The 72089-nt window shown below is 42.3% G+C and overlaps 1 protein-coding gene across 2 annotated transcripts; it reads right to left on the reverse strand.

Moving 5' to 3' along the window:
- Positions 1–13461: 13461 nt before the first annotated feature.
- ACKR3 (atypical chemokine receptor 3) lies at positions 13462–46536 on the reverse strand. 2 transcript variants are annotated; one of them, XM_040357534.1, is made up of 3 exons: positions 46436–46536; positions 29177–29288; positions 13462–15027 (listed from the first exon to the last, which is right to left on the reverse strand). In XM_040357534.1, the coding sequence occupies exon 3, from the start codon at positions 14998–15000 to the stop codon at positions 13876–13878; it is 1125 nt and encodes a 374-aa protein (XP_040213468.1). In that variant the 5' UTR covers positions 15001–15027; positions 29177–29288; positions 46436–46536; the 3' UTR covers positions 13462–13875. The 2 variants fall into 2 exon arrangements, with proteins under 2 accessions (XP_040213468.1, XP_040213469.1); XM_040357535.1 differs by lacking the exon at positions 29177–29288 and having other exon boundaries at positions 46436–46520.
- Positions 46537–72089: the final 25553 nt, after the last annotated feature.

Below are 72089 nucleotides of genomic sequence, written 5' to 3' on the forward strand. Positions count from 1 at the left end.
TATATTGGAGTGTTAATTAACAGAATGGCCTGGCATATGGCCATAACAGCAAGATATTGGAGGCTGCCAGCAGCTCTAGGTGTTTGTATTTAATACCCGTTTTTCTAAAAGAAGGTGAGCAATGAAAGCCCCATTATATCTATCAGTGCATGTTTATTTTAATTCAACTGTATTTTCTACATATATAAAGTACATGTAACCTATCTGTTACCAGACCTGGGAATATATATATATATATATATATATATATTATATATATATATTTATATATATATAACACAGATCCAGCACTGCTTCAATCAATTTGACATACTGTATGTTTTATACAAGAATACAGTATATTCTGCAAAGGTCTTTCTGGCTCCTGCAGGCTAAGTGGTCTGGTCTGTTGGTGTATTTTCCAGTCTATGGATTTTATGTGTACTAATAAGTAGAAAGACATTGTGGCTAATATGGAACATTTCAAAGCCTTTGAGCAACAAAGAGGCAGTGTATGAGGTATAAACAATAGCATCAATACTGCAAAGAACTAGTAGACACTAACTGGGACAAGTAGCAGCAAAAATAAAACATGGCGCCACAATATGTTAATAGTTTACAGGATCTATGCATAAGTGGTGCATTTAGTAAATCTTGCTTGCTGCATCTTTGAAAGTAAATGCCATATAGAATTCAATGGTAACGCACCTAAAAAGCATGTAAAATGGACCTATAACACGCCACACAGATGTGAACTAGCCTAAATAGAGATATCAATGTCAAGGGAAAATGTATCTATGCAAATTTCAGACTATTTACAAAGTAACAACAAATGCCGCACTGTAGGGTGAGATTTCATGTGATCTATACAGTAATGAGTTTTTAAGCTGTATACACACAGTTGTCAGAATAAAATGCCGGTATGTACTTTGCTGTTGGCTACATACATTTAAAATCAAATATATCTTGTTTGCCAATGATGTCTCATTCGAAACAATGAAATATAAACAGTGCTAAAATTGGGCACTAATTACCCAAAAAATTATATGTCACTATATTCTGCTGAAAGGAACGCCCTCTGAAGACGTGATTGCAACCAATCACGAAACGCGTCAGGGCGTGGCCACGTGATTCAACTGTCCAATCAGACGAACAGGTTCCCGGAACTCACGGCGGCAGCAAGGGAGATATCCTATGGACCGCACCAACAGTGAGAACCGTTCATCTTATTTGTGACAAGCGCCACTAAGTTTTTAATTTCTGTAAGCATATTCTTTTGAGAGTGCTTTCTTATTTAATAAAATGTTGTTACACTATATGGAGTTTTCTCTTTTTACTCCTTCATGACCGCATTGCTGCATGCATGTTTTCCCATGAGAGCCATCCTGGTATACCTGGAACAGCTGATTGACGGTAGAGAGATCTGACCAGACCCCAGTTCACTCCTGAGAGGTATCCCTTGAACAACACCCTGGATCACAGAGTACAGGCTTTCTGATGTCCTTGGTCTGGTTAGTGAGTTTCTTATGGGAAAGTCAGCAAGTGGACATAGTGTAATACTGCAGCTGTTGAGGATCAACATTTCCTTTTCCTTATTAGGATTGTTTAATGGGGCCAGATTCAGATAGGAGATACGACGGCGTATCTCTAAGGCCGGCCGGTCGTATCTATGCGACTGATTCATAGAATCAGTTACGCATAGATATCCCTAAGATCCGACAGGTGTAAGTGACTTACACCGTCGGATCCTAGGCTGCAATTCCAGGCCGGCCGCTAGGTGGCGCTGCCGTGTCTTTTACGCGTTAAATATGCAAATGAGCATTTACGCCGATTCAGAAACGAACGACCGCCCGACGCCTTTTTTTTACGTCGTTTGCGTCCGGCTTTTTCCGGCGGAAAGTTACCCAGTTATAGCAGGGGTAAGTGCGGCGTATCCTATGTCAAGTATGGCCGTCGTTCCCGCGCCGAGTTTTGAATTTTTTACGTCGTTTGCGTAAGTCGTTCGCGAATATGGCGGGACGTAATTTACGTTAACGTCGCAACCAATAACGTCCTTGCGACGTCATTTGGAGCAATGCATGCTGGGAAAATTTGCGGATGGCGCATGCGCTGTTGGATCGGCGCGGGGACATGCCTGATTTAAATAGTACACACCCCCTTGCCGCGGAATTTGAATTCCGCCGGGGGATTTACGATACGCCGCCGCAAGTTTTGAGGTAAGTGCTTTCTGAATTAAGCACTCGCCTCAAAAACTTGCGGCGGCGGATCGTAAATCAGATAGGTTACGCGGATCTAAAGATCCGCTAACCTATCTGAATCCGGCCCACGGACTTCAGTATTCTATAGAGAGCATACTGGATTGTGCATCCTTGTCTATGGATAGTACTTTCCAAAAACTGTTTTGAGGACTTGGAATTGTGTGTTCTTTCTCCATTCTATGATCCTTTATAGAGGTTCCTTTCAGCAGAATATGGTGACATATCATTTTTTGGGTAATAAGTGCCCAATTTTAGCGCTGTTTATATTTCATTTTTTCTAATGAGACATCATTGGCAAACGAGATATATTTGATTTTAGATTGATTTGGTTTTAAATAGCTGCTATACTGCTAGAGTTTATTTATTTATATGCAACTAGATATATTTGCCAGTCACACGCTACATATTTAGTTTTGTTCCATTAGTGCGCTGGGATCAGTAGAAATCACCTGACCTAAAATTTGGTATTTTGTTCTGATATTTTGGATCTGGCTGCATACATTACTAAAGTGAGATTGTTCTAATTAAAGAAATTAATGTAAATCCATACTGTCATTGCAATGTCTTTTCTGCAATAAAATACACTAACTAGCCTGTTTGCAGTATCCCCCAGCATGTACACTGAGCTTACAGTGCCCAGCCTGATCTCTGTGTGCCAGAATGATGGCCTCATGCACATGTGCAGGAGTGACATTATCTCACACCAGCCAATAAAGGTGGCTGAAAACTGGGACATACAGAAGAAGATGGCGGCGTGGTAAGGGACGGTGACTGTTCAAGTAAAGGTGATTATAGATCCCCTTCGCTACATTATAAGCTGACTATAGATGACTCCATTGGGCTGATTGTAAAATAATGAATGCCTGGGTGAAGGAATCCTCCCCACTAAGACATTGTATTCTGACAGTGGGGACTCCTCCCCTGTCAGAATACACTGATCAGCGTCTGCAGCCCATTGGCTGCAAATGCTGATTGAGAAAAAGTTTCCAGCGATTCTGTTTAACAGAAGTCAATTATTAGATCGACCTTTGACAAGCGGGAACTGCCACACAGGGATAGAAAATCAGTCACTCCTTGCTAAAACGGGAACATTTTGATCTATCTATGGCCAGCTTTAAAGGGGTTGTAAAGGTAGAAGTTCTAATTCTATGCATTAAGATAAAAAGCCTTCTGTGTGCAGCAGCCTCCCCCTGATATTTACCTGAGCCCCATCTCTGTCCAGCGATGTCCAAGAGTCCCTAGGCTGTCCGGGACTCTCCCTCCTGATTGGCTGAGACACAGCAGCTGCACCATTGGCTCCTGCTGCTGTCAATCAAAGTCAGTTAGCCAATCAGGAGAGAGGGGGATTGGGCCGAACCGCAGCTCCATGTCTGAATGGATATACGGAGCTGCAGCTGGGCCCGGTTGCCCCATAGCAAGCTGCTTGTTGTGGGGGCACTTAACAGGAGGGAGGGGCCAGGAGCAGGAAAGAGGGACCTGAGAAGAGGAGGATCTGGGCTTCTCTGTGCAAAACTACTACACAGTTAAGTATAACATGTTTGTTATATATATATATATATATATATATATATATATATATATATATATATATATTTTTTTTATTTTTTTTTTTAAAGAGTTTACAATCACTTTAATGTACTTGATCTTCATTTTGTAATAATAATTACATGTGTTTACCAACAATTTACACTTTATTATGTACATACTGTACAGTCATATTAGTCACTACTCTCAAAGAGGATACAATCTAAGGGCCAGATCCACAAAAGGGATACGACGGCGTATCTACTGATACGCCGTCGTATCCCTGTTTCTATCTTTGGAACTGATCCACAGAATCAGTTTCCAATAGATAGACAGAAGATCCGACATGTGTAAGGGACTTCCACTGCCGGATCTTAGGATGCAGTACCGCATCCGCCGCTGGGGGCATTTCGAGTCGAAATGCCGCTTCGGGTATGCAAATTAGCACTTACGGAGATCCACGAAGCTTTTACGCTTCGTTTTTTCTCCGTAAGTTTTAAGTTGCATGTGTAAAATTAGGGCTGCTTTTACAAAGTGTAAACTGTTTACACCTTGTAAAAGTAGACCCTTCTTTCTCGCGACGCTGTTTTTTTTTTTTGTTTTGTTTTTTTTTGCCCGCCGTATCTTTTTTTTTTCCCGACGCAACTTTTTTTACCCGGCGCGATTCACAAAACTCGGCGTAACGTAAAACCGCGCAAAGCACGTCGGGAAAATGACGTCGGGAGCATGCGCAGTACGTCCGGCGCGGGAGCGCGCCTTATTTAAATGGGACTCGCCCCATGAAATTAGGAACGCCTTGCGCCGGACGATTTTAAGTTACACCGCTCAAAATTTCTAGGTAAGTGCTTTGTGGATCGGGCACTTAGGTAGAGATTTTGCGGCGGTGTAACTTAAATGGAAAAAAATACGTTGCGCCGGGTTTTTGTGGATCTGGCCCTAAGAACCTGACAGGTATTCTACCTTTATCTCACATACTAGGGTAAATTTACATAGGATCCGATTAAACGATCAGCATGTCTTTGGTGGGAGGAACCCACACACAAGCATAGGGAAAACATGCAAACTCCATTCTGTTAGCAATCTGACTGGGATTTAAACCAGGCACCCTAGTGATCAAAGGCAGTGTAAACCCCTAAACCACCATGTTTCCCTCTGCCTCTTTTCTGATACTTCATACCTTAATGCAATTATGCATGCACTCCAGTGATGGTGGTGGCATGATATTTCTCAGGATGGGTTGACCTTTATGGTACAATTTAATTAAACATACTATAGTCACTTGTAATCTCTCCCAGGGGTGCAAATGACACAGTGACAATGTAGGAGCACAATAAGAACACGGTAAAAAGCGTCACAGAAAGTAGAGTGAAAAGGAGGTTTATTGCAAAATCACTCAGTAGAATTTTGGTGAAAGCTAAAGGTTTTAAAAAAATCGAAAATTACATTTGAAATTACATATGTGTTGACCAAGAGTTACTATACACCACTCCAAGTCAAATACAGCGTTACAACTCTGATACTGAAGCCCCATGAATGTATGTGATGACCATGAGTTACTATATACCACTCCAAGTCAAATCTAGAGCTAAAATGCCCAATCTATACACTTTTGAAACTACTTTAACATGTTACATTTTATATAGAATTTTAGTGATTAGTAGCCAGATTCAGAGAGACTTACGACGGCGTATCAGTAGACACGCCGTCGTAAGTCCGAATGAGCGCCGTCGTATCTTTGCGCGCATTCTTAAAATGAGATACGCCTCACTGTTGCTAAGATACGACGACGTAAGTCTCCTACGCCGTCGTATCTTATGTGCATATTTACGCTGGCCGCTAGGGGCGTGCATGTGGATTTACGCGTCGAATATGTAAATGAGCAAGATACGCCGATTCACGAACGTACGTACGCCCATCGCAGTAAGCTACGCTGTTTACGTAAGACATACGCCGGTGTAAAGATAAACCACCAAAAAGATGGCGCAGCCCATGCAAGGTATGGACGACGGAACAGCCGTCGTATTTTACGTTGTTTGCGTAAGCGTACGTGAATGGGGCTGGGCGTAGGTTACGTTCTCGTCTAAAGCATTGAGTATTTGCGACGTGATTCTGAGCATGCGCGCGCATGCGCCGTACCAACAGCCCTCATTTACATGGGGGTCACGGTTACTTTACATGTAGCACGCCCACTACCTGCCTAATTTGAATTACACGGGGTTACGCCGGGCCAATTGCGCTACGCCGACGTAACTTAGGGAGCAAGTGCTTTGTAAATACTGGCCTTGCCTCACTGTTACGTCGGCGTAGTGCAAATGGGATGCGCTACGCCGAACAAAAGATGCACCCGTCTCTCTGAATCTGGCTATAGGTTTTCATATACGCTAGGCAATTACCTGCAAGTAGCCCCGTTTTGGAGGATCCATCAGTTGCCACCAGCCTGGATGTCACTGCCTTTCCCTAGGACAGCACATGTGGCCCGTAGAGCCCTCTGATATGGCCCGCAACCTCCTGCTCTGGGATGATGGGTTGGCAAGCCCAGATTGTGGGTTTCCGACCCACCATCCCAGAGCATCAGTGTTGTTAATGAAGCCGGCGTTAGAGAAAGCAAGCCGCATAAGCCGATAAGCTGGCATAAGCCGATGCTTCCTGTATAGCGCCACCTCCTGTCACAGGTGGAGTGATACCAAATGCACTTTGCCTGGGACAGCAACAGCTGGCGATATGTGAATGAAAGACTGTTATTAAAGGTCAGTTTATTACTAAAAATCACAATGTATATATGGGTATATCTGTTCTGCAGTGGTTACTGGGCTGCTTTCAAACTGATCCACAGGTGCAGCGCAGAATACCTGCGGGTTACCTGCACTGTGCCATAGACTTCTGTTATAACCTGTGGGTTCGGTGAGCTTTCAGAAAATGCACAACATCTACAGAATATAATAGAAGTCTATGGCGAAGTACAGCTAACCCACAGGAAAGCCACAGGTGCACTGCGCTGCACCTGCAGTGCAGGTAAACCACAGTGCGTCAGTGTGAAAGCAGCCTTAGGCCCTTTTGGCATGACTGGTCCGAACCAATCGGACCATCCATTCACCTCTATTGAGCCACAGATGTAAACGGACTTGTGGCCATATACATCCACCTACCTCCAATTCGATCCACTAAAAAAAAACAGAAGAGGGGATCCGTCCCCATCTGGGCAGATCAGATCAGAGGGCCCATAGAGTAGAGCGAGCCATGTCCATGTCCGCTCTGCATATGCAGGGTGGACATGGACCTGTCACCCGCCCGCTCCACTCATTGTGGCCCACGACTGGTTTCTAAGTTGCTTAAGTGGCCCTTGCTCTTTAAAAGTTTGGGCACCCCTGCCCTAGGATGACACGCACAACAGCTATTCCCACTAAGTGAGTACTATACCCTTTTCTCTTTATTCAAAATGACATTAATTTGAATAATCTAAATTTAGATGGAGGCGCCCTCTTAGTTTTTCTGGATAAATAACCTTAATCTCCTTTTATTCAGCGGTATAACAGTAGCGCCGTAGTCCTTTCTTTACATTTTAGTTTTGGAGAATGCATAATGGTGTTTTTTAGAGTAATATATGTAAGTATTCACTTGATTTAAACTGCAGCATTTAATCGGCTTCTGAGTTCTATTTCATTACGCATAATGATTTCAGATCCTATACTTGCTAGACCGCAAACAAATTCTCAGAACATGACTTTGCGACTTGCCCAATCAACGTCCCTGTCAAACTCTGTGTAGATGTCACCCTGAGGGACCCACCGCTCACCGCCTAGGGGGAGAGGTGTGATACCCACCCTTTCTGTCTCCCTCTGTCCGTCTGGAATTCATTAGGGTGGAGGGGCAAAAGAGCAGATCTGAGTAAGGGCCCTTGTTCTAACAAGTCCAGTAATGAGCAAGGTGCTTCGAGGTCACAGGGAAACCAGACATTACAGGCAGGGTCTGTTTTCTCACAGCTTAGTGTGAACTTGTATATGTATATACACACAGTAAGCTCCTTCAGACAGGAGGGCTGACATGCATTCTTCACTCTTCTCTGTCATTCGAAATCCTCTATTTTTCCCCTTAAGCCTATTTATTTTGTGTACTTTCCAAAATTTGGATGCTTCAAATATTATCCACGGAGAGGTCATACAAGTTCAGAAAGGTATTATGGAAAGGGCTTTGTATAAAATACAGGATACCATTAACAAAAGAAAGAAAATGCTGTTCAATGTAAAAAGGAACTTTTTACACTTTCTATACTAACTGAAGGGTATGTACGCTCAAAACCGATATTTAACTTTGACGCACCTAGATAAAATGTAATCTTTAGTTCGGTAATCCAAAAATATATTTCATGACCATAAATGTAATTTCCTATAGGGTGAGGTAAAAATAAATATATCATACTTGTTTTAATGCGGTAGTAAACTCTAATGCCACGTACACAAGGTCAGAATTTCTGATGGAAAAAGCCAGATGGGAGTTTTTCACCAGATATTCCAACCGTGTGTATGCCCCATCTGACTTTTTACGTTGGAATTTCCGATGGACTTAGATAGAGAGCAGGCTCTCAATTTTTCGGACAGAAAAAATTCCTATCGGAAAATCCGTTTCGTCTGTGTGAAATTCCGACGGGAAAAAAAACACGCGTGCTCTGAAACAATTCGACGCATGCTCGGGAGCATTGAACTTAATTTTTCTCAGCTCGTCGTAGTGTTGTACGTCACCGCGTTCTTGACGGTCGGAATTTGGTATGACCGTGTGTATGCAAGCCAAGCTTGAGCGAAATTCCGTCGGAAAAAACATCAGATTTTTTTCTAACGGAAAATCCGCTTGTGTGTGCATTAGGCCTCATGTACACTGCTGCTGGTAAACGGACGTTTAGGAGAAGTTGGCCATTTTTTTTTAGCTGCCCCTGAACTCTCCTCTATGTTATCTTATCAGTACATGTACACAGGGTCGTTTATAGTCGTTAACAGGCAGTTGAGTTTAGAAGAATTTTTTGGAAAGTAAAAAAAAATGCGTTCAGGACAGATGTTCAGAGGCATTTGAAACGCCAAACGCCAGTAACAGCTTGTAAACGTGGCAACTCACGTTTAGCTGCCTTTCGTTTACAGACGTTTTAAATACGCAGAAGTGACATCACGTGCATGAACAGGACTGACGTCACCTGCGGCAAGACCATTCACACACTTTATGATTGGGAACTTGGAAGGAAGACCAGAAGAAGATGGAAGCTGCCGGAGACCAAGGAGAGCCTTGTCAGCGCAGTACTGAGTGAGTGAGTGAGTGAGAAACTTGTATAGCGCTACATATGCGAACTGAATCCCCTCAAGGCGCTTGCTATCTATTTCCTACTATTTTTTGCTTCAGAATAGATGGGTTTTGAGTTTTTTTCTGAAAGCCTGATGATTCCCTTCCATTCGGATGCTGGTTGGTAAAGCGTTCCATAGTCGAGGTCCTTGGACTGCAAATCGTCGTTCTCCTTTGGACTTGTATCGGGCCTTGGGTATTTGGAGTAGATTTTGGTTGGTAGATCGGAGGACGCGGTTTGGGTTATGACATTTTAATTTTTCGCATAGATATTGGGGTGCACTGTTTTGTACACATTTGTGCATCAGTACTGGAGGGCTCCTTCTGCAGGTAAGTCTTTCATAATGTACTAGTATGCACTGTACACTGTACTAGTACATTATTACTTAAAGCGGGGGTTCACCCTTAGAGGGCACTTTTCCCCCTTCGCTTCCTGCTCGTTATTACTAGGGGAATCGGCAATTTATTTTAAAATAGGTGCAGTACTTACCCGTTTACGAGACGCATCCTCTCCGTCGCTTCCGGGTATGGGCTTCGGGAATGGGCGGTCCTTCTTGATTGACAGGTTTCCGAGAGGCTTCCGACGGTCGCATCCATCGCGTCACGATTTTCCGAAAGAAGCCGAACGTCGGTGCGCAGGCGCAGTATAGAGCCGCACCGACGTTCGGCTTCTTTCGGCTACGAGTGACGCGATGGATGCGACCGTCGGAAGCCTCTCGGAAGAATGTCAATCAAGAAGGAACGCCCGCTCCCGAAGACCCATACCCGGAAGCGACGGAAGAAGATACAGCTCGAAAACGGGTAAGTACTGCACCTATTTTAATATAAATAGCCGATTCCCCTAGACCGAACGAGCAGGAAGCTAAGGGGAGATTTTTTATTTTTTTTTAAATGGGTGAACTCCCGCTTTAAGCTTACATGGGGGACCATTTAAGAAAGAATAAATAAACTTTACTACCACTTTAAGTACCTTGAAGTAACATAAATCTATATGGATGTTAACTTGTATAGCAAACAATCAATATGTATGGGGCACAATGATTGCAATATTTCAAAATTACCCCCATATGGTACAATCATATGTATACCCAAAACATTAGTAAAATATATAACTGAGCATACTCAGCAATATGGTCTTAGAGGATGCTGATAGCAGCTATTACTGTTTACCTGTCCTACCATGAAATGTACATTAATTAAGAAAGAAAGGAATAGTATCTAAAAATCATATCTCACCGAAAATGTGAAGCGAGACATGTAAGGTTTAAGGTCCCTTTGGGAGCACATATTTTTCTATTCTTCTTTTCACACTGAAGCCGTTTTTAGGCATTTAGCTATAGAATTAGCACCTGTAAAGCGCCTGAAAACTGCCTCCTGCAAGCAGCATCTTTGGGGGCTGTATACATCTTTGGGGCTGTATACATCTTTGGGGGCTGTATACATCTTTGGGGCTGTATACATCTTTGGGGGCTGCATACATCTTTGGGGCTGTATACATCTTTGGGGGCTGCATACATCTTTGGGGCTGTATACATCTTTGGGGCTGTATACATCTTTGGGGGCTGTATACATCTTCGGGGCTGTATACATCTTTGGGGGGCTGTATACAGCGCTCCCAAAATCCCCCTGCCCATTGCAATAAATCGGCAGCGCTTCTTTGGGATTAAAAACGCCCCACTAGCGGCGAAAAAGCACTGCTAAAACTAGTGGCGCTTTACCGCTAAGGCACGGGTGGCCCCAGTGTGAAAGGGGTCTTAGGGGGTCACATGATTTATTATCTTTTCCTCGTCAATCTTGTTCCCCCTTTTATGCTGGGGTGAGGTACAGAAATATGCCTGCCAAGACATTGATTTTCTACTAGAGAAGGATTTTTGTGGATATGTTGACTATGGGGCTTGTCTATTAGTGGTGCTTTTGCGTCCACATGAATGAGCGTACCCACATTACATATCTGAGAGAGATAGGTCCATTGGAGAGATAGCTTCACATTCTAAGTGAGATAGGAGTTTTTTAGATGCTTTTCCTTTGTTTATCACCCTCACCTCTTACGCATTCTTGCAGTTTAAATCTATAATTGGATTGGTTTATGACTATGTAAGGCTTTTGTAAGTTTTGCACCTGACCTCCCAGGTTCATCTGCCTGCCATGATTAATGAAAGGGATTGTCACCCACACTAGTGAATTATTATTAAAAGCAAAACCCCACCCAAATAACTGCTTGTAATATGTTTAAAATGAGGATATGTAATTTTGTCCAGCCGTCTTTTGGATTTATACTCTGCTGACAGTGGTGTCACCTCCTTGCCAACAACTTGCATTTTCAAAAACACATATTTTGTTTTTAAATGCGTTGTGGTAAAAATTAACACAATCCATATGTGGTTTACATGCGTGTTTGTTGCTGGTCACTGGCATCCGCTGGTTATTAGCAACCAGTGAATATAGCTACACATGCAATGCCCAGCTTACCTCCTTGGTGGTCACCTCCAGCTCCTCTCTTCTCTTCATGAGCAGGAGTCGATCCAGCCAGCAGTGCAAAGAGCTGCCAAACAGAGCAAGATTAGGCAGGACAGCTGGAACTCTCTCCACTCAGGCAGCTCTGTGAATGTGAGGGCCGGCCCGGACTGACTCTTTTACATAAAGAGACCGAGCAGAGAGAAGCTGGGGGTGACCACCACAGAAGCATTGTACGTGTAGCTATCCATTGGCTGTTAAGGATGCTGGCAGGTGCCAGATCCTTAACAACCAGCTATTCACTGGTTGTTAAGGACAATGGCGTGTTCTGGCTCCTTAACAACTAGCATCTTTGGTTAACTATAGGAATTTGAAATGGAAGGTGTGTTTTGGGTGTGCTTTTGAAAAATGCTCTAAAGATGCAGCATGTAGTACTTTGAAAAATACAGCACAAACGCAGCACTGCGATGTTAAAAGGTACATTTAAAGGGGTATCATTTTGATGCACTTTTGTCATACTGGAAAGGTGCATTCTAGAGTGGCAAAAGCTCACCAGTTTGAAAAGGGCCCTAAAGCCTAGTACATATGGGCCGAATGCTGAGCGACATCAGCCAGTTCAACAAAAGTCTGCTGGGTTGAACAAAAAAAAAATGATAGTGTGTAGTAGGCTTTAGTAGCACCAGGAGCAGCAGGACTGTGTTGGGTGGCTATTCCAGCAGTCTCACCACAGGGAAAATGCTTTGTCTCCTATCTGGCTGGTTCACACCACCAAAATATGGTGGTGTGTGCTGAAAAAAAGTATGGCAGGCTGTGCTTTTTTCCAGTACAGCGCAGTGCGAGAATTTTACCACTTTGAACTGTGTGATTGCCGGAAAAGCTAATGAAATGTCACTGTGTGACATTCTAATAAAGTTTGTTGAAAAAAACAAAAGTGAACAGTGTGATGTGCCACTATTGCCACATTGGCATTGCAGTGATCCCACAGCATTGCAATGCACACCAGCCACTGTGTTGTAATGCAGAGGCTTCTGTGAATAGACCCTAATTGTCAACTACCTCTTCTGGAACACTGTTTAAAGAATTAAATACTCATTTGGTAAAGTAATACTTTCATATAAAAATCCCAATCCTGAAATACCAAAAATACATAGAAAGCTTTATTTTTCAATACATATATAATTAGATTTTTTTTTTAGTTTTGCCTGAAGTTCAGCTTTCAACTGATATATATGCCTTGCCTTGAGAACACCTTTTACTGCCTTTTTTTTCCCATTAAGCCATGTATCTATTTCATGCTTTTAAGACTTTAGCATCTCGTTGCAGATTTCCTTTATCTACTGTTTAAACATCTTCCTGCTAACTGTTCTCTAAATGACAATCTCATTTGTCTTTTTTTCCCAGACACTCCAGCTGAACCGCTGCCCGTTGGCCTGAAGAATGACTTGTCCCAAAGAGGCCAATTCTGTTTAACACTCCCACTCTTGCTTCTCACCCTTTCAATCACGACACTTCAACACAAGAGGTTTGTACAAAGCTTTAATGGTTAAAAGAGCTTTTGTGTACTAGCAAAACCACCAAAGTAAAATATAAAAAAGGTATATTTCCAATGGTCAAATAACATAAACAATTTAAAAAATATAGATAATACATATATAGATATATATAAATGTCTATTTGAATTTCAAATACAAAGACCCGCCAGTTAAAATGGCTTTTAAATACAATAAGCTATAGAAAAAATATATATATATACGTGCTTTACAGAAAACCTTTTACATTACATATATACAAAAGCATTGGCTGACATGACAAGTTTGGGCTCGGTTTACCCTGTGGGTTTTATATACCTCATTTGCTGGGAGGTAGCCAGTTATGAAATACTTGGCTTCAAGCCTTATTTTTCCAGAAGTGTTGTGTCTTGTAGACGACGCGGGGAAAAATATGATGTGTTGCTGATGTGTTACACCATTTCATGGTTATTAAATGATATACATGCTGTGCATTATTTTACAAGTAAGGCAAGGGAGACAGGATCACATGTCAGTGCTCTTTAGCGCCATTCTATACCTATTCACAGAACAGTTCAGTGGCAGGCGTTTGGAAATTGACAGGTCACAGTCATTATTGCTCCATTGTTTTTAGTTAGCGTGTGCTCTCTTGGTAAAGCAAGTGTATCCTGGTGAACTGTCAGCTTAATTAAGCTGCAGTCATGAGCAAGGGACTCTTCTCCCTTCTGCCAGCCCTGGCAGGAATGTGAATGCGCCAGTTTGGTCTCTGGGACCTCAGTCTGTGCTGTAGTAAGGGAAGGAACTAGTCAAATAAATGTTCTGCTCATATTTCACTTTGGGATTTGGTCTACAGTAGAATATTCTGCTTCAGAGACCTTAGAAGAGTCAATTAGTTTGGAAAGCCCAGTCTTAGAAGAGTAACGGAATATAAAGGCCTTCATGATCTCATAGCGGTAGTTCCTGTGGATGAAACTGTACAATATTGGATTGATGCAGCAGTGAAGGAGTGAGTAACATTGCGTGATGTGAACTCCTGCGTACAGGAAGTTATCCAATGTGCAGGTGAATGGCAGAACCTGGAGGAAGGACAAGACATCCAACAATACCATAACATGATATGGAAACCAACAAACCATAAATACAACAACATAAGAAATAATTAGCCTTCCACTTATTCTTCTCTCTTGGTCCCCTGCTGAAGTTAAGGAAGAGGAGGAGGAGGATGACAGAGTCCAAGCCATCATGCAATAGAAGACTGCAATAATTGGAAAAGGAATGATAAATCCCAACACAATGGAAAGAATTTCCATTCCCAGTAGCCACTCTTTGACGGATTCCTCTGGATACATGGAACGGCAGTAGGTTTCATTGTTGACTGGGGAGGTTACAGTTTTTAAATAGTAGGTGTCTGGAAGGGAGACTATAAAGGCAACAAGCCACACAAGAACGCAAACCATTCTGCGAATTATCTTCCTTCTGCGTTTACCAACAGCTCCACGCATTGACACTGAAAAGTAGCGATCAACACTCATACATGTGAGGAAGAAAATGCTGCTATAAAGATTAATGCTAAAGATCAGATGTGTCACCTTGCAGGTCACCTCACCCATTGGCCATTGGTTATGCTGTACTAATGACACCACCAAGACAGGTAGAGTTAGAAGGACACAGAGGTCAGCCACAGCCAAATTAAAAATGTAAAGGTGAGTCTCATAGCCAGTAGTCTTGGACTGAATATTGAGCCAAATGACAACAGAATTGGCCAGAAGTCCCATAACAAAGATGAAGATGTAGACAATGGCAAGAGTATATAACAGAGCGCTCTTGTTTAAAGTGTTGGGGCATGATAAGGACTCCATGGTAATGCAGTCTCCAGAAAGGCAGCTGCTGTTTAGGTCACTGGAGTTGATGCTGTCTGAATAATCCATAGCGACGTTGTACTCTGCGGCATTCATTGGTGTAAGGATTCAGAAGGACACAGCCTGCACAAAACAAAGCAATAAATTATAAAAAGAAAAACATACAGATATCATCCAAATTGCTACATTCTAGAAATGAGCTCCAGTTCTCCAACTTATCTGACACTACAAGTTCCAGCATGCTTTGTCAGTTGAAGGAAGGAACCAGCAGCTATCAAGCTGACGTTTATACGGACATGATTTAGCCTGTCCATCTTTCTGCATAGCTCACTTAATCCCCTAAAGACAGGTCTCTAACATCCTGGCCACAACAGGTCTTATACAATAGCATTAAATTGTAGTCACTCAACATCTACAACAGCACATCAAAACAGACAAAACAGGGCAAAAACAGGAAAGTAATGCACAAACAACAGAATGACAACCCAGTAAAAACAAAAAAACACTTATTTCAGTACAAGTGTGTGAGTGAGTGTTAAAATGTGAGCATAAAAAGGTTTGTAAAACACATAGATTGCCATACCATTGATCTATCATAACCTGTAGACTTTTTACAAGACTCCAAACCTTTTACAGTAAAAACTAGAGATTGCCCAGTGTGATTTGTCTTATTCTCTAGATGCAAACAAATGTTGTAGTGGCCACACATAATCAATATGTGAATGCCACCAACCATTCAGTGTGATCCAATCGATCAAACTGTTTAGAAATTAAAGATGGAAAACATACCCTACACTCGATAAGGGAACGTTTAAATCTTCTCTACAGGCTTGCAGTGGCGTGAGACTTGTGTGAGATCTCGGGAGAACTCTATCGCTCTAATTATATTATAATAATAGAGACCGATCCATTTGTTTGTTCCGTTAGTCGACTTTGGAGCTTCGCTTCACTCTGATTTGCTATCGAAAAGCAGGCACATCCTTCACATTAAATTTAAAATTAAATATATATGTAAAAATAAATAAGTTCTTCACCACAAAAATTGTTAAATCCTTTTCAGGTGTGCCATGAAAGGTTTTAGATATTTTTGGTGCACCACAAGACAAAAAAGTTTGAGGAACACTGTTTTAAATATTGTAGATTAGTAATTGATTTTGCAAATTTAAAAGGATTATTATTTTGGATGTGTATAGTGGGCATTAGCGGGGTCACAAAAAAACAATGAATTATCTTATTAAATCACAATAACTACAAATGCCTAGTCTGCAAGGAAACCCATCCTGCATTTCTAAAACATCCTAAGTCTCTTAAAATGTGCTAAAAAATGAAGAAAATGGTTACACCAAACTATGGTAGAACTAATGTGATATGAAAAACAAACTTGTCCACCGCCCTCATCTATAGCTGGCCATCGCAGTAAGCAGCATCGGCGAGCTGGTCGGTAAGTAGGCTTGGCTTTTTGTTTTGTTTTTATATGGTAGAACTAAGTGGAACTAAAGAACTATAGACTTTTTTTTTTTTTTGGATAGCGTACAAAAGGGTTATAACCTCTGTCAGATTTTTTTTGCTTTTTACGTGTCCCATTGTGGAGATTTCTGTTCACTTCCTGCCCCATAGCCGAACATAAACAGAGAGGAAAACCCTGCAAATTCCCATGTCACCAGAACTAGTGTCCCCATTAAAAGATTTACAATCTATTACTTTTCAGGGGACAATCCGATTTTCTTTTACTTTCCCTTTCAATGATAATGGTAAACAGAACAAACAGAGAGGGTGAATCTCCTTAACGGGGACGCAGACAGCAACAAAAACTGACAGGTGTTCTAATCCATCTCCACTCTATCCAAAACTAAAAAAAAAAGTTTGCCTTTAGTTATACTTTAACCACCTCAATACAGGGCAATTAAACCACCTTCCTGCCCAAGCCATTTTTCAGCTTTCAGCGCTGTCGCACTTTGAATGACAATCGCGCGGTCGTGCTATACTGTGCCCAAATTAAATTTTTATAATTTTTTTTCCCCCACAAATAGAGCTTTCTTTTGGTGGTATTTGATCACCTCTGTGGTTTTTATTTCTTGCGCTATAAACAAAAGAAGAGTGACAAGTTTGAAAAAAAAAACACAATATTTTTTACTTTTTGCCTCAGTTTAGGCCAATACGTATACTTCTACATATTTTTGGTAAAGAAAAATTAGCAATAAGTGTATATTGATTGGTTTCCACAAAAGTTATAGCATCTATAAAATAGGGGATAGAATTATGGCATTTTTTTTTACTAGTAATTTTTATCGTGACTGCGCTATTGCGGCAGACCTATCGGACACTTTTGAAACTATTTTGGGACCATTCACATTTATACGACGATCAGTGCTATAAAAATGCATTGATTACTGTGTAAATATGACTGGCAGGGAAGGGGTTAACACTAGGGGGCGATCAAGGGGTTAAATGTGTGTCCTAGGGAGTGATTCTAACTGTAGGGGGAGGGGACTCACATAGGGAGGAGACCAATCGATGTTCCTTTGTACTGGGAACACACCATCGGTCTCCTCTCCTCTGACAGGACGTGGATCTGTGTGTTTACACACACAGATCCACGGTCCTGCTCTGTTACCGGGCACCCACGTCACGGCTGCCGGGCACGCGCATCTGTACTTGAGTGACGCGGCGGGAGTGCACGCGCGCCCCCTAGAGGTCCGAGAAGCCGAGGACGTCATATGACGCCCGACCAGAACAAGAGTCGCACCGGCGACAAGTGGTTAAAGTTGTATTGGTCCAATGTGTGCATTATAGCTTATGCTGGATTACAGCATTTATATTACAGATGCTTAAAAAAAAAAAAGAAGTATAGCATTCTAAAAATAAATGTAGAAATAAATTTTTAAATTAAAGAGGACGTAAACCCTGATGGTCCTGTGCATGCACATGGGAGCTGCCAATCACGGCACACACTGGGGGAGAAACGACGCAGAGGAAAGTTTCTTCACTGCGCATGCGCCGATGACCTCATTGGCGCACTACAAGGTAAATATCTCCTAAAAATGGCAAGTTCCAAAGATATTTTCAGAACATATAGGCCAATGAGCATTTTTGGTGTCTTCTATTGAATCGTCCTGCCTCGTAACAGAAGTGGGAGCTCCTGGCACTGCTCTGTGAAATGCCGGAAATAATTATGTTAAATGGCAATGCTCATGCTGAACTAAGCATTAAATCATGAATTAAATCATCTTAATACTGCCAGACTCAGAAGTAACATGTTATTTTACCTAATTAGTGACCTGCTGTATGTCAAAGCAACAACATGGTGGTGAGAACAAATTCCATTCAAATTGAGGTCAACATGGTAGTAAATAAACATCATTACATGAATATACGGCACCACCAGTACTAACTAGATAAGAGTGACTTCAACATGATTTATTTTTTTATTATTTTTTGGTTATATTAGATTTATTTGGGCCAGAATGTTTTTTTTTTTGTTATTTTGTTATATTAGATTTATATGGGCCAACATTTTCTTTCATTGCAGATAACTCAATAGTTTTTACAATCAACACTGGTAAGAAATAAGACAGGGATATAAGTGCTACGTAAAAACAGACAGATGCCGTCTTTTAGAGATGCTTACATACACACAAGAGGCTCTCTGCTGAGATCAAAGGGTACCAGCAATGTGAAAAGCAGTAACCCTCCAGCACCTCCTGTCCCCCCTAGGAATTTACAGTTGCCCCTGCCGGTAGATTATGTGCAGCATTTTACAGGAAGCTGTTCTGTGTAAAGAGTATATCAGGCACACAAGGAACTGCTCAGGAATAACTCATGTCTGCTATATATTTCCTACCCTTTGGAAACATGAAAGCGAGTTGGCAGGAACTGCACACTATGGGGCTGGTTTACCAAAAGAGTAGAGAATGCTCACTTGGTCAACTGACGTTGTATTTATGTAAAAATCCCCAATCATGTTCCAGGGAATGTAAAAAAAATAAAATAAAAATTGCATGATTGGATGAGTGAAGTGAGGTTTAACTTTGTTAAGTGAACATTCTCCATTCTCTTTTTTTTATAATTGTTATTGATTTTTGAATAATTTGTACAAATAAGAGGTTAGCGCTCAATGCTGGTATATACGTAATTTTCAGGAATGTTTGCTCAGTGGTGTTTCCAATTTATTTGTAGACATGTGCATTCGTTTTCGTCCGAATGCATTTTCGTCTGAATTTTAACAAACGATAACAAAAGCACAGAAAACGAAAACCGAAAGATCCGACATAAATAAAAGCTTTATTTTCGTTTTCGTTGCGGTCGAATGTGCCTAACCTTAACTCTTTTAGTCCAATATTATTCTACATAAAGAGAAAAGATTTGACATAGAGAGAAAAGATTCGACATTATAGAGACATGAAGAAGAGTCGACATAGAGAGAAAAGATTTGACATAGAGAGAAAAGATTTGACATAGAGAGAAAAAAATCGACATAGAGAGACATGAAGATTCAACATAGAGAGACATGAAGATTCTAAATTTTTATTTATTTTTTAAGAATCTGTCGAATCTTCTTTTTTTTTTTTCTTTCTTAGAACATTTGACAGACACCATAAGCCTTCAATGACAGATTCGACCTTAATTTGTATTTTCGGACTAATGCATTTTTTTCACGAAAAACTAAATAAATGAAAACGAATTTCGGGAGTAACTAAATAAATGTATTTTTCGGACGAAAACTAAATTACGAAACAAAATATTTCAGTGTGCACATGTCTATTTATTTGTACATTGGTATGAAATCTAATTTTAACGATTATACCGTATTATTGGAGATGGACAGCGCCAGGTTTTCAATGCATTAAAACTGGAAGCATGACATGGTTACTTCACATTTAACGATGTACAGCTGTCTCTGCAGAGAGAGGATTTCCTAAAACTTTGCTGACCAATCACGCTAAATAATGCAGAAAAAATTGATTGATACAGAAGTGTAATTTGTCTATGTAGTTCAGTGAACTTCTAAGGGACGTCAATGAGAATGTAAGCCGTACATATGTAGTAGACATTTTTTTCCGAAACTCTACTTCCAAGAGGGGGGGGGGGTCACCCAATCAGGAGACTAAATACTTTACCAGAACTCCAGTAAAATTCCATCTTGCATTGTGCCATTAGAAAACAGATATACATTACAGGATATCCACATTAGGTTCATGAATATAATGCTATACTTCATACTTTTCTTTAATGCTCGTTTTGAGTCTGTTTTACATGACCATGCATCTTCTCTTAAATAAGCAACAGGAAATCAGCCTAAAATGACCCAAGATCTGCTTTTCTTTTTACACGTGCCCTTTGATGACTAAATAACCCAAAGACACATGTGCATCAGTTCAGCTCCCTCCCCCTAACAAGAAACACATGTGACAAACACAGCAAGTGCAATTAAGGAGGGTCCGTCGTAAACGTATTAATTGGTAAATATCTTTCCTGTCCTTTAAGTGTTAAAAGATTTTCAGACGTTGCTTAGCTGGCTATGACAATGACCTGATATACCTTTGCTCACTGTGACAGTGACCTCATTTTCTCATTCAGCCGGCAGCAGTCTTGAATCCTGATCAGCACCAACATCAGAAACTCTTAAAGCGGAGGTTTCCGCCTAATTTTTTTTACAAATACTGCAGCTGCTGACTTTTAAAAAATGGACACTTACCTGTTAGGCCTCATACACACGACCGAGTTTCCCGGCAAAAAACAGCAAGAAACTTGCTGGGAGATATTTTTTTTTTGCCGAGGAAACCGGTCGTGTGTACATTTTCGTCGAGGAATCTGTCGAGAAACTCGACGAGCCAAAAAGAAAGCATGTTCTCTATTTCCTTGACCGTAATGGAGAAAATTGGCTTGTCGAGTTTCTCGACAGCTTCACAAGGAACTCGACGAGCAAAACGATGTGTTTCGCCCGTCGAGTTTCTTGGTCGTGTGTACGAGGCCTAACAGTGTATTTCCCAGGAGACAGTGGGGGGGGGATGCGGGTAGGGGCATGTCTGTGACACGAGTTGTTCCCGGAAGTGGGTGCAAATACCTGTCTTAGACAGGTATCTGCACCCCCCTCCACCTGAAAGGTGCCAAATGTGACACCGGAGGGGGGGAGGGTTCCGAAAAGCAGAAGCTCCATTTTTGGATGGAGCTCCGCTTTAAATACAATAAAGTATGTATACGCTAAAGCAGGCCATACATTGTGCAATTTTCTTTTCTTCCAAAACAGGGTGGAAAGAACAAAAATAATTTGATTCCCTATCAATACAGTGTTGATGGGAGAATCTCTCCCGCAGTGCTATTGTATTCTGCTGGTGGGAAATGTGGGTAGCCATCCCTGTTGGCAGAACACAATGATTAGTGTTGCCTGCTTAAAGCCGATGGCACTAATCATTCGGGAAAAACACGACAAGCTGGTTGTACACAAGTCGATCAACCATGATGCTCTTACATAAACAGAAATTTGACCGGTCCCTGCTGAACCGGCTGAATTTTCGATCCATAAATGGCCAGGTTAAAAATCTTTAGGCCCCTTTTACACGGGCTGTCAGGTCTGATCAGGGACCTGATCAGACCCTCCAGTCTCCTCTATGGAGCAGCAGATGTCAGCAGGCTCTTGTCCGCTAACACCTGCCGCCATCTGATCTGATCCTGTCCGCCAAAAAACAGACGGATAGTGGTCCTATTTTCCATCTGTCCAGTAGATCAGATGGCATTGAATGGAAAAGGACAGGCTGTCCGTTTCCATCTGATTGCCTCATAGAGGAGAGTGGGACTGTGCCATGTCTGCTCTGCATAGCGGAGCAGACACAGACCTGTAATCTGCCTGCTCAGTGGGGATCAGTGGAGAGATCTGCCGCTGAGCAAGCAGATTCTGCTTAGCGGAGACGCCCATGTCAAAGGGGCCTTACCAAAGTTAAGCATTTTATCACTGATAAAGCCCAATAGGGGGGACCATAAATAGCTGAAAAACAGGTGGGGAGAATTAAAGTGGATGTAAACCTGATTCTTGAAATTTGACCTAAGCACATATATCTGTAGTGTTTTATTATCTCTCTCCAAAGCCCTAAGTCCTGTGTCTTGTATCTTTCTGCTGCTCCATTCTTCTGTTATCAGCATGATAACTTCTGACAAGTTCTCCGACAACTAAGAAAAACCCAGCCTGAAATTTGTGTCGGGTGTGTGCTATAAATAGATTAGCAGAGAGCTGGTCTATTCACAGCACAGCTTTGCACATTCCTTCCTTCCTCTGCCTATGTGGAGTGGGGGTGTGTGCCTTTCCTCCAATCAGCTGTCACACGGTGTATGCCAAGAATCCACACCCAGTGCTGAACAGGAGGAGAAAATCTCTAACACGGTGTTCTAAACAGTGTAGATAGCTGAAGACAGCAGATATAACATGTAAAACTTATGTAGGGAAATTTGTTTCATCTCTGTGAATCATCTGATGCTGTTCACTTAACTGGGTATAGGAGAGGGCATACATCCACTTTAAAGGAGTTGTAAAGGAAAACATTTTTTTTGCTGAAATAGTTAACTGATTCCTTTTAAAAATGATTAAAAATGATTAAAAATAGATAAAAACCAATCATATAATGTACCTGTAGTTTCAGTTTCGTTTTTGCATGTTTCCTGCTTCTCTGCTGCACAGAGTCAATACAGGGCAGTGATGGTTTGGAAAACGAAACTGGTTGGTGCTGAGGGGTTTTAGACACACAGTAATCACACCTCCTTGATTAGTGACCACAGAGAGAAAGCTCCCATCAGGAAACAGACAACCAGGAAGTGTTTAGAACAGAGAAGGATTACAGCAAAAACGAACAATGAGGACATGAAACAAGGACTGCAGTAAGGTAAAGGAAGCTATTTCTCTAAAAAAAAAAATCCTTTGGTGTCCCTTTAAGGTCCTTTACTCAAATTACCTGGTCCACCACTGTTCCTAGATTAGATGGATTAGGAAATTACTAGGATTAGGACTAATAGAACAAATTCGCTCATGGTGTAGCATTTGTTATATAGAAAAGGGACCAGATTAGGGATTTTAAAACAAGCTGAAAAATCACTTCATGTGGTAATAAGCACTGTTAAAGCTATTACTTTGAGGCAACCCAAACGTTCATCTTTTTTTTCATTCAACCAACGGATTCACCCGTTCACACATTTAATGTGCCGTCAGAATACAATGATCAGAGCTGCTGGCTATAGCTGCTGGCTATAGCTGTCAGCACTGATCCATCAGGTAAAAACTCGACAGGCTGGTTGTACAGAAGTCGATCTGTAGATCCAGCTTCTGTACAACCAGGGTGCCCATACATGGATCTGAATTCATTCAGTCCCTGCTGAACTGGTCTAATTTTGATCCATGTATGGCCAGCCTAAAGTGGTTGTAAAGGCTAAAGGTTTTTTGAAACAAGCTGCCCCTTAGCCCCCCTAATACTTAACAAAGCCTGATCTGTATCCAGCAATGTGCACAAGGTCTCCCAGGTCTCTCCCACCTGATTGGCTGAGATGCAGCAGTGGGTTCCCGCTGCTGTCAATCACAGCCAGTGAGGCAAGAGCGGGGGACTGGGCTGAGCCTTTTTTGAGCCGGGGCTGAGCCGACTCTGGAGTGAGCACGCACGGGTGTCCCCATAGAAAGCAGCTTGGCAAGAGGGAGGGGCCGAGATCGCTGACAGGGGACCCAAGAAGAGGAGGATCGGGACTGCTCTTTGCAAAACCTTCACACAGAGCAGGTAATTATGACATGTTTGTTTTGTTTTTTCACTTTAAGTGTGGTCAAAAATAGGCAAAAGACCCCAAAGTCGTACAAGAACCTTTTTCTAAGTCGGAGTGACTTGCGTCGCTCCTATTAGAACGGTTCTATTGAACAGTGCGGGACGCGACTTGTCAGGCGGCTGTCGCCCCTGACGAGTCGCCCCTGTGTGAATGGGCTCTTAAGCCTCGTACACACGACCGAGGAACTCGATGGGCGAAACACATCGTTTTCCTCGTCAAGTTCCTTGTTAGGCTGTCGAGGAACTCGACAAGGCAAGTTTCTCCATTCCCGTCGAGGAAAAAGAAGACATGCTCTCTTTTTGGCTCGACGGGATCCTCAACAGTTTCCTCATCGAAAAATGTACACACGACCGGTTTCCTCTGCAAAAAAAAAATCCCAGCAAGTTTCTTGCTGGTTTTTGCCGAGAAACTCGGCCGTGTGTACGAGGCCTTAGAGTTTAATTTGAAAATAGTTGTTTTCAAAATGATCATTCAATTTTCTATTGTAGCAATTCAACAAGTGTTCTCGATTGTAGCGACGAGAAAAATAGAAGGATTTTTTTTGTTTCTTATTGGAACAAACACAATTCTAACTAAATATACTGCCATTTCTGTTCAAAATTTGTACTTGTAATTGTAATGTGCATGTGCTAGGTACATTTTGATCCAGAAGTAGAACTTTTATTGTATTATCACAAACATTAATTTGTTTTATATACTGTATATGGTATGTCAGCAACCAAGGTCACGGGCATTAACATTGTCTCACTTCTGTGCATCCCGAAATCAAGCGTTAAAGTTGGAACCATTGGTATGACACTATAACAAAAAAATGTAAGGGCTTTCTAATGAAATTCGTCAAACCACTGATGATACTATCAAGCCTCGTACACACGACCGAGGAACTCGACGGGCGAAACACATCGTTTTCCTCCTCGAGTTCCTTGTGAGGCTGTCGAGGAACTCGACAAGGCAAGTTTCTCCATTCCCGTAGAGGAAATAGAGAACTTGCTCGCTTTTTAGCTCGTCGAGTTTCTCGACAGTTTCCTCGACGAAAATATACACACGACCGGTTTCCTCGGAAAATAAATATCTCCCAGCAAGTTTGTACGAGGCCTCACATGTTAGGACAAAAGATTTCTCAGAATTTCTGTACGAATGAAATTCTACCCATGTATGGTTATAATTTACCCTACCTAGCTGATTGTCTGCTGAGATTTTGACGCATGCTTGAAAATGTTAGTATGCAATAATTGCCGCTTCGAAGCCTCATTATTGCCTGTTACTACATGGATTGCATTTAATGGATTGTGTATTGCTACTATATACGGATCTACACATCTGGCTGTAGCTATGTATATTTATTTAAGTGTTTATAGTGTTAAATCGCTGGATCTATAAAAGGAGCGATTTGCACTTTAACAGTATTATTTTTATTTTACACCGGGGGACGTGTGAAAACATTCAGTTTCTGGCTCCCATTGTGATGCGACATTAAAGACGTTACCACTTTGCTGTATCCTTAGATCATATGTTGGTCACTAACCGATACCTAGTTGTGTGTATCCAGCAGATTAGGGCATAAAAGAGGATATGGAATGTGAAATGTGACAGATTAGGCGAGACAGGGATTTACATCAGCATCACTTCTCTCTACACAATAGAAAGAGAGACCCTCCCTGACCTAACATGCACACAATTATCTATTAAGTCCATGAAAGAGGATTCTTCTAATTAGACAACTTTGTTTATGTTAGGTGATTACATTGCATCAAAGATACAAAAGACTACAGGAAAAGCCTAGACAAATTCTGACAACTTTCCACTATCCTGCTTATCCGAAACGGAAACCGAAATAGGTGGACCAAGGCCCCCCGATGAGATGACCTTAAAAATAACGTATCCACTCTTTTAAAATGGGGCAAAATAGCTAAAGTACCCATCGAAAAGTCATATTACAGAAAATGCCCCAAATAGAATAACATACGACTTGATCGTTGAACCTAGAGGCCACCATGAACCCTGCCAACATTTTCTTTGGGTGAAAAGGGAAGAATCACTCAGTGGCACCAGAGATTTTCCAGTTTCATCTTTTTAGCAATAACAAAATCTTCCTGTCCTAACTTGTACTTTTCATTGCCAAAAAATTTGAATAACATTTGGGTGACGTGACCTTTTGTGGGATATATACAACTTTTTTTGGACAGGTAGTAACATATGGAAATGTTTGGATTGAATATTTCCTTCAACAACCTTAAAAGCAACAAAACGATTTTGACACCAACTTTCAAAGTCCTTTACCTAGCACACTGCCTGCTGATAAATCTGCATACAATAGGGAAGAGTGGCAAACCTAGCGGCTTCTCCTGTGTCTGCACTGTCAGGGGTCCTGTCTATCTCAGTCTCCCGAAGTCACTAAGCTGCTGTCAGATTAGTGTGACTTTTTTCAGTGTCTCCAAGGCAGGAAAGTTACACTATTACCCGCACCATCCAATCAGATGTTAAAGTACCTGAAAATGTCAGAAAGCCAATAAAGCAAAAAGCATGATTGCGCTTAATGTTAGGGAACTGTAGGCACTTCACTTTTCAGGGAATGCTTCTAAATAATTCCGTAACAACAGCTACACACATATTAATCACCTCTCAGGGCATCTCTTTTCTTGTTAAATTTGGAACAATTAGTAAGAAAATATGGGGTTGGTTTCAGGGACGTCTTAATAGCATCATGGGCCCATTGGCAAAGTAATGCACGGGGCCAGCACCAGCCTGCCCCAACTTACGCACCTACTCTCAAAAATGTAAGTATAAATAGTTTATAGAATTAAACACATATTTATTAGTACTTTAAATAAAATCCTATATATAAAAAGAAGAAAGAAAATTTCAACAAGAAATTCTTCAGAGAGGAACAACCGGGTGAGACTATATTAATTTATTAAATATCCGCCTATAAAATCTCATTGAAAAAGTTATTAGCAAAAAATTACAAAGATTACACCCACCAATAATAAGTTTTTCAATGAGATTTTATATGCGGATATTTAATAAATTAATATAGTCTCACCCGGTTGTTCCTCTTTCTTTCTTCTTTTTATATATATATGCTTCCATTAATTCAGAGGAACACACCAAGGGGTTAAAGTGCCTAGGCCCCCCCCGATTGTGACGGTGTGTATGATACCTGAATGGGGGATTTATACTATTTGTAGTTCCTACCTCCGTGTGGTTTTGACTATAGTGCGAGGATATGCAATTAGCGGACCTCCAGCTGTTGCAGAACTACAATTCCCATGAGGCATAGCAAGACTCTGACAGCCACAAGCATGACACCAGAGTCAGAAGCATGATGGGACTTGTAGTTTTGCAACAGCTGGAGGTCCGCTAATTGCATATCCCTGCTATAGTGGGTGAGCCTCATACCTTCCTTGTGTTTTTTTGTTTAAATAAAATCCCAGCCATCCCGGGACAGCTTAGTAAAAAAGCATTTCTGTTCCAGCAAATCCAGGACAGTTGGCAAGTATGATGTAATGCAAGATTATCATGTGCCCCGCCCCCCCCCTCATGCACCTAGGTCCCCTGGGCAGTGCCCAGGGGTGCCCATGCATTAAGACAGTCCTGGTTGGTTTAATAAATGCAAATAGACTGTGCACTTTGCAAGAGCAGTTGTCCCTGAGCTTAGTAAATGAGAAGAAGCTCTGCTGACTTCCATCATCCAATCAGGTGCAAGCAAAACGGCTGCTTTTATTTCTCCTTGCATGTGATTGGATATTCTTTGCAAAGTGAAGCTTTACCTCATTTACTAAGCTCTGGAGCAACAGCCTATTTGTGTCTTTATTGTTATCATTAACAATTTCCATAAAAATTACTTAGCACCACAAAATGGTACTTGGTTCTGTATTCTTTAAAAGGTGTGGTACTGGGAGTTGGGTAGGTGGTGGAACCAATGGACAGTGATCTGAGGTGGGTACTGGGTGGAGACAAGGGGGAGTTCCTGCACCTGTCCTCTGAGAAAAAAAGCCCTGGTTATAACTGCCCTTTACTCTATCAAAACTGAAAGGAAAAGTTTTGCCTATAGTTCTCCTTTTTTTTAATAAAAAACAACAAACATGCCTATACTTTTCTGCTCTGTGCAGTCGTTTTGCACAGAGCAGCTCCGATCCCCTTCTTCTGGGGTTCCCCGCCAGTGCTCCAGGCCACTCCTCTTCATCGGGTGCACCAACGGAAAGTCGCTTTCCCTGGGGGCACCTGTGTGGGCTCGCACCCGAGTGGCGCTGCTGCGTCCATTGACACAGACAGCGGGACTCTGCCCCTCCCCCTGCTCCCGTGTCACTGGATTTGATTGACAGCCACAGAAGCCAATGGCTCCTGCTGTTATCTGTGCAATGAGGAGAGAGACTGAAGCCGCTGTGCTCGTGCACATCGCTGGATCAGATCTGGCTCAGTTAAGAAAAGGGGGGGGGGGGATCTGCAGCACAGAAGGTTTTTCACCTCAATTCATAGAATGCATTAAAGCGGATGTGCCAGTAAAAAAAAATATTAAAAGCCAAATTCTGCAGCTGCTGACTTTTAATATTAGGACACTTACCTGTCCTGGAGTCCAGCGCCGTCCACAGCAGAGGACGAGCGATCGCTCGTCTCTCTGCTGCTCTCCCCTCCATCCTCAGTGAGGGAACCAGGAATTGAAGCGTTCCGGCTTCACTACCCGGTTCCCTACGGCACATGCACGAGTCGCGCTGCGCCCACCGATTGGCTCACATGCTGTGTGCTGGGAGCCGAGTGTTCCCAGCACACAACGGGGGACAGACGGGAAGTCTGGAAAAACCCGTCTTTTGCACGAGACGTGTGGCCGGAAGTGGGTGCAAATACCTGTCTTTAGACAGGTATCTGCACCCCCCTCCCCCTGAAAGGTGTCAAATGTGACACCGGAGGGGGGCCGGTTTCCGATCAGCGTGAGTTCCACTTTAGGGTGGAGCTCCGCTTTAAGGTGAAAAACCTTGAGGCTTTACAACCACTTTAAGCTTTTAAAATCTACTTCCAGAATACATTGCGTTCACATTGTAAATAGCCAGAATTCCCACAAAAACCCTCCCAAACTCGCATCCAAAAGAATAAACATTTTGGCCAGATATTAGTCAGTAAGTTAGAGGTTAGTCGATTTTTAGCATTTGAAATAATCTTTTCTGTCCCAGATTTTCAGGCAGTAAAATGTGTACAAGTAGTTTGTTTCTACCAACACTTATCTATTGTCTATGTGCCCCTTTAAAAAAAAAGCACCTGCATACAAAACAAGTTTAAATAAACAGTTACACTCGGTATTAATTACTTCTTCGCATCTGCCAATACTGACAAGAATACGGCTTTGCAGCAAGTTACCAAGTCCCCTTGTAACCCAACTCCTCTGTGCTTTAGGACAATGAGGCAGGGATTATGATTAGTTTTCTGGACAATAGAAAGCTGATCTGAGTGAAACAGGTAAGTATGATCAAGTTGTGTGATTTACCTTCAAAAGAGGTCCAGATAAACAGGTTTATCCAAATGAGATTAAATGGGGTTTATTGTATTGTTGGATTGCGGTCTTCCTCGGAATCACAAAGGATGTTGGGACTTTATCCCTGCAGGGACAGAAAGTCATTTAGGTGAGATGGGTTTGTAATTTGTTTAGTTACAATCAGAGGGGTTACAATCACTCTTTGAATGTTGTCTAAGTCAAGGCTATACAACCATTGCTGAGAAAGCATAGCGCTCAACACAATACCCTTGTAATAAACAGTCTGTGGATGTCTATTAGATATACAGTAAAACCTTGGTTTGAGAGCGTTTTGCAAGACAAGCAATTTTTTTTTATACATTTTGACTTGATATACAAACAATGACTTGATATACAAGCAACGTCTTGATATACAAGTAGCTTAATGTAACAACTGGGTATGAAAGAGAAGAGAGGAGCATCTAAGGCCCCTTTCACATTGAGGCGTTTTTCCTGCGCTGCTATACCACATGAAAAAAACCTGCCCTGTAGTGTTCAATGTGAAAACCCGAAGGCTTTCACACTGAAGCGGTGCGCTAGCAGGAGCGCTCCAAAAGTCCTGCTAGCCGCATCTTTACTGCGGTATAGGAGCGGTGTGTTCACCGCTCCTATACTGCGCCTTCCCATTGAAATCACCGCGGTATTAACCTTTTTTCGGCCGCTAGCGGGGGTTAAAACCTCACCGATAGCACCCGAATATCACGGTAAATACGACGGTATAGCGGCGCTACAAATAGCGCGGCTATACCGTCACCGCAGCTCCACGCCTCAATGTGAAAGAGGTCTTAATGAAGGTACAACATTTAGCAACTTATTGCTACACCTAGAGGCGCCTCTCTTCCCCTTTTAAACTCTGTAAAAAAATTGCTTTGATATACAAGTGCTTTGGATTACAAGCATGTTTCTGGAACGAATTATGCTCGCAATCCAAGGTTTTACTGTACATGCATTTCATTCAATTCTGCACACTCAAGTGTGTACAAAACAACTTTAAGTTAAAATGTACAGATATTTTGAGGTATAAAAAGTAATCAGGATATATTCATTGACCATTTGTCCACATAATTCAAGATCTGACTGGGTCTGATTTACTAAAACTGGAGAGTGCAAAATCTGATGGAGCTGTGCGTGGCAGCCAATCAGCTTCTAGCTTCAGCTTGCTCAATAAAGGAGGAGTTCAACCCAAAAAAACAACTATGCAACAGCAAAAACATTTGGAATTTTTTTTTACTCACCCCTTCAGCACTGTTGCTATATTGTCCTGTGTATTCTGCCACTTCCTTTCTGTGGCGCCTGATGTAATTTCCCTCGGCGCCCATGCTCGCTGGTGCTCCTGGGAGATGTGTTTTATCATTTCCCAGGAGTCAGTGGGCAGCGCCGAGGGCTTCGTAGCCGTCACAACGGGGCGGGCACTTCCGCCGTCGCCGCCCGTTGTGATGGGAACTTCTGAAGTGTACGGCGCTGCGAGCCGTTGATACTGCGCATGCACGATAACAGGCGGTGCATGCTGGTCGCTTAGCTGCATCGTGTCTCGGAAGATAGTGCTTGCGGGCTTCACATGCCCACAAGCAATATGGAAAATGCCAGCAGGGCATAATAAAAGTTATATTTGTTTGTGATATCGGCAATCAATACGAAAAACATGAGTCACTATTATTAATTAATAAACAATATTCATGAAAACAATTTAAATTTAGTGGGAACTACGCTTTAAGCTTTGACGAAAAAAAAAAAACCTGAAAGCCGATTGGCTTCTATGCAGAGTTGCCCCGGATTTTGCACACTCCAGTTATAGTAAAGCCTACAGCACTTCCTTAGCATTTGGTGAGCTGCTACAAAGCATGTGTCAGATAAGATCAAATGATGGCAAAAAACAGGAAAAAATAAGGAATTATTTAACTACATCCTTCTAACCACTTGCTAAGAGCTTCCATTATTGTGAATGGATGCTGCTGGAGTGAGCCCAATTGCTTATGTTTTCTATGACAGCCATGGAACACTCCAAGGTGAGTCCCATGTGACGTGGTTGCAAAAAGTTTAGAAAATTGTCCAAAATGCATCAAAAAAGCATTTCAAACAATGGCAAAGTACTTACAAAACTGGCACTGATATGGAAATAGAAAAAAAAATACGAAATACCTATGAAAAACTGCAGACTAACTTCTTGTTAACTGTTCCAAATTCCAATTATTTTAAAAAGGAGCAGATGGCGTAAGCACAAGTGGTTATAAGCAACTAATGACTATGGACAAAACAAAGAGGTGTCACACTAGCTGCCTAAAGATAAACCAGTTTTTTACCCACCTGTACTGTCCTATTCATCTGCAACCTAAACTTGTAAAGTCAGCAGTTGAGAGGCCATTGAGGTTTGTGTTCACTGCCTACCAAGACCATCCATTAGTAACCAGTTTGTTCACACCATTTCCGTTGAGCTGCAGGTTTCTGCTGGTTGTGAACAAGGCACATAGAAAAAAACTGCTTTCTATGTTCCTTGCTCATGCCATACATGTGTGATGGTGTGCAGAAGAACACAGCTCAATGGTTATGGTGTGAACAAAGCCAAAGTCACAGGTGGCAACAGGGTCACTAAAGAGACTACTCACCTGCATCCTGCTGGTTCAGCCAGTAAGTGAAAGACTCTCTATGGCTGAGTCAGTGTCCCCTCTGCTCACTTAGGCCCCTTTCACACTGGGGCGGGAGGTGTGGTGGCGGTATAGCATCACTATTTTTAGCGGCGCTATACCGTTGGAATTGTGGCGGTATTCTGCCACTAGCGGTGCGGTTTTAACCCCTGCTAGCAGCCGAAAAAGGGTTAATACCACTGGCAATGCGCCTCTGTAGAGTAGGGTGACCAGACATCCCCGGTTTCAGGGGACAGTCCCCGGATTGCGCACACTGTCCCCAGCCCAAGTCTGTCCCCAGTTTTGTCCCTGGATTAAATTTGAACAGGGGCTGGGGCAATTTCAAAGACAGTCAGTGTAGAATTAAAGAAATTAATTACACCCCCCCCCCCCCCGCTCCTTTCTGATAAACATGTGTTGGTCGGAGCAGAGAGAATATTTCTTACATTTTTGGGTGCAAGCCCATTCAGCTCCGCTCGCATTTTCTTCTGCCTTGGTTTAAGTCCCGGCCAGCCGCCTGCCTATCTCCTTGCCTTCCCTGGCAGAGTGATCTTCCTCCGCTCCCCATCCAGTAGTAGCCTGGGCCTGGAGAGTAAGGCCCCATACTCACGAGCAAACATGTCTGCTGAAACTGGCCCGCAGGCCAGTTTCAGCAGACATGTTTGCTCGTGTGTGGGCGCGAGCGGGCCGAATTCCAGCAAACATTTGCCCGCCGGGCCTTTTCCCAGCAGACAAATATTCCTGGACTTGTTTTAAAACAGCCCGCTGGAATTCAGCCCGCTCGGACATGTACGGTCGTCAGTACAGACCTACCGTACATGTCCAGCCGCCCGCCGTGCCTCGCATGCGTCGAATGACTTCGACGCATGCGTGGAAGCATTTTAAAGGCGGGCCGCCCACGTCGCCGCGTCATTGTCGCGGCGACACCGCGTCATCGACGCGGCGACACCGCGGACACGCCCCGCGTATTGTTTACGCGCGGACTTCTGTACGATGGTGTGTACAACCATCGTACAGAAGCCCTCTGGCAGACATGTATGGTGAAAACGGTCCGACGGACCGCTTTCACCATACATGTTTGTCCGTGTGTACCCGGCCTCAGACTTGACAGGCTGTGATGCAGGCGGCGGCATCAACGATCAGAGAGTCACTGAGTGCCACCATTACTAGTAAAAATAAATTTGTCCCCGGATTTCATTTTAAAAATCTGGTCACCTTACTGTAGAGGCGCATTGCCGGAGGTATAGACGCGGTTTCCCATTGCTTTCAATGGTGAAGGAGCGGTGGAGAAGCGGTAAACACACAGCTCCTCTCACCGCTCCAAAGATGCTGCTAGCAGGACTTTTGGAGCGGTCCTGCTAGCGCACCACTCCAGTGTGAAAGCCCTAGGGCTTTCACACTGGAGAAACAGCAGCCGCTGTTTAGGGTCGGTTTTCAGGCGCCATTTTTAGCGCAATAGTGCCTGCAAACCCCCTTAGTGTAAAAGGGGCCTTAGCAATCCTGTTGCTGATGCATTCCACCAACAGCACAATTACCAGTGTGACTTGGACCTAACAAGACAGATGTCTATCCGTCTTGGGATAACCATACCAGTCGTCCAATAAATTCCAACTGCTCCAAAAACTAAGGCTATTGTATTGGGTTGAGAGAAAAAAAAAGATACTGTTCTGCTTAAAGTGTGAGTTCATCTTTCCACAAAAAGGTGAACTAAGACCCTCCACACCTCCCCAGTCCCCACTGTACTTACTTCCGTGGATGATTAGCTGTCACTGCTCACATAGCTGGTCCAGCGGTCTGGGAATTGGAAAGATTGCCTCTTTTTTCACCATCTTTACTTGGGGATAGAGCAGACTGAATCTGCCAAAGCAGTCACATGCTAGCAAGAGTTGTTCTGACCCATCCCAGAAGAAGACTGTGGCTTTCAAGTTCCCAGACTGCCGCATCGACTGCGTGGGCCGTGACAGCTAATCACCTACGAAGGGGTCGGGGGTGGGGAGGGTGTTGGGTCAGGTGTTAGTTCACCTTTTCTTTTATTGTGAAAAGGCTAACTCACACCTTATAGAAAGCTTGATGTCTACTGGTAACAGAAGTAAAATACAAACACCTAGAGGTGCCTGCATCTACATTTGAACAATGTTATGAGTACCCTGGGAGCCAACAAGGAGATTTATTATGCAAATTCTAACTACAACTCATAAACTCAAGCATGGGCCTGCCGTCATTATTGATTCATTACCGTGTCACATGGCAAGGGAGGTGTGGAAGTTGGGAAAAGGAGCAAAAAAATTCTGAATGCACAATAAATGTGTATTGCGGCTCATTGACACTCATGATGATGTTTAATAACGTTACCTATTTAATAACTCTCAGCAGGTGGCTTTAGCATTGGGTAAGGCAAAACACAAGTTAACTGTACTGGTTTATCCATCTATTTACATATGTAAAGACAATGGCACTTCTAGAGCAGGCAGACAGGGTGTGGCTACTATTGACCCCCATTAGTAGACAAGTTTTTAACGACTTCAGCCCGAAAGGATTTGCCCCCTTAATGGCCAGGCCATTTTTTGCCATACGGCACTGACAATTGCGCGGTCGTGCGACGTTGTACCCAAACAAAATACATATCCTTTTTTTCCCACGAATAGAGCTTTCTTTGGGTGGTACTTGATCACCTCTGCGTTTTTTATTTATAAAGAGTGTCAGTTTTGAAAAAAAATAAATCTTTACTTTTTGCTATAATAAATATCCCCCCCCAAAAAAAGCCAAAAAAACAAAAAACGAATTTCTTTATAAATGTAGGACAATATGTATTCTTTTACATATTTTTAGTAAAAAACAATCACAATAATTATATATTGATATATTTTGATATAATGATTGGTTTGCACAAAAATTATACTACGGGATCGATTTATGGACTTTTATTTTTATGTTTTACTGGTAATGGCGGGGATCTGCGATTTTTAGCTGGTTTGTGACATTGCGGCAGACAACTCTCACCCCAAATTACACTTTTTGGGGACCAGTGACATTATTAGATTGATCAATGCTATAATAATGCACTGATCAATGTATAAATGACACTGTCAAGGAAGGGGGTTAACACTAGTGGGCGATCAAGGGGTTAACTGTGTTCCCTCAGCATGTTCTAACTGTAGGGGGGATGGGCTTATTGGAACATAAGAGAGATCACTGTTTCCGATCACTGGGAACAGTAGATCTCTTTTGTGTCATCTGGCAGTACGGGGAATAACCTTACAAAGCTAGATCCCCGTTCTGCATCTGTGTATAACGATCACGGGCGGCCTGCGGACATCGAGTCCACTGGACCCATAGGCACGCTCCTGTAGCTCGCAGCGGGTGCACAAGCACCCGCAATCTCACATTTTACGCAGAAGAGCCGACCTACCACAGTAAATGTACGTGATCTGGTTGGCAAGTGGTTAAAGGCCCTTCCACTGCTGTGCGTGTAAAACCAAGGACCTTGTCCCAATGCTGTAACAAGGCCTAGGGCAGCACTTAGCAGGGGGGGCAGCACGGAAAGAGTCCTGTTAGTGTAATGCAAGCTGCTTCAAATTTTGACTGTCCTATCATCCTGGACCACAAACCTTCCTCACTGTGCTATATGTTTTCTGTGGCACGATTGGCATGGTTATAGTGTCTTAGACCCCGTACACACGACCGAGTCTCTCGGCAGAATTCAGCCAGAAACTCGATCGGAGCCGTATTCTGCCGAGAAACTCGGTCGTGTGTACACTTTTGGTCGAGGAAGCCGACGGGGAACTCGTCGAGCCAAATAGAGAACATGTTCTCTATTTCCTCGTTAGTCAATGGGGAAACTGGGCTCGTTGAGATCCTCAGCGGCTTCACAAGGAACTCGACGAGCAAAACGATGTGTTTTGCTCGTCGAGTTTCTCGGACGTGTGTACGGGGCCTTAGTTCTCGCCATAAAATTATCAGAAATTAGTGCTTAAAGTAGAACTATAGGCAACACTTTTTTTTTTCATTTTGGATAAGGGAGGGTTATAGCCCCTGTCAGTTTATTTTTTACCATCCCTGTCCCATTGCAGAGATTTCCCTTCACTTCCTGCCCCATAGCCAAACAGGAAGTGAGAGGAAATCTATGCAAATGAAAGCAATCCAATGCCCGTCCTAAGAACTAGTGTCCCTACTCGAAAATTTCAAGGGCAGATCTTAAACAGAAAGGGGTGTGGCCTTGACAGGAAGGGGTGAGTTATATTTAAATTAGGGGGTGCACGAGTTTAGTCAGGCCTAGGGCAGCACAAAACCTAAATACACTACTGCCTTATCCCACTATTATTCTGCATTGTATGCTTCAAAGGAGAAAAATCATGGTATAGCAGAGGACAGACAGTGTTTTGCCTGTGTTGTATGCTAATGATGATAATTATGTCATAACAGCATACCCATAATGACCTCATCCCGCAAAGTCTGTACAGTATATTTCATATTACTTCATGTCTACCTAATATAAAAAAAATAAAAATAAAAAATCCTAAAAACGAAATGGTTTTGAAATAATCTGAAAAAGATTTTTGCAGGAGAAAAGTTACTGTATTTGGAGACACAGTTCCCAGGCCTTTTCTTGATCTCACTTCTTTACTGTTTGCTCTTGTGAAATGTCAGAAAATGCCCTTTAGAAATGATCCTCCCCGAAACTGGGGTAATAAGGCACCCTGGTGAGCTCTTTATTCCATCCACCTCATAGAAACCCAGCAGCTATTCTCTGTTCTGTCCCCTGCTGTCTGTCTCTCTCACTCCCTCTCATTTCTTTCCTTTTCTTCATCAGCTCCCATTCCCGACTCTCCCCTTTCACACTCCTTTTTTCCCTCTTATTTTCCTTCCAGCCTTTAAAGTCAAACTGCATCTCCTTTCTCATTTTCTAGCAATCTTCCTGTCCTTTGAGGGTACAAATTGGCTGTGCCTGACTGATCTCGGGATCCCCGCTGTACCTTCATATCCCCGGGCTTGGGGTGCCCACACTAAGCACGCAGATTAACCCTATCACAGGAAGTTGTAAACTGGCCTGGAACACAATGTATACGTCTGTTTTACATTAATTATTCTCCTTTGGGTTTCGTTTTATTGTGCAGGCGGTATTTCCCAAGGGATAGCTATTTTTAGTGCTACATATTATTTTATTAGAACAAATAAACAATCATTCAAGCTCGTCTGTCTTTTATGCAGAGAACAGTGTTGAATTACCCTTTGTAATGTTAACGTTGCTTTGCATTTATCAGGCTAAGTAATTAGCAGTGGAAAACCAGTATGATAACCTGTTTAAACATTTATAACATCATGGCATCCGCATGGAGTTAAGAGTTTAGATTAAGACCCATACACAATATTTGATTTTCTGTAGGTTTTTGTCTTCAGATTTACCAAAACCATGTAGTGCAAGAGCCTGCCTGATTGCATGAAAATTTAAACTCTAAGGCCCCGTACACACGTCCGAGGAACTCGACGTGCCAAACACATCGAGTTCCTCGGCCAGTTCAGTCCTGGAGCCGCCGAGGACCTCGGCAGGCCGAGTTCTCCCATAGAACAACGAGGAAATAGAGAACATGTTCTCTATTTCCTCGCAGAGGTCCTCGTCGGCTTCCTCGGCCGAAAGTGTACACACGGCCGGGTTTCTCGGCAGAATTCAGCCAGAAACTCGCTCGGAAGCTGAATTCTGCCGAGGAAACTGGTCGTGTGTACGGGGCCTAAGGGGCAGATCCACAAAAGGATTACGCCGGCGTATCTATAGATACGCCGGCGTAATTTTAAATTTCCCGCGTCGTATCTTTGTTTTGTATCCACAAAACAAGATACGACGGCATCTGGGATCGATCCGACAGGCGTACGTCTTAGTACGCCGTCGGATCTTGGATGCAATTTTTCGGCGGCCGCTAGGTGGCGTTTCCGTCGAAATCCGTGTCAAGTATGCAAATTAGCTACTTACGGCGATCCACGAACGGTCGTCCGGCCGGCGCATTTTTCCGCTTTTTCCGGCGTATAGTTAAAGCTGCTATTATGAGGCGTACTCAATGTTAAGTATGGCCGTCGTTCCCGCGTACAATTTTGCATTTTTTGCGTCGTTTGCGTAAGTCGTTCACGAATAGGAATTTGCGTAGAATGACGTCACCGTCGTAAGCATTGGCTGGTTCCAGTTTAATTTCGAGCATGCGCACTGGGATACCCCCACGGACGGCGCATGCGCAGTTAAAAAAAAACGTTGTTTACGTCGGGTCACAACGTATTTACATAAAACACGTCCCCATTAGATCCATTTGAATTAGGCGCCATTACGCCGCCAGAGATACACTACGCCGCTGTAACTTACGCGCGGATTCTTTGTGGATTCAAAATAAAATAAATAAGTTACGGCGGCGTAGTGTATATTAGATACGCTTAGCCCGGCGGAAGATTACGCGCAGGTACGTGGATCTGCCCCTAAAGCCTCAGGCCTCGTACACACGGCCGAGGAACTCGACGTGCCAAACACATCGAGTTCCTCGGCCAGTTCAGCACTGAAGCCGCCGAGGAGCTCGGCGGGGCGAGAGCTCCCATAGAACAACGAGGAAATAGAGAACATGTTCTCTATTTCCTCGCCGAGCTCCTCGTCGGCTTCCTCGGCCGAAAGTGTACACACGGCCGGGTTTCTCGGCAGAATTCAGCCAGAAACTCGGTCGGAAGCTGAATTCTGCCGAGGAAACTGGTCGTGTGTACGGGGCCTCAGGCCTCGTACACACGGCCGAGGAACTCGACGTGCCAAACACATCGAGTTCCTCGGCCAGTTCAGCACTGAAGCCGCCGAGGAGCTCGGCGGGGCGAGAGCTCCCATAGAACAACGAGGAAATAGAGAACATGTTCTCTATTTCCTCGCCGAGCTCCTCGTCGGCTTCCTCGGCCGAAAGTGTACACACGGCCGGGTTTCTCGGCAGAATTCAGCCAGAAACTCGGTCGGAAGCTGAATTCTGCCGAGGAAACTGGTCGTGTGTACGGGGCCTCAGGCCTCGTACACACGACCGAGTTTCTCGGCAAAAACCAGCAAGAAACTCGCTGGGATTTTTTTTTTGCTGAGGAAACCGGTCGTGTGTACATTTTTCGACGAGGAAACTGTCGAGGATCCCGTCGAGCCAAAAAGAGAGCGTGTCTTCTTTTTCCTCAACGGGAATGGAGAAACTTGCCTTGTCGAGTTCCTCGACAGCCTAACAAGGAACTCGATGAGGAAAACGATGTGTTTCGCCCATCGAGTTCCTCGGTCGTGTGTACGAGGCTTCATACACACAATCGCATGTTCCAACAACAAATGTGCGATGGCAGGGTTTTGTCGGAAAATACGACCGTTTGTACGTTCCATCGGAGAATTGTTGTCGGATTTTCGGACAACAAATGTTGGCTAGCATGCTTTCAAATTGTCCGACAACAAATGTGTGATGGCAGGGTTTTGTCGGAAAATCCGACCGTTTGTTGCTCCATTGGACAATTGTTGTTGGATTTTCGGACAACAAATGTTGGATAGCATGCTTTCAAATTGTCCGACAACAAATATGTGATGTCGGATTATCCGATTGTGTGTACACAAGTCCGTCGGAAAGAAATCCAAAGTACAAACACGCATACTCCGAAGCAATGCTAACCATAGCACAACATTAGCAGAAGTTTTCCAAAGGGTGGCACTAAAAGCTGAAAAAACATGTTATTTCGTATTTGTTGGCTGACAACGTTTTGCCGTCTGTATGCAGAACAAGTTCACGACCAACGCCCTTCGGACAAAAGTCCTACGCTTTGTCCGACGGAAATCCGATCGTGTGTATGAGGCTTTAAGGTTTGGCCTCATATTATATGGTTTTGGTTAATCTGAAGACAAAAATCTGAAGAAAATTTAATAGTGTGTATGGGGTCTTAGTCTAGACCACTTTTCAACAAAGAGGAACCCTTGAAATAACTTTCCAGTCTCGGGGAACCTTTGCTAAAAATGACTCTATCTACAACTCATTAGTGTGATGGTCAGTGAGAAGAATGCTCCCTACACTTGTGGTCACTGGGAAGAACTATCCCCATAGAGATAGTTAAAAAGATCAATGATAAGTGGGAACTTATCTCAGAGGCAGAAATTGCTCAAGGAACCCCTAGCAACCTCTGGAGGAACCCTGACTGAGAAACCCTGGTCTAGACACTAAATACAATAAATAATGACGCACATACTAAAATTAGCATGCTTTTATAAAAATGAACCTGCACACAGACTTTTTATTATTTACATTATAGAATATTTTTATTATATCTTAATGTATTTCTATTATCTATTTAGGAGAAGGCAATAGTGAGAATGGACAAAGCCCTGGGCAAAGAGGAACATCCAAACTCAAAGATAGGAAAGACCAAGACTGGGGATTATGGCAAAGAGCTTTCCCTAGTGGAATCACACCTTCACTCACTTTTAGCTTTCATTTTACCCTCCTCCTCCTCCTCTTTTAAGAAAACTGCAACCAATTTGTTTATTTATTTTTTGATATTGGGGGGGTATCTATCTCATCTAGGTGAGAATTATATCTCCCCACCCAAAGCCACCTGGGATACCAAGTCATGCACCCCAGAAGCATGTGGCTGTGTAGAACATACTGTGCATGTACAGTGGAGCATCATCGATTATTTTAAAAATGTACATTTTAAAATTGAAAACAACAGAAAATGAGGGTTCCCCCAAGATATATCTGTCATTAACCTATAGAATGGTCTGGGTCTCAACTAGTTTCGCGGAGTACCCGCTTCCTCAGGAGGACCAATCTATGAAACAAAAATTACAATAAGGCAAACAATCCCCCTTGTACGCCGCCTGGGGAATCTGACTGGGAGGCTTGGCGCCGCACGTGACCACCTCAATACTGGGTAAGCTATTTCCTTCTCTTTATTAATGTCACCTTTCATACATGCTGTTGTATTTCTATTATTGAATCATTATGTTTCCCTTATTGTAATTTTTGTTTCATAGATTGGTCCTCCTGAGGAACACCGCGGGTACACCACAAAATTAGTTGAGACCCAGACCATTCTATAGGTTAATGACAGATATCTCTTGGGGGAACCCTGATTTTCTGTTTTTAATTTTAAAATGTACATTTTGTATAATTTTTTACATGTAATAACTATTTTTATCGCAATATGTATGTGGTTGGTTATCAGTACTGAGATAGTCCATCAAATTATGGGGATGGAACGTTGTAGGGTCGGCATCAGCTACTGCCCCTTTGTCCCTTGTCCTCATCACCCTTTGTTTCTCTTAAAAAAATCCGGATGATGTCACGTTGCTAAAACTAGTTATTTTGGTTACATGAGGCTACACTCAAAATTTCCGCATTTTGATTTAATGATGATTTCAGTACATGTGTAAATAAATGTATAGATGGGGAGTCTCTTATGCCCTTCCTTGTGGCTATAGAACTAGCAGTTCTGGTTACAGAAACTAAGGCCCCGTACACACGTCCGAGGAACTCGACGGGCAAAACTCATCGTTTTGCTCGTTGAGTTCTGTGTGAAGCCGCCGAGGATCTCGGCAAGCCAACTTTCCTCATTGAACAACGAGGAAATAGAGAACATGTTCTCTATTTGGCTCGACGAGGAACTCGTCGGCTTCCTCGGCCGAAAGTGTACACACGACCGGGTTTCTCGGCAGAATTCAGCTCCGATCGAGTTTCTGGCTGAATTCTGCCGAGAAACTCGGTCGTGTGTACGGAACCTCAGACTTTTTCTTCCTTGTGTTTAATTCCTAGTAATTTCGTAAACTTTTGTACATAGGGCCTCTCGTCCTCTTATTCATTGTATGGTCCTGGAGTGTTCCAATTAACAATAATTAAGAAGGATATGTCACCTAGGTTGCAAGACACAATTGTTTTGGATAAACAAAAAAGGTATCACATGGAAATACCTTGATGGACATAAGTAGCAGACTTTGAGTACCGGCCTACAAACAATATACTTCTACAGATCTTTGTAATAATTCCGTCCATACCTCCTATAGTGAGCTATGTTGTCATTCATTAGGGTGTTCTGGAGCTTCACTAAAGTTTGTATTTTTACACCAGCCATTCAAAGCTGTGTTTACTTTAATTATCTAAATGGATTAGGCAGATATTTTTTATATTTTTCTTCCCTTAACAGAAATGTGTCTGATAGGGTTAATGCCGAATTTAATCTATGCTTAGAGACCCCTTTGTCCTGGATTGTGTACTACACATGGGTGGGTTGGCAACCTTTGGCACAAAGTGATGCCTAGCTGATCAAAAGCCAACATTGTGCTACTACAACTGGAAGGCTTCCACTGTTTTGCTAAAACAATGTTTTTCCAGCACGTCATAAACTTTCATGGCAGTGAGCGGATTCAATGAGCCATTTAAAAGCTCTTCTCCTCATCTACTTCAGGTCTACACACACAGATTTGTCATTCGTGTTTGACTGCATTGTGAGTAAAAGGCGATTTATGTATTACTGGCAATCCTAGCACAGCACCTGTAATTCAACTTGCCAAAAGCCTTGCACATCATCACCTTCCCCTCTCTGTATGCTCCAATTCTTAATTATTGGCTCCTCTGTAGGACAGCAATTAAATGACTCATTGATATGTACGCTAAACTATTACAAGTACTTCTCCCTGTCTGCTATTAGCATACTAGTTATATTCCCATCACACTTCTTCCTGGGAAGACCCTGAAGTAAGGGGAGGGGGCTGTGGCAACAACCATCTGGTTAACTGGCATATACATAGGAGAAATGTTATGTCCCCAGCACACATGGATCCATAACATATAGTACAGATATAATTGAAGCAACCACACCAGGGAAGACATGGCTGACAAAGGAGGTCTTGAGCTGCCCCAAAACATTGCACTGGTCTGGTACTAAAGCTAAGTTTACATAGGCAGCTTGTAAAAACAAATGGTTGATCCACCTTTTAACTGCCCACCTATAGAGGGACATTGGGGGTTATTTATGAAAGGAAAATCCACTTTGCACTACAAGTGCAAAGTACACTTAAAATAGCACTGAAAGTGCACTCGCTGTAGATCCGAGGTGGACATGCAAGGAAAAAACAGCAAAAACAGAAAATTTTAGCTTGCACATGATTGGATAATAAAATCAGCAGAGCTTTCCCTCATTTCAGATCTACAGCGACTGCATTTCCAAGTGCACTTTCAGTGCAAGTTTGAACTTGTAGTGCAAAGTGGATTTGCCTTTCGCAAATAACCCCCATTGCCTGTTTGCGGTGCCGCTGCCGTGAAAGTTTGCAGTGTGGCGAATCTTAAATCAGCATGTGAAGTCTGGCAAATGGTTTGGGACTGCGCCACAACCACGTGCCAAATGTTTGTCACCCAGTGGCGGTACAATATTTCAATGTGAAATATCCATTGGGGATAAAAAAAAAAAAAGGCATTCACAAGGCAGCAGTATAACATCCTAAATGCCTGTAAACCATCTCTAAACTGCTTCTGAAAAGGCAATACATCGCAAATCGCTTGTCAGAGAATCTGGTGCGGCTGTGCAATCAGCTTCTAACTTTAGCTTGTTCAATTAAGCTTTGACAAAACAAAATGGAAGCTGATGGTTTATATGCAGAGCTGCACCAGATTTTGCACTCTCCAGTTTTAGTAAATGAACCCCAATATGATATAGATCTATGGTGTGCTAGTGATTCTCATCTATCTTCTATTACTCAGCTCTGCTCTAGAACAAGTGCAAGTTTCCAGATCTTGGATCTGATCCTTAATCTGCTAATAATTAACATATAATAAGCCAACAATTGCACAGTCAACCCAGCTCTATTGCACAGCGGCAATCACTGAAACTTCCAGCAGCCCCAAAGACAGGTAAACTGACAACAAATCACCTTGCCTGAGACTCATAACTTTGTACTGAGCCCAAGAACTTTCCCAAACTAAGTATAGCAGACTATGCCGGACCTCGCACCTTCCCTGCAAGGCAAACAAAAGCCCAAACTTTGCTGCATGTGGTCTGGACTCTGGAGTAGTCTGTCCTTAAATGCAAAGGGCTTTTTCACAGGTTGGGGCACAAAAAACAAAACAAAGGCACAGCAATGTAGTAAACTGCCGCACGTGGAAATGTGTCTGCACAACAATGCGCTTTATTTTCTGAAAACATCCATAGGAATAAAATGAAGAATATAAATAAGAAGCTAAATGCAGGTAGGTGACACACAAGAGAACCTACACTTATATATATATATTTTTTTTAAAATATGTGCTGTGATTTATATTGCAGAGTTCAGGGATTGTTTTTTCTAAGCAGCAATTTAAAAGTGCTATACAAGTTAATGGGTGGCAAACAAATGGCTGAAGGATGATAGAATTTAACCCCAGCGGCCAGAGGTCACGCACAGAGCTTGTATATAGCACTACCATGTCACTGTGTCTGCAGCATTGCGCCTATAATAAAATCGACTCATGGGGGCTGATTTACTAAAGGCTGCTCACCTAGCATGGTGAATGTCAATGAATAAGGTGAACCATTGAACACTTGATGATGTGCGAAGAGGGGGTTGGGTAGGGGGGTTTAAATAAAGGATTTGTATTCAAAGTGTACATAGCTTCAACTTATTCGCTTTGAAAAGTGAGCATGCACTGTCTGCTCCCTTCGCAAGTCAATGTAAGTGCAGCTCTACTGCAAAAAGTTTGTAGTGTAAATCTGGCAATACATTATTCAATTTTCTTGTTCAATTTCCCTTCAATTATGTAGTGCAAGGGCCTGCCTGACTGCATACAAATTGAACGCGTTTAGGTTTAACCTCATATTGGGGTTGATTTACTAAAACTGGAAAGTGCAAAATGTGGTGCAGCGCTGCATAGTAACCAATCAGCTTCCAGAGTTTTTGTCAAAGCTTAATTGAACAAGCTGAAGTTAGAAGCTGATTGGCTACCATGCACAGCTGCACCAGATTTTGCACTCTCTGGTTTTAGTAAATCAGCCTCTATATATGCTTTTGGTAAATCTAAAGGAAAACTGAACAAGAAAATGATGTAATGTATGGCCAGCCTAAGTGATCAAAATGTTTGGCTAATTTAGGTAATTAAAACGCAAGAATTCGGGATAACATAGATCACTTTTTATAACTTTGTATAATTGTATAAAGTCTGAAGGGGGATCTAAGGCATCCTTAATACCTAAAGTTAGCCATTAAAGGGTTATCCCTTAGACCCCTGTCACACCTGACCGATTTGTACCACGTTTCCCAAAGTACTTCAACGCTCAGCATCAAGATGCCCAATATATTCATGCCCATTTACACCTGTGCATCATGTCACTTAAAGCTTTACATTTAAAGTTTGAAAAAATAAAAAGTATTATTTTTGGCCCCTATAGACCTCAATAAGAGTATCTGAAAAAACAGTTTTTTAAGTGACATCTTAACTCTCCTCCTCTTAGTACCTAGCCTTCCATTAGCTAATAAATAAAAAAAAAAAAGCGCAAAGTTGAAAACACTCAAAAACGCTTATACAAATGCACCAAAAAAACGTTCCAAAACCAATCAAGTGTGAATAGGGGCTTAAACTCCAAACTTTCTCCATGAATCAATAACTAAAATTGTAGGATAGTCGACGACTGCAACTTTACACTGCAAAATCAGCCACTTTGTACATGTTTTCAAATAAATAGGTGTGTATCTAGTTTATTATATCTACAATACACAAAATAGTGAAAGATAAGTTGCTAGGGGTAAATAGATGACACACCACAAAGTACAACAAATAAACAAAGATAAAGTAGGAGATGCAATACTGACACACACACATCATGCATATATATATATATATATATATATATATATATATATATATATATATATATAAGAGATACAGAAACACTACAAAGTACATAAAATAAACTAAGGTAAAGTAGGAGATGCCATACTGACACACACATGCACATGCATATATATATATATATATATATATATATATATATATGTGTATATATATATATATATATATATATATATATATATATATATATATATATATGTGTATATATATATATATATATATATGTATACATATAGATAGATATATATGTAGATATCAATATTATATATATATATATATATATATATATATATATATATATATATATATATATATATATATATATATATATATATATATATATATATAAAGAGAGAGATACAGAAACAGATATGCCTAGATATATAAATATATGATTATATAGATCTATGTTTTAGCACTAATGTCCCATGAAATGATCGATTCTAGTAGAAGTTTTCCTCCAGTTGGTGGGACCCTCCTGGTGGTGTGCCGCCTGTGATCAGTACATGGAAGAGAGGTGCCCCCACTGCCCATCATCAGACTCCCCATCACCCATCATATAATAAATGATCCCCAGTCAGTGATCACTATAAGAAGTGCCCCCCTTATGAGTGTCACCTCTCCAGAGTCATTCCAGAAAAAGTTCTATGTGACAAGTCCCCCCGCCATCACTGCCCACCATAAAATGACAATCAGGTTATAGGACAAGCCTGGGTGGAGTCACTTCCCCCCCTCCCGTGTCACATAGGTGACTTTTAACCCCGGCTTACCCTGCTGCTGAGATGGCGCTGACATAGACCGGAGCAGTGCTCTCACTAGTTGTGTCTGTGTGCTCTATGAGTTCTCAGCGCTCATGAGCTTCTATATATAAGATAGACGTGCGGCGCCGCTAGGGGGAGCCCTCCCGTGTGTGTGTGTGTATAGGAGGATGGGAGGGAGGGTCAGCCGCACGCGCTGCATGTCCCCTGGCTCACACTGACGTTCGTTGTATATAGAGGGGGGAGAGGAGGGACAGTACACCCGGACACATCACACACTATGGGGACAGCTGGCAGTGCGGGCGGGTTCAGGTAGATGGAGATGTGACAGCAGGCACACACTCCTTCTAAACTTTTCTCACATGCCCAGACTGAAGTTTTTCGGTGCAGATAACTTCAGCTGGATCGTCTCCGGAGATTAGAAGAGTGACATCGTGTCTGTATCTTTCCACCAGGACTATGGCTGTATTTATTTTGCTGATCCGATCCTAAAGCTGACCACACACCTTGCAATGTGATTGGACAATCTCCCATAAATGCACCATTGTGCAAGGACCTGCCTGATTGAATCCACATTGATTAGATTGTTTAGGTTTGTTTTTATATCACATCGTTTTGGAAGATCTTAAGGAGATTGTACAGAGACTGTAAAAACCTCAAATAATGCGTAGGGTTGTCTTAAAATAATATCGTTTTAACAAGGAAATTGTTCAACTGTTGCACAATCAGATTGTATAGTGTATGGCCTGTCCTGGATGAAATGGTCATTTCAATATTCTGATAATTTGTGATTGTAAAGTCTCATGCCGCATACACACGATCATTTTTCGGCATAAAAAAAAACGTTGTTTTTCAAAAACGTCATTTAAAATGATCGTGTGTGGGCTTCACATAATTTTTCAGGTTCTGAAAAACGACAAAAAAAAAAATTCGAACATGCTGCATTCCAAGCTTTTGCTGCGTTTTAAACAATGTCTTTTTCGGGTTGTAAAAAATGATCGTGGGTGCGCTAAAACAACGTAAAAAACCCGCGCATGCTCAGAAGCAAGTTATGAGACGGGAGCGCTCGTTCTGGTAAAACTACTGTTCATAATGGAGTAAACATATTCATCACGCTGTAACAGACAAAAAAGCGCGAATTGTCTTTTACTAACACGGAATCAGCTAAAGCAGCCCAAAGGCGAATGGAACTTCCCCTTTAGGCTGCATTCACACCTCGGCGTACTAAATCGCGGCGTTTTGTCCCGCGAATTGCGGCGACAAATAGCAGCGTTTTGTACCGCGATTCGCGGCGACAAAACGCAGCGATTGTGAATGCAGCCTTTACCCCCTCTATGGAGATGGTTCACATCTCCTATGCCGAAAGACGCCTGAAAAAAAGGTCCGGGACTTTTTTTCAGGCGATAGGCGGCAGGCGTTCGGCGTGGAGATGTGAACCATCTCCATAGAGGGCAATGTTACATCATCCCTCTGGCGTGTCGGGGCAGCAGCGGGCGTCACACTACAGGCGAAAAAACGCCTAGGTGTGAATGGGCTCTTATACTGCCGTCGTACGTGTTGTACGTCACCGCGCTTTGCTAGATCATTTTTTAAAAACGATGGTGTGTAGGCAACATCGTTTTAATGATGAAGTTGTGAAAACTTTGTTTTTTCGACATGCTGAAAAATGATCGTGTGTACGTGGCATTAGTTATTTTTCTATAAAAATAACAAACCTGTTATACGGAACTTACCTGCTCTGTGCAGTTGGTTTTGCACAGAGCAGCCCGGATCATCCTCTACTTGGGTCCCTCTTCGGTGCTCCTGGCCCCTCCCTCCTCTCGAGTGTCCCCACAGCAAGCAGTTCGCTATGGGGGCACCCGAGCCAAACCACAGCTCAGTGTCCAGACATGAAGCACTGGTTTGGCCCCACCCCCTCTCCTGATTGGCTAACTGACTTTTATTGAAAGTAGCAGAAGCTAATGGCGCCTCTGTTGTGTCTCAGCCAATCAATGGGGAGTGTCCTGGATGGCCGAGGCACTCGTGGACATCACTGGATAGAGATGGAGTTTAGGTAAGTGTTAGGGGGGCTGAGGGCAGCTGCTATAGACTGAAGGTTTTTTATTTTACTGCATAGAGGGCATTAAGATAAAAAAAAACCTTGTGCCTTTTAAATCACTTTAAATCTTACCACTACTGACATAGGCATGCACACCCTGTGTGGCGCAGATTCCCCCTGTTTAGATCCCTGATATTTCACCAAAGCCCCCTAATGGGGCTCCAAAAAAAACTACTGACACTAATGCCCTGTACACACGGTCGGAATTTCCAATGGAAAAAGTCTGATGGGAGCTTTTCATCGGATATTCCGACCGGATGTATGCCCAATCAGACTTTTTCCGTCCGAAATTCGGACGGACTTAGAGAACATGTTCTTTATTTTTCCGACAGAAAAAAATCCTATCGGAAAATCTATTCGTCTGTATGGAATTCCGACGCACTAAAAACCACGCATGCTCAGAATCAATTTGACGCCTGCTCGGAAGCATTGAACTTAATTTTTCTCGGCTCGTCGTAGTGTTGTACGTCACGCGTTCTTGGCGGTCAGAATTTGGTGTGACCGTGTGTATGCAAGACAGCTTGAGCGGAATTCCGTCGGAAAAAACATCCGAGATTATTCAGACGGAAAAAACGGTCATGTGTACAGGGCATAAGGGGATGGGAGACAGACTTGCGGTTTACGTTCACAGAGACCCAGCTAGACCACCTTTATAGCCTTACAACAGTTCTGTAAATGCAGGAGAACGGCTTTAAGCTATTGACCCGGTGGTACAGAGTCCCTGCCACTCTGGCCAGGATATTTCCGGCAGCCTCAGATGCCTGCTGGGGAGGCTGTGGGCTTCGGGGCACTTATTTGGTGGAAATGCCCTAGGCTCCGGACATTTTGGCTAGATATTAGTGCCCAGATTAAGGTAGTACTGGATATTGAACTAAGTGATTGTCCCTTGGAGTTTTGCTTCATGTGCCATCCCTCTTAGTCACTACTGTAAGTCAGTTCTGCCTCTCAGCTTTTGAATGTTGCCCGACGTCTGATTCCCATCCATTGGAAGATGGCTCATGTTCCTAGCAAAGCTGATTAGATCCACCTGGTCAATACCATTATGGCAGCAGAGGAGTGGGTGGGGGCGTGTAAAGACAGATATGAGCAGTTCTATGGTATTTGGGCCACCTGGATTCATTGTACTCTATCTTTATTACCAGGTAACTAAAGCAATGTGGTATGGTGCTGTCATAGGTTGGGACAGGCTTGATGCCGATCTACGTATCTTTAGACCATCTTTGATAATGGTTTACCTGAATCCAGGTATAGTGCTGATTGTTTTTGTTTTATCTGCAAGTTATTCTTGTTTTCTATTATGCATAAACCTATTCCCCATCTCCTTTGCTTCCCCTCTTTCCCACCCCCCCCTCTTTATATCCATTCCCATTTTCACCCCTCTTTCACCCTGTTGTTTTTCTCTTTTTCTTAGTTTCACATGTGGATGTTTAGCATGTGATTGGTACGGCATCTCACAAACGTAACCCCCAGTCTTGTCTGGGGAAGAAATTGGGTTGATTATTTGATGTATGTAACTGAATGTACAGATGAGCCATTAATATCATTCTTGACTAACTGTGATTTATGATGTGGTGCCTTTTTGCTGCCCTTTTGGGCGCTTTAAAAACAAAAGCAAAAAAAAAAAAAATACTGACACCTTCCACTGCCCCACTGACACCGTCCATTGCTCTGCTGACACGTCAGTATATATACACATGCACACACATCAGTGGTGGCCCGTCCATAGAAGTCCCCAAAGCTAGTCACAAAAAAAGGCCCTTTAAAAAAGCTCTATACTCTGATCTGTAATGCTATATACCTGGATCTGTGAGGCTGAACAGTATATACCCTGATCTGCGATGTTCTATTCCCTGATCTGTGATGCTCTATACCCTGATCTGTAATGCTATATACCTGGATCTGTGAGGCTTAGCTGTATATTCACTGATCTGTGATGTCCTATTCCCTGATCTGTGATGCTCTATACCGTGATCTGTAATGCTATCTACCCGGATCTGTGAGGCTTAGCTGTATATTCACTGATCTGTGATGTTCTATTCCCTGATCTGTGATGCTCTATACCCTGATCTGTAATGCTATATACCTGGATCTGTGAGGCTTAGCTGTATATTCACTGATCTGTGATGTCCGATTCCCTGATCTGTGATGCTCTATACCGTGATCTGTAATGCTATATACCCGGATCTGTGAGGCTGAGCTGTATATTTACTGATCTGTGATGCTATATTCACTGATTTGTGATGCTATTTACCCTGATCAGTGATGTTCTATTCCCTGATCTGTGATGCTCTATACCCTGATCTGTAATGCTATCTACCCGGATCTGTGAGGCTGAGCTGTATATTCACTGATCTGTGATGCTATATTCACTGATTTGTGATGCTATTTACCCTGATCAGTGATGTTCTATTCCCTGATCTGTGATGCTCTATACCCTGATCTGTAATGCTATCTACCCGGATCTGTGAGGCTGAGCTGTATATTCACTGATCTGTGATGCTATATTCACTGATTTGTGATGCTATTTACCCTGATCTGTGATGCTATATTCTCAGATCTGTAAGACTGGACAGTTTATACCCTGATATGTAAGCCATATACCCAGATCTGTGAGGCTGAGCAGTATATACCCTGATCTGTAATGCTATATACCCGGATCTGTGAGGCTGAGCAGTATAAACCCTGATCTGTGATGCTATGTACCCTGATCTGTAATGCTATATACCCGGATCTGTAAGGCTGAGCAGTATAAACCCTGATCTGTAATGTTATATTCCCTTATCTGTGATGCTATATACCCGGATCTGTGTGGCTGAACTGTATATACACTGATCTGTGATGCTAAATACCCTGATCTGTGATGCTATATACCCGGATCTGTGATGCTATATACCCTGATCTGTAATGCTATATACCCGGATCTGTGAGGCTGAGCAGTATATACCCTGATCTGTGATGTTATATTCCCTGATCTGTGATGCTATATACCCGGATCTGTGTGGCTGAACTGTATATACCCAGATCTGTGGGGCTGAGCAATATATACCCTGATCTGTGATGCTATATACCCTGATCTGTGAGGCTGAGCTGTATTCCCTGATCTGTAATGCTATATACCGGGATCTGTGAGGCTGAGCTTTACAGTGCCTTGCAAAAGTATTCACCCCCCTTGGCTTTTTACCTATTTTATTACATTACAGCCTTTAGTTCAATGTTCAATTTTTTTTATCTGAATTATATGTTATGGATCTGAACACAATAGTCTAAGTTGGTGAAGTAAAATTAAAAAAAAATATACATAAAACTATTTTTCAGAATTAAATAACGGATAATTGCTATGTGTGTATACAATTGGGAAAGGGAGGGAAAACAGGGAGATGGGGAAGGACAAAGTGTAAAATTGTAACAATGTAAAAAACGACCTAACATTGGATTTGTGGGTGGAACCATGGCTAGTGGTAACTACCATGGTCTCCATCATCAATGTTAATGGAAGAAGGCATATATAAGGGGAACGGGAACAAGGGGGAAGGGAAGGGTAATAAGGAAAGATGAGGCACAGGGATTGTGGGACTTTAACATGAAACACAACACCGGAATATATTGAATCAATTAATAAGGTACAATGACATTTATTGGATACAATGGAGCATACCAGAAGTGAACATACATCACAATAAATATTATACAGAATAATAGGCATGATTGGTAAATCAAAAATTATTACGTAATGAAACATAACAATACCTATAGTGTACCATAGTATGCATCACTGTAACCAAATGTAAATGTAAAACTATAAAATAAAAAATATATAGGTAGTTTTGGTTACCAAAACATATAATGGGCAAGGTCAAATTGACAATGTAAAAATTAATTAAATGATCCATAATTCTCAGAGATAAAAATCAATGATGTAATAAAATTGCTGGGACAGAACATCAGTAGGGAGCTCGACGCGTTTCGTGGATATACTTCCACTCATCAGGAGCAAGTAGGGCCTGGATAAATCTGTAAATATAATAAGAAAAAATTCACTAAATGGTAGTTCAGTAATTGTGACTGAAAGAGTAGGGGGCATAGGGTAGAGTCCCAATACTCTTACCTCTGAGTAGATTGACAGTCAAAAGTAATAAGTGGTAACCGACGATAATGACATCTAGGAAGGTTGTGGAATATAGGATCCCCGGGGGGAACTGAGGTGGTGGCGATACGGCAGCAGCCTGGCAAGAACCACTGAGAAATAGACAATGGGTAGAAATGGAATCCCCAGTCATTAACCATGGTTGTGAACAGTGTGCGGTAGCAGTCCATGGAGTTCCTGTAAACATATTTGGTAATGATAGAGTGTCATTGTAATGACTAACAGCAGTGGGAAAATAGAAGCAATAGTGACACGATCCCCAGGCGAGATGGCTCAAAGGGGGAGAAAAAGAGTGTGAAAGGAGTGAAAATGCCACTAAAATGGTGACTCAAACTGGGCAGGCATGTAATTGCCTTAAATATTAAGTGAAAGCATAGTACGGTGAGTATAGCGTGAAGGACATGAGCCCAGTAGTTGGGCATATTACGTAGTCCATAATAAGGTGCAATAATAAGATACAATAGCATAGGGGTTGCTAATCGGCTTACACCGGTACGGACTTTGCTGTCCACCCATTGCTTCAGGTAACTTAAAACCTGTTTGGTTGTCTGATGGCACTTCTCCAGTCATGTATCCTTGTGTCAGTTTAACCTGTCTCACTGGTGTTTCCTATATGGGCTACCGCTCTCTTGGTTTGGTAATTCACTATTTATGCTAGCTACCCCTATGCTATTGTATCTTATTATTGCACCTTATTATGGACTACGTAATATGCCCAACTACTGGGCTCATGTCCTTCACGCTATACTCACCGTACTATGCTTTCACCTAATATTTAAGGCAATTACATGCCTGCCCAGTTTGAGTCACCATTTTAGTGGCATTTTCACTCCTTTCACACTCTTTTTCTCCCCCTTTGAGCCATCTCACCTGGGGATCGTGTCACTATTGCTTCTATTTTCCCACTGCTGTTAGTCATTACAATGACACTCTATCATTACCAAATATGTTTACAGGAACTCCATGGACTGCTACCGCACACTGTTCACAACCATGGTTAATGACTGGGGATTCCATTTCTACCCATTGTCCATTTCTCAGTGGTTCTTGCCAGGCTGCTGCCGTATCGCCACCACCTCAGTTCCCTCCGGGGATCCTATATTCCACAACCTTCCTAGATGTCATTATCGTCGGTTACCACTTATTACTTTTGACTGTCAATCTACTCAGAGGTAAGAGTATTGGGACTCTACCCTATGCCCCCTACTCTTTCAGTCACAATCACTGAACTACCATTTAGTGAATTTTTTCTTATTATATTTACAGATTTATCCAGGCCCTACTTGCTCCTGATGAGTGGAAGTATATCCACGAAACGCGTCGAGCTCCCTACTGATGTTCTGTCCCAGCAATTTTATTACATCATTGATTTTTATCTCTGAGAATTATGGATCATTTAATTAATTTTTACATTGTCAATTTGACCTTGCCCATTATATGTTTTGGTAACCAAAACTACCTATATATTTTTTATTTTATAGTTTTACATTTACATTTGGTTACAGTGATGCATACTATGGTACACTATAGGTATTGTTATGTTTCATTACGTAATAATTTTTGATTTACCAATCATGCCTATTATTCTGTATAATATTTATTGTGATGTATGTTCACTTCTGGTATGCTCTATTGTATCCAATAAATGTCATTGTACCTTATTAATTGATTCAATATATTCCGGTGTTGTGTTTCATGTTAAAGTCCCACAATCCCTGTGCCTTATCTTTCCTTATTACCCTTCCCTTCCCCCCTGTTCCTGTTCCCCTTATATATGCCTTCTTCCATTAACATTGATGATGGAGACAATGGTAGTTACCACTAGCCATGGTTCCACCCACAAATCCAATGTTAGGTCGTTTTTTACATTGTTACAATTTTACACTTTGTCCTTCCCCATCTCCCTGTTTTCCCTCCCTTTCCCAATTGTATACAAGTACTAGGGATGGGGACAGTGGTCTAATCTTAGCCACTGCCCCATTTAAAGTCCCAACACACATCTTTTCTTTCAAATGCTATGTGCGTATGTATTCACCCCCTTTGTTTTGAAGCCCATAAAAAGCTCTGGTGCAACCAATTACCTTCAGAAGTCACATAATTAGTGAAATGATGTCCACCTGTGTGCAATCTAAGTGTCACATGACCTGTCATTACATATACACACCTTTTTGAAAGGCCCCCAGAGGCTGCAACACCTAAGCAAGAGGCACCACTAACTAAACACTGCCATGAAGACCAAGGAACTTTCCAAACAAGTAAGGGACAATGTCCAGTGACTGAAAATATAACTTTTTGGCCATCAAAGAAAATGCTATGTCTGGCGCAAACCCAACACATCACATCACCCAAAGAACACCATCCCCATCACCCAAAGAACTCTGGCGTGTAGATGAAGGAAGTTTAACCAATTAAAGACCAATCCCTTTCTGACATTTGTTGCTGACAAAAAAGAAAATATTATTTTCTGCTAGAAAATTACTTGGAACACCCAAACATTATATATTAGCAGAGACTCTAGAGAATAAAATGATGGTTGTTGCAATATTTTATGTCATAGCGTATTTGCACATCGGTTTTTCAAACGCAATAAAAGAAAAACATATTAACCACTTTAGCCCCACTTCATTTGGCTGCCAAATGGCCGGGTTACTTTTTGCAATTTGGCACTGCGTCGCTTTAACTGACAATTGCGCGGTCATGCGACGTGGCTCCCAAACAAAATTGATGTCCTTTTTTCCCACAAATAGAGCTTTCTTTTGGTGGTATTTGATCACCACCTCTGCGTTTTTTAATTTTTTGCGCTATAAATAAAAATAGAGTGACAATTTAGAATTTTTTTTAATATTTTTTACTTTTTGCTATAATAACTATCCCCCAAAAAATATATAAAAAAAATTAAAATTTCCTCAGTTTAGGCTGATACGTATTCTTCTACATATTTTTGGAAAAAAAAATATTGATTGGTTTGCGCAAAAGTTATAGCTTCTACAAAATAGGAGATAGATTTATGGCATTTTTATTTATATTCTTTTTTACTAGTAATGGCGGCAATCAGAGATTTTTATCGTGACTGCGACACTATGGCGGACACATTTCGGACACTTTTGACACTATTTTGGGACCATTCACAATTATACAGCGATCTGTGCTATAAAAATGCACTGATTACTGTATAAATGTGACTGGCAGTGAAGGGGTTAAGTGTGTCCTATGGAGTGATTCTAACTGTTAGGGGGCATGGCTACAAATGACATGTCACTGATCGCTGCTCCCGATGAGAGGGAGCAGACGATCAGTGTCAGTGTGACTAGGCAGAACGGGGAGATGCTTGTTTACACTGGCCTCTCCCCGTTTTGCAGCTCTGTGACCCGATCGTGGGACACCGGCAGGCGTGCCTGCACGGCGGTAAATTCATTTTGCCCAGCTGCGCCATTCTGCCAATGTATATCGGCGTGAGCCAGTCATTAACTGGTTAATGAATAAAAAAAATACTAAACTGTCGTGAGAGAATTCTTAGCTAAGCACTCTCTCCTACATGCATGCTTGCGCTAAGGGCAGATGGATTGCAGGAAATAAATGCTACATAAATCATCTGCCCTTACTCAAGATGGCCACGGGCAGAATTGCTAGGGGGTTGTTTTTCAACGTGATTTCTCAACAAAATAAAGCATGGAGACATGGATGGATGAGGGAGCTTGCTGTAAATATTAAAAATGAATCAAATAGTGTTTTTAGTTTGTAGTGCCAAGATGCAGTGAAGATCCACTTTAAAGTGGAGGTCCACCCTAAAAAAAAAAAATTACACCAAAATTCTACAAAAAAAATTACAAAAAAATTAAAAAAATATATATTTTTACTTACCAGAAATTGTGGTTGCTATGCGGATCTTCCTAATCCACCTCTTCCTAGTCCGCTGCTGGTCTTCATCCTCGCGTTGTCTTCTGGGGAATGGTGCGTGCTGCCTTCTGGGAACTGTGTGTATCCCAGAGAGCAGCCGCCCATTCATACAGCCCAGCGAGACTCGTGCATGCGCAGTAGGAAATGGGTAGTGAAGCCGCAAGGCTCCACTGCCTGTAACCCTTAGTGAGGATGGCGACGCCAGGAGCTGCAACAATCGAGGGATCCGCCTTGAGGGGCCGACATTGCGGGCGCCTAGGACAGGTAAATGTCCTTATTAAAAGTCAGCAGCTACAGTGTTTGTAAAAAAACAAATCGCGGGTGAAACCCCGCTTTAAGCACCACTTTAACTTTGCATTATCAATGGATTAAATCAATGGGGACTGTTTTTTTTTTTTGTTTTTAATTGTGGCAAAAAATTTGATTGGTAGCTACAAGTAACTCCTCCACTTTTTTACCATCCAGCTGTTAAAGCGGGTTCCGGGCATAACATTTTTTGCAAGCTAAAATTAATCACATTATATAGTCCCTAAAACATATTGATAGCTCCCCAATCGTTCCAGAAATCATTGCAAACACTTGCCTTATATCCTCCAGCTCATGTTGTGGCCGTATCCATCATATGTGTGGGCATGTGAAGCCCAGTTCCTTTTTCTTCCTGGTTTTCAGGAAGAGGTGCATGCTGGGCGATTTTTAGGCACAGTAATGCCCAGAGACTCTTGGAAAATGAGTGTCATCATTTCCCAGGAGGCAATGGGGTCTTAGGACAGGAAGTTGAACCACCTAGAACCAGGAACTAGGCAGATTACGAATACTGCCTAGTAACAACCAGATAGAAGTGTTTTTTTATTTATTTTTTACATTAAAGGCAAGCTGTTAATAGAAAGTTCATTTTTAGGGTGGAACTTCGCTTTAAAATGAGCCCATTTTTGACAAGCTGTTAAGTTAGAATGGGGCATATGCAGCACTGCTTTTCTGATCAATCATGAAAGAATCCTCTGTGTTTTTATGCAAATTAGAATTTCAACAGTATTATCATAGTTATAATAGTCCCAAGTTTTCATTTAGACTCCAAAATATGCAAAATATTTCCCATTACAACAACATGCCTTCTACCACTTTTGTTGCTCAGGAAACAATAAACTTTTAGTCCTTTTTAAGGAGCTTAATTTCTAAAAGCTTGGAATTAGTGCGCTGAAGGGTTTGAGCGAGCCACTAAATCAATTCATGCAGTCTTCAGAAGTCAAGAGTCAAATAGCATTAATTAGAGAAAGGGTAATGCATGTTCTTGTAGCATTTTTGTTACAAGTTTCAGTTGTAGAAGTATCTAAGAGGGACAGGAAAAGAATTTGAACAGAAGCTTTATGATGGATTAGATTTCTCTCCTTTTGCCAGAATTTTACATAGTCTTTGCAAATATGTACCATACCATACATACCTTTTATTATCTTAGCATTTGTGTATAGATGTCTCTCCAGTTTTGCTAATCATGTAAGCATGTAAAGTAAATTTGTATTCTTCCTATATAAGGATATTTCACTAGTTTCCATGGGGTGAAAAGGACAGCAGAGTGATGTGGGGAAGGTAAGTATAGGCAGCAGGGTTGCCAACAGTCTGTATTTTTACCAGCAGGCAGTAAAAAAAAGGGCACTTTTCTTGTGCCAGTAACAGGAAAAGGTTGCCAGTTAAAAATATGGCTGTGACACTCGCCATGCACTTTTCCGGTCCAGAGCCAGCCAAGACTGTCCTGCTATGCCCTGTATACATGATCGGAATTTCCGATGGGATAAAATCCGATGGAATTTTCCATCGGAATTCCGTTCAAGCTGTCTTGCATATACACACTGTCAGGCCAAATTCCGACCGTCCAAAACGCAGTGACGTAAAACACTACGACGAGCCAAGAAAAATTAAGTTCATTGCTTCCGAGCATGCGTCGACTGGATTCTGAACATGCGTGTTTTTTTCTCCATCGGAGTTCCACACAGATGATCGGAATTTCCGATTGGAATTTTCCATTGGAATAAAATAAAACATCTTCTATTTCTAAACTCCGATGGAAAAAAGTCAGATGGGACCCACACACGTCTGACTTTTTTATCGGAAATTCCGATCGTGTGTACAAGGCATTACAGTGTGTTCGGGCAGCACCAGCAGGGAGCGGGTATGGTGGAGGCGGTGCCTGAGCGTGTGTCATGTGATGTCATAATACAAGGGTATCCAGGGTCGGGATAAGTGGTGGGCAGGAGGGGCGGCTGACTTGGGCACTGTGTTATCATGTGAGTTGGGGGGGCACCACAACGAGATTGGGGGGAGGGGATTTATGCTGGGAGGGGGGATTTGGGTGGCAGCAAGGGGTAAGAATTGTTCTAGGAGGGGAGATTTGGAGAAGAGTGTTAAAAGTGGTGATTTAGGAGGATCTGTGTTGGGAAGAGGGATGGGGGAAGAGGATTTGTGCTAGATGGGAGGGTTTGTGCTAGGATGGGGAAGTGGAATTTGTGCTGGGAGGGGGGATCTGGAGTTGGGTGAGTGGATTTGTGTTCGATGAGGGGTAGAGGAATTGTACTAGGAAAGAGGGGCCTTTTTGGGTGAGGGGTATTTGTGCTGGGGCATACTGGGAGAGAGAGAGGATGTGAGGTGAGGGGGGGGGGGCAAAGATTTGTACTGGGAGGGGGAATTTCAGCAGGGGGGCGGATTTGTACTGCTTAGAGGGTAAGCATGCAGACTGGTCCTCAATTTTTTTTTTTTAAGGGGGGAGATTTTGCTGACACATAATGCTCATGCATCTTGGGGTGGGGGGCGCAATTTGGCATGTTCGCCCTGGGCTCTAGTAGACCTTGTCCTGGCACTGAGGGTGCAGAGTGGAGCAGCCGGAGCCAAGTGTGCAGGTCTGTGGGACAGAAGCAAGGCAAGCCAGGAGTGGGACTGTCAGTGCTGTTTGAACTGCTGAGGACTGAAGGGACCAACTGACCTGTGTCCTCACCATCTGTGCTGCTGTCAGTGTCATTGTGAGAGTCAATTTCATGTGTGTGTGCCGCCCATTCTAATTTATTGCCCTCCTCTTCCTGATCTACTTACCGTATTTTTCGCCGTATAAGACGCTCCGGCATATAAGACGCACCCAATTTTAAAGGAGGAAAATCTAGAAAAAAAGATTCTGAACCAAATACTGTAGTAAAATATTTGCCCCCCACTCGTCATGACCATCACACCACCCCCACATTAGTAATAGCCAGTAACATTGCCCCCACATAGTAATAATAGCCAGTAACATTGCCCCCACATAGTAATAATAGCCAGTAACATTGCCCCCACATAGTAATAATAGCCAGTAACATTGCCCCCACATTAACAGCCAGTAACGTTGCCCCCACATTAGTAATAGCAGCCAGTAACATTGCCCCCACATAGTAATAACAGCCAGTAACATTGCCTCCACATTAGTAATAGCAGCCAGTAGCATTGCCCCCACATAGTAATAACAGCCAGTAACATTGCCTCCACATTAGTAATAGCAGCCAGTAACATTGCCTCCACATTAGTAATAGCAGCCAGTAACATTGCCTCCACATTAGTAATAGCAGCCAGTAGCATTGCCCCCACATAGTAATAACAGCCAGTAACATTGCCTCCACATTAGTAATAGCAGCCAGTAACATTGCCTCCACATTAGTAATAGCAGCCAGTAACATTGCCCCCACATTAGTAATAGCAGCCAGTAACATTGCCCCCACATAGTAATAACAGCCAGTAACATTGCCCCCACATAGTAATAACAGCCAGTAACATTGCCTCCACATTAGTAATAGCAGCCAGTAACATTGCCCCCACATAGTAATAACAGCCAGTAACATTGCCTCCACATTAGTAATAGCAGCCAGTAGCATTGCCCCCACATAGTAATAACAGCCAGTAACATTGCCTCCACATTAGTAATAGCAGCCAGTAACATTGCCTCCACATTAGTAATAGCAGCCAGTAACATTGCCCCCACATAGTAATAGCAGCCAGTAGCATTGCCCCCACATAGTAATAACAGCCAGTAACATTGCCTCCACATTAGTAATAGCAGCCAGTAACATTGCCTCCACATTAGTAATAGCAGCCAGTAACATTGCCCCCACATAGTAATAGCAGCCAGTAGCATTGCCCCCACATAGTAATAACAGCCAGTAACATTGCCTCCACATTAGTAATAGCAGCCAGTAACATTGCCTCCACATTAGTAATAGCAGCCAGTAACATTGCCCCCACATAGTAATAACAGCCAGTAACATTGCCCCCACATAGTAATAACAGCCAGTAACATTGCCTCCACATTAGTAATAGCAGCCAGTAGCATTGCCCCCACATAGTAATAACAGCCAGTAACATTGCCTCCACATTAGTAATAGCAGCCAGTAACATTGCCTTCACATTAGTAATAGCAGCCAGTAGCATTGCCACACATAGTAATAACAGCCAGTAACATTGCCTCCACATTAGTAATAGCAGCCAGTAACATTGCCCCCACATAGTAATAACAGCCAGTAACATTGCCCCCACATAGTAATAACAGCCAGTAACATTGCCTCCACATTAGTAATAGCAGCCAGTAGCATTGCCCCCACATAGTAATAACAGCCAGTAACATTGCCTCCACATTAGTAATAGCAGCCAGTAACATTGCCTTCACATTAGTAATAGCAGCCAGTAGCATTGCCACACATAGTAATAACAGCCAGTAACATTGCCTCCACATTAGTAATAGCAGCCAGTAACATTGCCTCCACATTAGTAATAGCAGCCAGTAACATTGCCCCCACATAGTAATAACAGCCAGTAACATTGCCTCCACATTAGTAATAGCAGCCAGTAACATTGCCTTCACATTAGTAATAGCAGCCAGTAACATTGCCCCCACATAGTAATAACAGCCAGTAACATTGCCCCCACATAGTAATAACAGCCAGTAACATTGCCTTCACATTAGTAATAGCAGCCAGTAGCATTGCCCCCACATAGTAATAACAGCCAGTAACATTGCCTCCACATTAGTAATAGCAGCCAGTAACATTGCCTCCACATTAGTAATAGCAGCCAGTAACATTGCCCCCACATAGTAATAGCAGCCAGTAACATTGCCCCCACATAGTAATTATAGCCAGTAACATTGCCCCCACATCGCGGCGCGCGCTCTGCTAGGAATAAACAGATCCACGAGCAGAGCAGTGATGACGTCAGCGCGCCGGGTGTAGTAAGATGGCCGACCGCTCCGGAGCTAGGCCAAAGCCGCGGTCTTTCCTAAGGCCGCGGCGGCGGTGCGTTCCGCGGAACGCAGATCGGTCAGGCGAAACCGTGTATTCGCCGAATAAGACGCACCAACTTTTCCCCCTCAGTTTTGGGGAAGAAAAAGTGCGTCTTATACGGCGAAAAATACGGTACTTACATTATTGAAAATAAAATAAGAAATGTTTTTTTGCCTTAATAGCTACGTTAAATCACATTGCTAACTTATTGTATTGTATTGTATTGTATTTGTTTGTAGCCTAAATACTGAAATGTGCACTTAAAATTGCAGTTTTGTAACTTTTGAAAATGTCAGTAAAAACGTAAATTTTGGGTGTCGTGTTAGTAAATTTAAATCTGGTAGGCTGGCAACACTGATAGGAGTCCCAAGGGAGGGCCATCAAGGCAAGAACTTACTTTTCCCTGTACAGTTTTACATTAACCTCTAATCACATGGAACACATGGGCTGTGATTGGCCCTGTCTGTACCATGTGATGACTGTGACCAATCACAGAGCTCATCACAATAGTACACAGTGAAAGGCATGAATCAAAGCCTTTTATTGTGTACAACTGTCATGTTATCTGCTGTGATTGGCCACAGCGATCACATGGTACCGGCATTACCCCTTGTTTTTTATTAGCTTTAGAAGCATAGTCAATACAGATTAATAGCAATTTAATTATAATGTATCTCTAGCCAAAGCTTTTATTTTATTTTGATGTCTGTGTCCTATTAGGGGAGATCTCCCCCTACTTCCTGTACCAGAGATGCAACAAGAAGCAAGTTGAAGTCTCTGCAAAATGAGGTAAAATTCCCAGTCAGAAAGCTGCCAGAACAAGGTGTCTCAGATATCTTCACCTCATGTTCTGGTGACAGCCTTCAGACAGAACTCCAGACAAAAATAACAAGATGAATAGCCCATTAAAAGAGAAAATAGCAAAACCAGCTTTTGCTACAATATTTACCTTCAAACCAGAGCTTCCCCACGTTGTATTTTTTTACAGCCTCTAGATGTCCTCAGTTTGATAACTAGCAGAATTCAACCCACTTCCTCTCATCCTAGACCCACCCAAGCCTGTGACTGGCCAGTGAAAAAAGAAGTAATACAGAGATGAGCTCATCTTTCTGTCACTCTGCTTTCTCACCCTATCAGCATGCTTCTTGTCAGTGCATAAGCTGATTGGCTCCTTGTACATCTTCCTTCTGTGCTGTACAGGGATTTTATAGGGCTGATAACAAGTAATTTAATGATGTATTACCATCAGTTACAGTGCGAAAACAAAAATTGAATAAAATCTACAATAAAATGTAAAAAAAATGATTAAAGTGCCCCGTTTGCAAGTGCTCACAAGCAAATGCGAACAGACGTGTTGGTCCCAAATACATCTGTAAATGGAGATTACACCATACATGTGAGGTATCGACACAAACATCGGAGCAGGAGCAATAGTTCTAGCACCAGACCTCCTTTGTAACTCTAAACTGATAACCTGAAAAAGCTTTTAAAGAGTTGTCTATGAAAATGTTTAGGTTACAATGTTTGCCGCTGTTCCATGGCCGTATACAATTTTAAAGCGTGACAGGTTTGGTATCTATTTACTTGGCATAACATCGTCTTTTATTCTCCCCCGATATCCTGTTTCCGTGTAAAAATTAAGTTATAAAATATGTGGACGGCCGGTTTCATCTTGCTTGTGGGCATTTGAAGCCCACAAGAATTAACTTCCTGGTTCCAGGGAATGCTGAGCTACCAGCATTCCTTGCTCTTTCCCGCGCATGCCCAGTTGTAACAGGGCGGAGCGCCGTATACTACCTGGTTGCCATCCCAACGGGCGTCGTCGAAATAAATTCCCTCCCCGTTGTGATGGCAACAAAAAGTATACACAACAAACACAGACGGTACCAAACCAAATCCCGCGAGAATTTGCGGCGGTCCTCTGCAGAGACTCCTGGGAACAATGACACGAGCTCCCAGGAAACAGTGCAGGGCCCAGGACATTACGTACATACCCGCAAAATACCCGAACATAGCCGCAGGGGTCAGATACCGGAAACGAAGAGAAAAGCAGACATACACAGGTACACCCTATTTAAAAAAAAAAATGTTCTGTTGTATGCACTCTGCAGTGTATTAGAGCATCATGGGAATGGAGTTCCAAAACATCTGGGGTGCCAAGGTTCGCCATCACTGCACTAGGCATTGTCCTGTTCCTTTCTCTGTTTTTGCCTGCTCACTGTATTTGTACCTGTATACTGCTTTTTTTTCTCAAAATAAAAAAACTTTAATTAAAAAATTAAATAAAAATTAAAGTTAGCAAATGAAAAACTGCTGCGCAAATACCGTATGATATTGAATTATGCAACACCCATATATATATATATATATATATATATATATATATATATATATATATATATATATATACTGTTTGGGGGTTCTAAGTAGTTTTCTAGTGAATACAAATTAGGGCCCGGATTCAGAAAGGACATACAACGGCGTATCTCCAGATACGCCGTCGTATGTCCGAATGAGCGCCGTCGTATCTATGCGCCTGATTCTTAGAATCAGTTGCGCTTGAATTCGGCCAAGATACGACTGACTTATGCCTACGCCGCTGTATCTTGGGTGCATATTTACGCTGGCCGGTAGGGGCGCTTCCGTATATTTTCGCGTTGAATATGCAAATGAGGTAGATACGCCGATTTAGAAACGTACTTGCGCCCGTTGGATTTAGCTACGCCGTTTACGTAAGGCGTCGGTCCGGCGTAAGTGTACCCCTCATAAAGCAGGGGTAAGTCATGTTAAGGTATGGACGTCGGAAACGTCGGAACAGCGTCGTATTTTACATCGTTTGCATAAGTCGTACGTGAATGGGGCTGGGCGTATGTTACGTTCACGTCAACAAAGCATTGAGCCGACGTATCTTAGGGAGTATTTGCGACGTGACTCTGAGCATGCGCGCGCATGCGCCGTTCATTCAGCCCCTCATTTGCATGGGGTCACGGCTCATTTCAATACAACACACCCACTGCCTTGATCATTTGAATTACGCGGGCTTACGCCGTCCCATTTACGCTACGCCGCCGTAACTTAGGGCGCAAGTTCTTTCTGAATACGGTACTCGCCTCTCTAAGTTACGGCGGCGTAGCGTATATGAGATGCGATACGCCCGCCTAAAGATACGCGATTCTTTCTGAATCCGGGCCAATGTTTTTTAGAGGTAGGAGAGGAATGTCAGAATTGACCTGAGCCAGAATTGAATAATGATTACAGAGTTGCATAAAATTTGCGTTATGAGTTCAACTTTAAAATTTCATTTCTGTTCTAGTGGAAATGATCACCACTAATTGAGAATGATTTTCCTTATTGAGGACACAACCAGCAATAAGAACTCAACAGGGATTCTGAGGCTGAGTATATCCTATACAATCTGATTCTATAATTCCCTTTAGATCTACCATAAAATTTGTACTGCAGGGACCTGCCTGGTTTTTATTTTTTTATGTTTATCATATTTTATTAAGTATTTTATCTTTACACAATTTCCACTTACAACACAAATATATCAATATCCAAATACTTTTATAGAATTTTGTTATCAATTAATATCACAAGTTCGTCAATTGGAGCAACCCTTATGCCGCGTACACACGATCGGTCCATCCGATGAGAATGGTCTGATGGACCGTTTTCATCGGTTAACCGATAAAGCTGACTGATGGTCAGTCGTGCCTTCACACCATCGGTTAAAAAAACGATCGTGTCAGAGCGCGGTGACTTAAAACACAACTACGTGCTGAAAAAAACGAAGTTTAATGCTTCCAAGAATGCGTCAAATTGATTCTGAGCATGACTGGATTTTTAACCGATGGACGTGCCTGCAAATGATCGGTTAGGTATCCATCGGTTAAATTTAAAACAAGATTGCTTTTTTTTAACCTATGGATAAATAACCGATGGGGCCCACACACGATCGGTTTGGTCCGATGAAAACGGTCCATCAGACCGTTCTCATCGGTTTGACCGATCGTGTGTACGCGGCATTAGTGCCCGTTCACACTACCGCGACTTGGGATCCGACTTGTGTCGCCCCAAGTCGCCCCAAGTCGCGTATCATGAGAAATGACATTAAAGTGAATGAGAGCCGTCTTAATGTACACTACTGAAGTCGCTCCGACTTCAGAAAAGGTTCCTGTACTACTTCAAGGCAACTTCTAGGCGACTTGTACCCATTGATTTCAATGGAAGTTGCCTCCAAAGTCAGATCAGTGTCTTAACAGAAGCAACTTTACAGGAAGAAAAAAATTGTTTTCTCAGGCAAACCCCTCCCTCCCACAGAGCTGATTATTGTTTGATTGCCCACTGGCAAAGTTGCCTGTCCCGGAGGGGACTTGAAGTTGCCTCGAGTTTCCTCGAAGTTGCCTCGAAATTGCCTTGAAGTTGCCTCAAGTTGCCTCGCAAAGTCGTGCCGACTTTCATGTCGCTGTAGTGAGAACCGGCACTTATAGACTAGATAATGTAAGAAAAAAAAAGGAAAACCCCAGACTAAAAGAAAAAAACAAACAAAAGCCAAACGTCCATATATTTTGGAATTCTCTTTCCTCCTTTTTACCCATTCCTCCATATAGCTATTTTGTGTTGTCGAGTAGGCCTTGTGAGTGCGTATCTGCCCCAAAAAGAAGCAATAATAGAAAGAAGGACAAGAAAAGAAGAAATAAGGGAAAGACAAGGAGAAAACAACAAAAGAAGGAAGAAGAGAGAGAGAAAAAGAAACTACTATCATACACATAAGAATAACAGGGATTCTGAGGCTGAGTATATCCTATACAAACTGATTCTATAATTTCCTTTAAATTTGCCATAAACTTTGTACTGCAGGGACCTGCCTGATTTGATATGTATTGCATAAATTGTTTGTCCTTATATTTGATAGGTATGGTAAAGCTAAAGGATATTGTACAGTACAATCAGATTGTATAGTGTATGGCCAGGGGTCAAGTCCTGGGGAAAAAAAGTGTGGGAACTCCCACCCAAGATCCACTCCCCCACCAAAAAAAAAAAATGATACGCTTATATGCATAATTACTAAACCGCATGTTTTTTGTTTTTTTTTTCGATCCACTGTACCTTAGTAATCCTTGATATCCTTAGTAATGTTACTGGCCGCTTCCTGTATATGGATTTATCGGGTAGTGTGCGGGTATTCCGTCACTTCCTCGATGCCGCAATGTCTCCTGGGAGCTTTTGTCATTGTTCCCAGGAGACATTTCGGAGGTTTGCCGTGAGTTATCGTGGGATTTAGAAAGAACTTAGTTCCGAATGACTCGAGCTGGGCATCGCCGCTTAGTGAAGGATTGGCTCGGGCGGCTCGGCTGCTCGAGGCTGCTCCAGTCCTGCAAAGGGAACTGCGTTCCTGCGTATGGCCAGATTTACTCTCACCTGAAAAAAAAGGGCCATAGATACACTTTTACGTTACCCACTACTGAATATTTTGATTTGAGTAAATATTTTACCTCCTCAAACCTTCTAGAATGCTTGATGGGCGTGTTCCTCTCATTACAAACATGACCAAAGCAGTTGGCCACCACTGGAGCAATGACATAAACAGAAAAAGTCAGCATCAACAATATAAATAAACAACCCACCAGAAGAACTCCCAAAGAACCATTCCCCTCAGTGTATAAACATGGTTCACATAGGAAGTTCACAAAAATTAATCACAATTGGGATAGCAGTGAATTATACATTCCCCCGTGCTCCTTATGGCACAGATAGAATTATGTAAACACAAGTCAACCAGGAAGAATATGCCTTCTAGTTCCTCCATCAATGTTTAGGATACGTTGACAAGGTTGTTAGAGTTAGCATTTACAGTATTTAGAGAAAGTGATTACAGTGCTGCAATCTATGTTTCCCAAAGAAAAATATATACCCTAATATTTTAGAAAAGGGTTAATGCACAGTTATGGTCCATTTAGTTACATATGTATACCTCATTTGCAAAGTCAAACTTTGGTCATATAGTACTTAATAGATCTCACATGTTTCTTGGAAAAATGTCTTTACCATTTCAGCAGCCACCTCTCCAACAATATTACATACAGTAAAGTTGAACGCATTCCATATCTTTCATTTATTTCCCTTTTCTTTTGTTCTTATAAAAAATTATTATTAGTATTTATAGTACAGGTGGAGTTGTTGGCAATGGATCTGCTCTGGGGTCTGGAGAACAGCAAGGACCCTTTCCAAAATTGTGGAGGACAGGTCTCTCAACTTCTATCTTGTTCTTTACAAATAAAGAGGCAGAGAGAGCAGAACAAAACACCACATCCCAATATTGGAAAGAGCAGAAAGGAAAAAGAGGTAACAAACCTCGGGACTTTAAAGATGTTCAAAAAGTATATAATAATCATTTACAACTTGAGTAAAATTTTATATTTTATTACAACAATAAAAACATGATAGAGATATTTCATCCTTGACAATGTCACTTATTCTAATCAGGGCATATATACACACTACCACTCGACATGTTTCGCTTTATATAGCTTCTTCAGGAGATTCAGGTATGTTGTATTGAATTGTATAAAGGTAAAAAATCTGCGCTGCCCCCTACTAATGGAACAAAAAATATATATTATCTAAATGTGAAGTGAATACACCGTGGTTTGTGAAAATATGATTTGTAAAAATAAGGTGAAGGGTTATATCTTCAAACTTAGAATGTGTAGGTGCTGCAAATTAATTAGCCTGAATAAAGAGCACATGTACTGGAAAAGAAAGATCAATTGCGCAACCTAAAAAGTGTATCAAATAAATATGACTTCTAAACAAAAAAGTGATATGATGCTGTTGCACAAACAAAATTAAGTGATAAATGCATTACAAGTCAACATTACCAATATGCCATTGCGATGATTAACACATTGATGAGTCCATAAAAAAACATGAAACAACTGTGAATTCTTCTAGTCCATATGATATAAACACAAAAATGCAGTGCAGAAAATCCCATGTAGAAAGAAACCGTGCAAATTGAATTGGTTAACTTCATACAATCACATCCGATATGCTGATAAAGAATGGCCGCTTACCGGACAGATGATAATAATGGGCTCGATATTGGGCCGATCTGCCCTTAGAAGTTCCTCCCCAGACACCTCATTGAAAGATAGACAGTTGGCTGCAGAGCTCAGCACCACTAATATGATTCCCAATCCTACTTGCGGCTCGGTACTCCCCCGGATAAGGCAAAACTTAATGATCGGCAGGTGTACTCTCCACTTTCCAAGTTATGATTTCCACATAACCTTAGACGATTTGCCTCTGTATCTCAAGAGCCTACAGTCAGTTACCAAGGAAGAAGAGACCTCATGGTGCAGTATTTCCTTGTAAAATATTTATTGCACAAGCTTCATTGTATACTGTGGAAAAAACGTAGTTGCGCTGTGATACAAAATAATATGTGAAAGAGTACTATTGCGAGAAGTAATACAAATACAAATGAAACAATAACAAATGTGTTAAAGCATTGGTTCAAAAAACAAAAAACAATCAACACAAACTCTTCTTAGAGGTTCAAAAATGAAGAAATCCACCACCGAAAGCAGTGGCGTCACTAGGGTTAGTGTCACCCGGTGCGGTAAAACATGGTGTCACCCCCCCCCTCTGTCTAGGCTGCCCAGCACCAAGCAGGCAGCGCATGGGCACGGGGCGCACCCGAAACCAGCCCCTGTAAATGATAGTATAGGGCAGTATAGTGGCAGGTTAGGGTAGTATAGAGTGGTATAGTGGCAGGTTGGTGTAGTGGGGTGGTATAGGACAGGTTAAGGTTGTATAGGGCATGTTGGGGTGGTATAGGGCAAGTTATGGTGGCATAGGGCAGATTGGGGTGGTACAGGGCAAGTTTGGGTGGCATGGGAAAGTTTGGGGTGGTACAGGGCAGGCTGGGGTGGTACAGGGCAAGCTGTGGTGGCACAGGGCAGGCTGGGTGGTACAGGGCAGGCTGGGGTGGTACAGGGCAGGCTGGGGTGGTACAGGGCTGTTTGGGGGGGTACAGGGCAGGCTGGGGTGGTATAGGGCTGTTTGGGGTGGTACAGGGCAGGCTGGGGTGGTACAGGGCAGGCTGGGGTGGTACAGGGCAGGCTGGGTGATACAGGGCAGACTGGGGTGGTACAGGGCAGGCTGGGGTGGCACAGAGAAGGCTGGGGTGGTACAGGGCAGGCTGGGATTGCACAGGGCAGGCTGGGCATGTCAGCTAAAGAAAAACAAAAAACGGCATGTGTCACCCCTCTAGCGGGTGTCACCCGGTGCGGACCGCACCCTCCGCACCCCCCTAGCAACGCCTCTGACCGAAAGTGAAGACACCTTAAGGAATGCAGGCATACCAGATGGTACCATGTCTCACACCCACTTCCACCTGCGCCGGCTTACGCCTTAGAAACCCAGCACAGATTTGAGAGCAATGCTTTGAGAATTCAGTGCGTGCCTCTCTGCGCTGCGTCGGCGTAGCGTAAAAAAGATACACTACGGCGGCATAAATATGCGCCGATGTATGTGAATCCAAGCCTTTGTGTTTATATCATATGGACTAGAAGAATTCAAGGTTTTTTCATCATTTTTTATGGACTCATTAATGTGTTAATCATCGCAATGGCATATTGGTCAATTTGACTTGTAATGTAATGTAATTGCAAAGTGAATTTCCCCACATTCACTAGGCTCTGTGGAAAATTCCCATGCAAAATTCCTTTGCATAGTGAAGAGTCGATTTGCCTTTAGTTAATTGACCCCTTCAGACATTCTACAATCATACAGTATGGGGGTTAGTTACGAAAGGCAAATCCACTTTGCACTACAAGTGCAAAGTACAAGTGCAAAGTGCACTTGAAATTGCACTGCATGTGCAGTCGCTGTAAATATGAGGGGTAGATCTGAAATGAGGGGAAGCTCTGCTGATTTTATTATCCAATCATGTGCAAGCTAAAATGCTGTTTTTTATTTTCCTTGCATGTCCCCCTCGGATCTACAGCGACTGCACTTTAAAGTGCACTTTCAGTGCAATTTTAAGTGCACTTTGCACACGTAGTTTGCACTTGTAGTGCAAAGTGGATTTGACTTTAGTAAAAAAAAACCTATATGTTCCTATTGGCGAAACTTGCATGCTTGTGTCTATGAAGAGTAGGGAGAATAATGCTTTAGATGGCAATTGTCTTATTAGAAAACAACAGCAAGTGTGATATTCTACCTTATTGGTCCATGTAGGTAGATGTTATAGTATGTTACCTGAATGGATTTTTTGGGGAGGCAACTTTGTTAATGACATGGGAAATTAATACACAGGAGAGAGGAGCAGGAACACCATAATAAAACAGCATTACCCTACAATCTCTCTTGCAGTTTCTCAAGATTTATAAGAAGATTTGTAAAAAAAAAAAATCCTGCCAAAGGAACTCTACTAACAGCAGTTGCTTGCATTTCATAGGCAAACATAAAATGAAAATAATGATCTGAAAGTTAGTAGTCTTTTGGGCAAACAGCACACCTGCATGTACTTCTTCCAGGCACTTTATACTCACTCATTTCCTCTTAGCTTTAAAATGTAAATGTAAAATCTCTGTTTACATTTCTTAAAATACAGATGTTGGCCTTACTTTTTACTACGTAGACTTGGTCTAATAAGCCGGTGTGATGTGATGCCATTGAGTAATGATTTCTGAGAGCACCCCTCTGCATCCATGTACAACTTGTCACGGAGGCTGGTCAAATAACTCTTTAACTAGGTGACATTTTTTTCCGTTCACAATTGGCAATGCCACTCTGAAATGACACTAAGCAGACATGTCTGCATGAGCTTTACTGAAGGAAATATTTCCTTACTTTACAGAAATGCAACACAAGTCAATTAATGTCTGTTCTTATTACAGCATGCTTCGCTTTTAGGAAAATAGGTCCAGTTTTTTATAGAATTTGGCACCATATTGCATTACATGTTGACTAAAAAGCCTTTAGAGAAGATGTATCTTGAGTACCATGTTTCCCTTTTCACATTAACATGAATTAAATCGAGGAATGCCAGCACTGACACATAAACAAATCTGAGTACATTATGGCGGAGCAAGAGAACTCTGCCACACTAGAGTGACTCCGCAGCACACCTTAGCAGCGTTAATTTATTCTGACACTGCTGGCTTGTTTTATTTGTCTGCGTTCCTTACAAAGATCCCTTATGTTCTGATCCTTTTTGTATAAAAC

The sequence above is a fragment of the Rana temporaria genome, chromosome 6 (assembly GCF_905171775.1).
Source record: "Rana temporaria chromosome 6, aRanTem1.1, whole genome shotgun sequence".
Lineage (NCBI taxonomy): Eukaryota > Metazoa > Chordata > Amphibia > Anura > Ranidae > Rana > Rana temporaria.

What these genes read in the sequence shown, in the direction of transcription:
- ACKR3 (XM_040357534.1), bottom strand. Translation starts at nt 15,000, where the DNA reads ATGAATGCCGCAGAGTACAACGTCGCTATGGATTATTCAGACAGCATC.